General features: G+C 37.9%; 2 protein-coding genes across 2 annotated transcripts; both read right to left on the reverse strand.

Annotated features, from left to right (window-relative positions):
• Positions 1–9,227: 9,227 nt before the first annotated feature.
• On the reverse strand, positions 9,228–21,226 carry isoc1 (isochorismatase domain containing 1). The gene is made up of 5 exons (XM_052115663.1): positions 20,934–21,226; positions 13,824–13,943; positions 12,898–13,101; positions 12,245–12,361; positions 9,228–10,889 (listed from the first exon to the last, which is right to left on the reverse strand). The coding sequence occupies exons 1-5, from the start codon at positions 21,195–21,197 to the stop codon at positions 10,743–10,745; spliced, it is 852 nt and encodes a 283-aa protein (XP_051971623.1). The 5' UTR covers positions 21,198–21,226; the 3' UTR covers positions 9,228–10,742.
• Positions 21,227–21,693: 467 nt separating this feature from the next.
• On the reverse strand, positions 21,694–60,248 carry slc27a6 (solute carrier family 27 member 6). The gene is made up of 10 exons (XM_052115661.1): positions 59,671–60,248; positions 55,199–55,408; positions 46,007–46,165; positions 41,743–41,867; positions 35,182–35,376; positions 30,879–30,969; positions 30,202–30,400; positions 29,721–29,818; positions 25,430–25,560; positions 21,694–23,373 (listed from the first exon to the last, which is right to left on the reverse strand). Exons 1-10 carry the CDS (start codon positions 60,140–60,142, stop codon positions 23,197–23,199), a joined length of 1,857 nt encoding a protein of 618 aa, XP_051971621.1. The 5' UTR covers positions 60,143–60,248; the 3' UTR covers positions 21,694–23,196.
• Positions 60,249–70,590: the final 10,342 nt, after the last annotated feature.

The raw sequence follows: 70,590 nt of genomic DNA on the forward strand, positions 1-70,590 counted from the left end.
AAACACCATCCAGACATAACAAAGATAATTGTTTAGAACATGCCTCATAGGTAAGGGAAGCTTTCATCATACATATTAAACCACTTGGAATAGCCTTTGTAACAGAGTTAAATTCTTTAAACTGGATAGGATATTTGTAGATATTCATAAAACTCTCATTGGATAGCAAATCACCATTAGAGTTGAATAGATCTGCAATAAAAATTATGTTTTTATTAAACCATTTCTCAAGAAATAATGATCTATTTCTAATTTTAACATCTGAATTATTCCACAAGATGGTTTTATGGGGGGAAAAGTTGTGGTTGTAAACCAATTTCCAAGCTAACAGAGCTTGTTGATGAAAACTAGCCAATTTAATGGGTAATTTACCAGTGGAGTAATTACATTTCATCAAAAAGGAAAGGCCACCTATCCTTTTAAATATGTTATTTGGGATAAAATACCACAAAGTGTCTAACCCAAGCAAGCATCTCTTTAACCAATTAATTTCGAATGTGTTGTTGGTATCGTCAAAGTTCAGGACTTCAAGACCACCCTCACTTCTTTTGTTTGCTAGAATATATTTCTTCAATTTGTGAGATTTATTATTCCAAACAAAATCAAGAAAAATTTTATCAATATTTTTGGAAGTGTGATTATCTACAGCTAAAGACAGGGAAGGGTACACAAACCTGGATAATCCCTCTGCTTTGGATAAAAAAACTCTGCCTAAAATTGACAGATCTCTTTGTAGCCAACTATTAAAAATAAATTTAGTTTTGGACAAACGTGAAGAAAAATTCAGAAACTGTCTACTAATTAAATTTTTCGTTATATGAATCCCCAAATATTTCACTTCATTTTTAACTGGTATATTTTCAATTTCAGATTCTACATTGTCAAATAAGCACATAATTTCACACTTGGATAAATTAAGTTTGAGTCCAGAAGCATTAGAGAAGGCATTAATTGTAGCTAATACTGGAGAGACTTGCTCTTTATTTTTCAAGAATAGAGTAGTATCATCTGCTAATTGTGAAATACGAATCTCTCTATTAAAGACACTAAGACCAAAAAAGTTTCATTTTCAAAAGTTTCATTAAAGGGCAAAAATCATTTCGCAAAATATCAATGGATAATGTTTCTACAACCACTAAAAATAACAATGGGCTTAAAGGGCAACCCTGTCTTATTCCGCGAAGAATAGGAAACCTAGGTGATGTTCGTGAATTTAAAATTATACAGCTATCAATCTCTTTGTACAACATTTGGACAACATTAATAAAACTGGATGGGAATCCAAAGGCCCTTAAAGAGCTTATAAGGAACTGGTGCTCTACAGTGTCGAAAGCCTTGTAAAAGGCAAGGAATAAGATGATTGCATCAGACTCAATTTCTTCTTTGTAATCAATAAGATCCAGAACAAGACGAGTATTACAACTAATATGACGTCCTTTCATAAAGCCGGTCTGTGTTTCATTGATGATGTGATGTAAATGTTGTTTTAATCTCTTGGCAAATATAGAAGCAAATAATTTATAATCAAAATTTAAAAGTGTAATAGGACGCCAATTATCAATTAAAGTTACATCTTTGTCTGGTTTGGGAATAAGAGATATCACTCCTTGTTTCATAGTGGGAATCATCGTTCCAGATTTTATACATTCTTGAAGCATTAAAAAAAAGGGTTGCTCTAAAATTTCCCAGAAGTGTATAAAGAATTCTAAAGTGAGGCCATCGCAACCAGGCTGACTTCCCTTTTTTCATCGATTTCATTGCATCCCTAATTTCACTTAATGAAACAGGAGCCTCACATAATAACTTAAATTCATCACTAATTTGCGGTATATAGTTCTTAATTTGATGTAGGTATGAATCACTTTGGTTTGCTTGAAAATCAGAGGAGTATAAGTTTCTATAAAAATTTGTGACAAAATTCTCTATTTCTTCAGGGTGTTTTGATACAGAATTTTAAATTTGCAAAGCAGAAATGCTTTTCCTTTTAAAATTCCTTTTCTCAAGTGAAAAAAAAAAACTTGTATTTTTCTCTCCCTCCTCAATCCATCTCAGCCCTGGACCTAACTGAAGACACCTTTAACTATTTTAATATATATCTGGTCTAATTCTAATTGCATGGTTTTTAACTGACTAATTTCTGTAACAGAGAGATTCTCTTTTTTGATTAAGTCATTAATGTTGCTTAACACGTTAGCTTCTTTATCAGCATTAACCACTTTAAGGGCCTTAGCTCTATTAATAGCTAGTGATCGAGCTTTAAATTTAAAAAATTCCCAATTAGCATCATGTGACTCAAGCTCATTTTTTTTAAATATTTGTTTAACTAATCCCTTGATCTGATCATTAAATATTTTATCTTTTAGCAGAGTATTGTTCATCTTCCAATAACCACGCAAGGTATTCTTCCTTTGTTTTGTTTGCAAATTCAACTTAATTACTAAGTGGTCCGAGAATGGAGCATAATGGTGACTAACATCAAACACATATTGCAGTGTCTGTTGAGAAATCAGAAAAAAATCTATTCTAGATTTAGAAGTTAGCAACTTATTACTCCATGTAAATTCCTTAACATCTGGATGATAGTAGCGCCATGCATCTGCAATATGGAGATGGTCACACAAGTTACAAATAATGTTATTACTGAGGCCCATTTTAGCAGGAAATCTGTCAACTGAATTATCTAAAACAACATTAAAGTCTCCAGCAATAATAATAAATGCCTGTTGATATTTATTTTTTAAAGCTTCAATTTTACCCTGTAATGACGAAATAAGACTTGTTGGCAGAACTTAAATTGTGGCCATAAATATTACATATTATAAAAGTAGCATTATCAAGTTTAGTGACAAGAGTAACCCATCTTCCTTCCGTAGAAACCAAAGACTCAACAATATCTCCATTAAACTTGTTGATCAAAATGAGAACACCAGCAGAATGGTTAGATCCATGACTAAAGTATACCTTATCCCCCCATTGTGATTTCCAAAAACGAACATCACTCTCACATGAATGAGTTTCTTGTAAGAGTATTAAGTCAGCATTTGTTCTTCTACAGTATAAGAATAGAGCCTTTCTTTTAGTGAGATCTCTCAAGCCACGAGTGTTTAACGAAATAATACTCAAAGAATTAAATTCCACGTCTTGCATTTACACAAAAGAAAAAAAAAAAAAAAAAGGAGATAGAAAAGTACAAGAAAAAATATTACTTGGAAAATTACTTGAATAATGTGAATAAAACCCAGAACACTAACAAGAACACAGAAGGATTTGCTTACCGCTGTAAACGTGAGCTAACACATAGGTAGCTAAAGCCAACATATATCTTGAGTCTTAGGCAAAAGTGCAACTGTAAGGGAGGACAAAACTTACTTAAGCTATAAGAATCACATCAGAATACAACAAACTTTAACGTTGCTCCCTGAAGGCGGACCGCAAATATCGAGTGTCCATGCGCAAATCAAAAGTCAAGTTCGTTTGCAGGTGTTTCGTAAATGTAGACTGTGAATTAGAGAAATCAGTTCACATCACGGGAATTAAACTTGGACGCTGTTACACCTCGAAGTTGCATCTCAGGAGTTAATTTCAAGCCTTTTCCCAGCAACAAAAGCATGGGGACCCTTCCATGAAACCACCTTTCCATCCTCACGAGCCTTCTTGACAAGCGGCCATAATTTGGCTCTAGCATCCACATCCTGCTTGATCAACGCCTCCTTGATGCGAAGCTTGTTATCCTTTAGAAAGCGAGAGTCTTTTGCTGCCCGCCATACCATGTCTCTGTAGGTACGCATGGTAAAACGCATGATGATATTTCGGGGTGCTCCGTCGGATCTCCTTGGCCCCAGGCGGTGTACAACATCAATTACATCATCCATTTTGTTTTGGATACTAGGGATCATCTTTCTTAGGATGTCGAACGTCACGCTTCTCGAATCTTCGCCATCACGTTCTGGGACCCCTTGCAGTTTGAGATTCCATCTCCGCGAGTACCGCTGCATTTCATCCAGGTTTTCTTTTAGACATACGTTTTCCGCTCGCAGATCCTTATTCTCCTTTTCAAGGTGAATGATCTTGACATCGTGCCTCTTGACTTCTTCACTAATTTGGGAGACCTTTTCAGACAGTTTGTCGATTTTTTTCGCAAGAAACGGCAACCTTGCCGTGTGTTTCAACCACTTTAGTAGTTAGCTTTTGGATCGCGTCAAGGATTGTAGACAAAGAAACATTGTTCTTGCCTTTTGCATTCGCAATACTCTTGGATGGAGTAGAGGAAACAGGCCTTGCAAAAACCTCTTCAAAGGCACCGACTTCTGTCTCAATATTAATATTCTTCAGGTCGGCCGACTCCATGCAGCTCTCTTCTTCCACGAGGTATCCAGCTAAAATAGCGCTTTCTTGAAGGGACTGATTCTTCCTTTTTTTGCCCATTGCAACAAGTCAAAAATAAAGTATTGCCAAAAATAATCGAAGGAAATAATCACAAACTGATCATTACTCAAAACTTACATCTCATCTTGTTAACTTTAAACTCCTCAAACTACTTGGACGCTAAAACAACATGACTATTCACACCGCTGCCATCTTGGCTCCCACATGTACACGAATCTGGGGACCAGAATGGTGGTGTAGCATTTGAAGCAGCAGGTAACATCACACTGCTCCATTGATCTATTGAAGATCTGTGTGAAGATGGGGACCAGTTGGTCTGCACATACTTTCAGACAGGAAGGAGAAAAACCGTCTGGGCCTGAAGTTTTCCTAGTCTTTTGTTTCCGAAAGATCCAGCACACATCCTCCTAAGTTCAAATTGAGTAGCAAGAGGGGGGAGTAGGGGGGTTCCAAGAGGTGATGGTGTGTGTGTGTGTGTGTGTGTGTGTGTGTGTGTGTGTGTGTGTGTGTGTGTGTGTGTGTGTGTGTGTGTGTGTGTGTGTGTGTGTGGTCAGAGCAGGAGAGGGGTGTGTGACTGGGCTTTTCAAAGTTGCAGTAAAACACATTCAGGTTATCAGCCATTAGTTTTTTTTTTTTTCAGATTAACTATTTTTTATTGATTCACATACATGAACACCATAAAACAAAACATATATACACAGAATCAATTTTAAACCCCAGTATTACCCTTCCCCCTCCCAATACCACCCTGACCCAAAACAACATCACAGTGGTCTCAAATGATGTAGAAACACACATGCACAAAAAACCAAATAGATAAATAAACAAATAAAAAATATAATAATAATCACATATTCATAAATTACATATAACCGCCCCCTTTCCCTACGAACATGTTGTACCTTCCTATTCTTTTAAATGCCCCTTCCTCAAAGGCTACCACCCTTCCCATCTCCGAGCACCACTCCTGAAAAGAGCCAACCTCCAGTGACATGCGTAATGTCTCTGTCTTCTGATTGGCATTTCCAGCAGGTGTGTGTGACTTTAAGACAAAGCCTATAAAATTTAGAGGGAGTCCAATAGACCCGATGCAAAATCTTGAATTGTATAAGGCGCAACTTTGTGTCTCTAGATGCAGTTTTGATGTTTTTTAGAATCCTAACCCGTTCTCCCTCCTCCAATTCCAAGTTTAAATCTTTCTCTCATAATCTCTTGAGCGTGGTTGAATCTCCATCCCCCAGACTCGAAATTAACAAGGAGTAACACACTGATGCCTCATGACCTTTTCCAAAAGAAGTAATCACCTAGAGTATCTGCAGCTTTAGGGGGTGTATGATATTCCAAAAATAGAACAGAGCAAGTGGCATATCTGTAGATACCTAAAAAACTGAGATCTGAGGATTCCAAAATGTTGAACCAAATTTTCAAAGGATCTCAACACACTATAGGTCACCTAGTGTATTAACTCCCCTCACAATCCACTCTGACCAGCAGGAAGGGGACTTATTAATGCATACTTTGGGCTTTAGCCATAAGCTTGAGTCAACATTTAGACAAATATCCAAATTAAAAACTTTTGTCCATACCGAGTTGAAATAACGGGGTGTGATTTAACTTCTCTGGTTAGATTGACAGAAAGGCTATTTTTGTAATTGCAAAATAGGGAGGAAGAACTTCCTGTTCAATTCAGAACCAGGGAGGGGCTCTTTCAGGTGGAAGTGACCAATGAGCCAAATAATAATAATAAAACAAAATCTTGGGTAGGCCTAGCCTTTGTCAATCAGCCTATGCAGCTTAATAAAATGTAATCTGGGGCCCTTACCCTTCCAAATGAAGGACTTCACTATGCTCTCAAATTGCTTGAAATAATAGAGGGGTACATCTATAGGGAGTGAATGTAGCAGATAGTTGCATTTTGGAATACAGTTAACATAAACATTAATAAAGAAACATTAACCTTCCCAATCATCGATAAATGTAATGAAGCCCACCTATCCACATCGCTCAAATATTTTTATTAAAGGGCCAAAATGAACTCTGAACTAAATCAGACAAATTTGCTAGGAATAAAATATCCAAATACTTAATGCCCTGTTTGGGTCACTGGAAGGCAGTTACTGGACAGTATGCTGTCAGAGCCAAAGCTTCAGATTTAGACCAATTGACATTGTATCCTGAGAACTTGGAAAAGTAATGAACAATTCTGTGGAGGCAAGGCATAGATCTAGTAGGGTCAGAAACGAATAATAAAATATCACCTGCATAAAGCAGAAGCTTATGTGCCACACCTCCCACCACCGCCCCTGGAAAATCATCCTCCTTTATTATACCAGGGCAAGACAAAACAATAATGGGTAAAGAGGGCAATCCTGCCGGGTGCCCCTATCCAGATAAAATAATCTGAAATTAATCCACTTGTTTGTACCGCTGCTACAGGGTGTCTATAAAGTTACATAATCCAAACAATAAACATACTCCCGAACCCATACATACCCAAAATCTTAAAAATTTAATCCGATTCTACCATATCAAATGCCTTTTCGGCATCAAGTGAGATGGCAGCGACCAGATTCTGATCATTCACTACTGACCACATGATATTGATGAAACGTCTAATGTTATCAGAAGAGTTACAACCCCGAATAAACCCCACCTGATCTATATGTATAAGAGATGTTATAACTTAATCAGTTTTTCTTAATAACATTTTTGACAATATTTTAACGTCTAGCTAGATCAGGGAAATTGGACGGTAACTCTTACACTCGCTTGGATCTTTGTCCTTTTTAAGAATCAGACTGATCCCCACTTGTGTCAAGGTTGGCGGAAGCTCTCCATTCTTTAATGATTCTGTATAAACTTCTAGCAAAAGTGGAGCCAGTTCTGTAGAATAAGATCTAAAAAATTCAGTGGCAAAGCTGTCTGGCCCGAGGTGTAGCAGTGGTTGAGGACCTTCAACGCTGTGGGTCAATGACTCCTGCTTAAAGTGAGTGCCGCATCAACACATTTTGTGGATATGCAAGGAGCCAGGGATATGTGTGAAAGGCAGGACTTTGAACTGGTAAGCAGGCCCCTCGAAAAAGAATCTCAAGAATGGCCTGTGATGAGGGGCTATATGTTCATGAAAGGAAGCATCTTTTAGGTCGAGCAACATAAACTAGTGCTTAGGATGAACATGAGACAGAATTTGGTTCTGAGTAATCATTTTGAACAGAAACCTCAGGAGTGCTCGGTTCAAACATCTCAGGTCCAAAATAGGACATAATCCTCCATCTTTGTTGGCGACTAAAAAATAGTGTCTGTAAAAGATGGCATCGTCCACTGATACCATCTCTATTGTGTCTTTTACAAGGAGATTAAATATCTCTGAGTAGAGAATTAGCGCATGCTGCATCGTTACGGTGGATGAAATACCACCATTAAAGTGAGTTGGCCGCCTCGCGAACTGTAACACATAATGTTGTTCTATCGTCCTCAGCATCCAACTGGAAATGCATGTAAGATGGCGCTACTTGTCTGCGTAATGAGCCAGATGACACTGGAGCCTCTTTGTTTCTGGATGTGTGCCGCTCACCCTCAGGGTGCAGTCGCGATATGTGTAATGTGTTAATGCATGATTTGGAAAAGAGCTCTTTATTCGAATATTTTTGTGCCCCGAGCTATTGCATCGGGGCTTGCATCCTATATTGGTTGACATACTCTTCCATTGACATACTCTTGGCACGAAAACATTTATAAAAGGTGCTCAACCAACTCAGAGGATCAAAATGCCATGCTTTCAAAAGAAGGAGGTGCAACACTCACTCTTTAAGCACAATTAGAGCTACAGCTTTATTTGTTTAAAAATACATGATGTTTTGGACACCCTCAGTTTCTTTATCAGACATCCTACACTCATGGCACAAAGCCAACAACATTGGAAACATAAACACAATCTTGTCAGTCCTGGGAACCATCTGGGAGAATGAATAAAGTTCTGCGGGGACTCAGCTGGACAACGGCGAATCCTCTTGGAGGCCGGAACGAACACGTCCGTAGGCTCTGGTCCCCGCTTCATGCCAGTAACGTCAAGAATGCTGCTCCGGTTTGGTGGGAGATCTCCCGCCGGTATGAGGGTGCCTGGAGACTGCAACCTTGCACTTGGGCCAGGAACGTTGGGACTCCACTGGGGGCTCCATTTTTTGCAGTGGCAGTGCAGCGGGTGCGCTGAGTTTGAAAGGTTGTGGACCAGAGGAGCGTGAGCGAGTCAGAAGTGAAAGTCCTAATGGCATCACTGTACAGGCCCTGTTGAAACACTGGGGCTTCTAACAGCACGGCTTTGTACCTGTCACGCATCTCTAAATAATTATGCCAGAGATGGTGCTCGCCGGATACCAGGCTTCCCATGGATCTGCCGATGGCTTGGTTCAGGGCTGTTTACCTGTGCATGTGGAAACTCTGTTCCATGCATTCATCACTTCTGCAATGGCCTTCTCATTGGACTTTATTCTAAAAGACATCAACACCAAAACTCAGGTTCACCCATATCACACCCACCCTATTTAATCCGCACTGGCTTCCTGTCTCATCCCATATTCATTACAAAATTCTCCTTCTGACCTTTAAATCCCTTCATGGCCTCTTTTGCTGTCATGACTCCCAAACTTTGTTTGATTTCTGCTCTACGTTTTTGATTGTATTTGATTGTGTCCTTCAGCTTTGGAAAAGTAGAATATAAATGAAAATTATTATTTGTTGTTTTTATATTGTATATTTGTGTGTATATCTATATATTTTAACACCGTACACATTAAACCTCACTTTTTGCACAATAAATCACTCTGTGAATCATATTTGTTGTGTTCCCAGTCACTTTATTCACCGTATTCTACCAGTGCATCTTAACAATAATGACCACAAATTACCAACGAGCGAGAATTATTACATCCTTGATCATCCAACTCAGTTCAGCATGTGCCATGCGGCAATAATAAGGTCAGCACCAGAACCCTTCACTCCTGCTACACGATACGCCGTTACTTACACACCACACTTTGCCTTCTCCCTTTTTTACATTTGTTGGGAAGAAATGCATAAATGTGTACACCAACATAAATTAAACCTCTTCACATTTACAAGATTTAGTGCATTTAACATTTATTCATATCATATATTAGAGCAGATTCAATTTGTTTGTTTTTTAACATTAATGTTTACAAAGTCCACAAAATAATTTTATCACATCAAGAAAATGCATCTGCGCATTGTACAATCAGTAGAGTTCATCAATAGTCACAAATATACATGTACACACTTTCAAAATGATTTGAACACAAATACACACACAAGAAATATCAATAATTAAAACAGTAAATGACAATCCTCAGTCTCAGGATGTCTGTGCAGTCTACAGGGTTTGGGCAAGAAATCAAGATTTCAATCTATAAAAAATGCAGGTCTACACAAAAATGCTATTTCTTTCAGGAAAAATGCAGAACTGTACGCAACTCTGATGCTCTCATTCTCGAAAATTACTCTTAGTGTCGGTAAGCCGTAAAAAAATAATACTTCTACTGAAGATGCTTCAGTTGTTTTGGTAATGGTGTAGATCTTATGACATAGATACATGCGAAAGTCTAAAGCCTAAATCAACCGATTTCAGTAATAACTTGGCCAAGATGTCACCGGCAGGTTTAGATGAGAGGTAGTCTGATGTTCAAATCATACAGGCTAAAAATACAGTGACAGAATGCAAAAATTGTCAGAAATTTTACTTAAAATTAAACATCTCTTAATAAATGAACGTACAGAGTGGGAATAAACACAAGCATCTTAAACGAATGATTTCCACTGGTTATATTTACTGTAGAACTACGGTGTCAAGCACAACACTTGTGTAGCACAGTTAACTAGAGGTTATACAAGGGCTCAGATATCTAAAACTAACGCAAGAGAAGAAACCTCAAAAACCATTGAAAAACACGTGTTCTCAACCATTATGTAACTGTACTTACATTCACAGCAATGTTTGCAATAATTTACTAATACAGAAAAGGATTTAGAAGGAATTCTTAATTTTTTATTTTCTGAGCACAGACACATTCATTCATTAACAACAAATGCTTTTAGGTCAAATAGTGTGCTCTCATATAATACACATCTAAAATACATTTTGGATTATATTAGTATGTCAAATATAGAACTTTTTGGACTGCATGTCAAGCACGTTAAAAGCTTGAGCACAAATGTCTGCCGGTAACCGTTTCAATCTGTTCCAGCATATTTCTGAGAAATGTTCCCATGTGTGAGTGTGAGAAGTTGAGGAGCTAAGAGAAACTGATGTGTAGTATGTAGAGCACATTTAGCGTGAGCTTTAATCAGATCTTTGACAACAGGCCTGACTCTGGAGCGCTGGCTTTAATGATGTTCTGAATCTCTTTGAACTTTGGATGTTCTTTATCAGACAGCAGCTGCAGAAGAACCGATTCACTTGTGGTGACGATGATTCCAGTGCGAGACAGACGCTGAAGATAACAAGAAAAGCACAATAAACTTATGCAACTAATTGCATAAAATTGTTCTTTTTTTTTTTTTTTTTTTTTTAAATTACAGAAAACTCCCCAAATGCATATATGATATTGTATATGTTTACAATCTTATAATGAACATAATCAAAAATAAAATAAAAAGAAATTCCCCCTAATTTGTAAGGATGTAGTTCCTGTTCATGTCGCTCAATCACCCTGCAAAAATACTTACTCAACTAGATGGGAGTAAGTACTGGGAAAAATTATTTTCCTCTTTCACCTTCCATCACAATATACAGATGTGAAATGTAGGTGGCGCTGTAAGGCAGTGGAGCAATCACCATGTGCTCATCCATAGACAAGTTAATGTTTAGAGCATAAACCTCATTGTTTCGTTGAATAGCTCGGCCTCTGAGTGGACTAAAAGCTCAGTCTTGGAGTCAAGCACATATTTTGCTGAGATTTGTTTATCATGCTTTTTCTACTGGACTGCAGATTTTGATGTTCTGAACATCTGAGACATAACTTTAGACTATTTACCCAAGTAAGCTCACAGACAAATGAAAAATGGGTCATTTAGTAGCAAACAGGCAAGAGTTGAAATAGAGTTTGGGTCTTACAGAAGCTGTGATCAGAGCAGACATTAGACGTCTGTCTTTATTGTCTTACAGAAATCCTATTTCACTTCAGAAAGTCTGCATTAGCTACAGCAGTAGCCTAAAACAATAACCAAATAGCTATTTAGCTGAGATCAACCAATAGCCCACATGACGCGTGACACGTATTTTCATCACATATTGTAGTGCATTGTAATACATTGCACTCATTATCACTGTGAATAATATTTCACTCATGCTGTCTTTTTGTAGACACTCATTATTGATAGTTATGGATTTGGTATGTGTGGCAGGGTGGAGGGCGGGGCCGGGTCGTTATTCTACACACCCGGTCCCTTATCAGGCTAATCAAGGCTCAGAGAGGGATAAAGGCTGACTGCGGAGGGTTGTGCGGGAGAGAGAGAGATCGTTTACGGGCATGTCCGTCATGTGTGTGTGTTTGTCTTTTGTTTAAGTTTCTCATTAAACTATTATTTATATTGCCAAGCCGGTTCTCGCCACCTCCTTTCCATTGATGTTTTATCCCGTTTAGCTTCCATGACAGTATGTTTTAATTTCCTTGTCCATTATCAGCAGACATACATATAGATACAGTATGTTTGCACTTTTCATATTTATTTTTCCATATTTTCCATCAGGGTCCATAAACTTCTAGTCAGTTAATAATAAAGAGATCCACTGTTGTTTAACAGAATTCCTCAGGATGTGCAGTTTGAACGTGCAGATTTATCTCACCTCTAGGGCAAACATCCTGTCCATCATGCTTCTGGAGGACGTGGCGTCAGCAACAATGTGCACTTCAAACCCTCGTCCAATCAGATCCAGAGCGGTCTGCTGAATGCACACGTGCGTCTACAACACACAAAGCACTCAATAAGGGTTCTCTGTAAATGAACGTGACAGTCCTAACAGCTAAATCACACCAGTTGATTGAACAATTACCAAATGATGTAATCTCAGGAATTAGTGGAGGGTTTTTACATTCATTGTAGGGATGCCAATTTCAAGATATTTTCATAATCGATCATCTTCGAAATGAACTATCAATTAATCGATTAATCGTTAACACAACAAAACGTGCGTGGAGGACCCCAAATAATATGTGCATGTAGCCTAAAGTTTAAATATAATTGACATTAATACACTTAAGAAATGCAAGTATTGGCATTTTCCTCTTAAAATATTGTTAGTTTAATGTTTATTAATATATTTATAAGATATTTCCTTAATTTGGGATTCCAGAAGTGTCTAGAACTGTATATTCTTCATAAAAAGTAAGCTGGTGAAGGGAGTGATTCATTGTCATCATCTTTTGCTGTGAAATGCAAAAGTTCAAGAGGTCACGTCATATATTTAGAGTTTTCCTGTAATTTGCTGATTGAACTGACCTCAACTCCAAACAGAACAACACTGCGGACTCCTGGAATCTCAGCCAGCAGCGTCTCCACCTCAGGAAGCACCATGGAGAACTTGGTTTTGGGGAAAACTAGTTTAGCGCCGGTTAGGTCCATCTCCTGCACTGTGCTGCCCAGACCTTTAGGGTACTGCTCCGAAACCACCACAGGAATACCCAGAATACGAGCTCCCTGCAGCTGGACAAGAAATAAATCTCATACTGCAGCTGAATCGAAAAATACTGTCTTACCCGTAGTGACCTGGATAGTACACTGACTATTGACAAGGGCACAAGGGTGATAGTTATGGATCAACACTGCTAGGATTTATACTAATAATCTTACCAGCCCACAATCTCAATAACATTGCAGTCAAATAAGTTCAAAGATGAACAGACTGAGATTGAAAGAGTGAAAGATATTCTCTGTGTCTGAAACCGCCCCCTATCCACTTCATAGTGCACTATTTCAGGTCATTTTGTAAGTGTCTGAATTCTGAGTGAGCCATTCATTCCCTACTTTCGTTCTCTCATTCTTATCCACAATGCACTCTAATTTAGAATGTACATTCAATGTACACTTGACAACGGTTAATTGCCCATAACCCACCGCGGGGAAGACGTACAAGCTAGGAGTTTACAGCTTCCTTCACTCCTGCAATGTTTTATTTCATGCTACATGTATTAAATTACTTTCTGACAAATCATTACTGCGATATTTCATGCAGTATTTTGCCATTAAACTGAAGAATTCTTTATTTACTAAATAATTCACTGAGGTGATATTATTTGACCTCAGGAGACTGCACACAGTGGAAATGATAATTCTGTGGATGATATAAATATTCTACACTCACTTCCATTCACTATATAGGAAATAGGGAATGAGTGAAAGATTTCGGACACAGTGATTAGGATTACCAGCCTCTGTCCAACACTAATGATGTCACCGAAGTATTTGATGGCAGGTCTGAATCTCTCTTGCATGTCGCAGCAGAAGAACACTGTGGTGGCGGATGACAGGTTTCCTAATATCGTTATCTGCAACATAAACAGACACACTTTAGTTCCTTTAATCATTCTGCTGAACACAAACACAGCCATGAAAACACATTGTGTTTGTAATACATCTAACATGTTGACTTACTTAACCAGGACAAGACAGGGAACTGTGTTGAGTCTCCCAAAATATGTCAAGAACATATTCGGGTTACATTTCACCATATGAGTCATTTCATCTTACATACAGAAAACTAAGCCTTTATTTGCATTGTAACATTATTTTCATGACGATTAACACCCCTCCATTCTTATTAATGTGGGAAAAATCTTTCTCATCACTGTAATGCAGTGTGAGACATCACACTTAAATCTGTTAAATACTTTGCATGCATTACAGTAATAAGAATTCATGGCATGTGTTCTTAATTGCCATGAAAATGTCACAATGCAATAAAATCTTAATAGTCCTAAAAAGGCTTTTCTACAAAATATAATTGGTATATATTTTTAAAGTGGTGGAATGATCCGCCCCTCCGCTTCTTAGTGCCGTCCTTTAGCTAGACTCACGACGGGAGTTGAGCAGGAGAGCGAGAAGAGGTGCACATAGGCGGAAATCGGGGTGTCAGGACCCCCCCTATCTGAGGGTTGTTCCCCCCCTAAAATATCATTAAAATATGTGTATTGTAAATAATATAATGATATATTCTTAAAATAATTGTTTAAGAAATAAAATAATACAAATGCAAATGTGGCAACAACAAAAAAAAACCTTCAAAAATTGCTCTTGAGAATTGTTATGTTTATTGTCCCCCCCCCCCAACATTTTGATGAAATTTTCGCCCCTGCCCCCGGCGCGAGTTAAATGTGTCGTTGGAGGAGGAGAACAACACTCGTCACGGCCGACAGGCTAGAGGCCGGGCCACCTTCCCCCTCTCACTTGCATCGGGCCGGGGAAGACAGGCTGCCAAGGACGACGTCCCTCTCACCGCGGACCCAGGAGGGGAGCGCGTGCGGCCGATGGAGTTCATGCCTGTGCCATTTCTTGGAAACTTCAAGAAGCCTTTCACGGAGTCCCATCTCACCACAAGGATGCCAGTTTCCCCCGTTATTTTGAGCACTATTCCCCTGGACACTTTATTTGTATTATTATTTCCAATAAATGTCTCTCCGAGGCTTGACGCCACACCCACTGTGCCTGTCTCTTGCTCACCCCGTCACTATATATATATATATATATATATATATTAAACACACTGGAGGCCAAAAGTTTGGAACAATACATAGATTTTGCTGTTTCAGAAGTAAATTGGTACTTTAATTCATCAAAGTGGCATTCAACTGATCACAATGTATAGTCAGGACATTACTGATGTTTAAATCAGCACCATCACTATTTGAAAAAGTCATTTTTGATCCAATCTAGACAGCAGCGTCACTCCAACAACTTATCCTTGAGTAATCATGCTAAATTGATCATTTGGTACTAGAAAATCACTTGCCATTATATCAAACACAGTTGAAAGATATTTGGTTCATTCAATGAAGCTCAGCATTGTCTTTGTTTTTGAGTTGCTGACATATCTTAAGGTCAATATACGTCAAAAATGGCAAAAAAGAAACCGCTTTCTCTAGAAACTCGTCAGTCAACCATTGTTTTGAGGAATGAAAGCTATACAATACTTGAAATTGCCAAAAACTGAAGATTTCATACAAAAGTGTACATTACAGTCTTCAAAGACAAAGCACAACTGTCTCTAACAAGAACAGAAAGAGATGTGTAATGTCAGATGTACAACTAAACAAGAGGAAACAAGTACATCAGAGTCTCTAGTTTGAGAAATAGACGCCTCTCATGTCCTCCGCTGACAGCTTCATTGAATTCTACTCGCTCAACACCAGTTTCATGTACAACAGTAAAGGGAAGAATTGCAAAGAAAAAGCCACTTTTGAAACAGAAAAACAAAAAGAAAAGGTCAGAGTGGGCAAAGAAACACATTGGACAACAGATAATTGGAAACGAGTGTTATGGATCTTAGCCTCATTGTGATTTTGTGGGATCAGTTAGACTGTAAGGTGTGTGAGAAGTGCCCAACAAGACAGCCACATCTATGGCAAGAGCTACAGGAAGTGTGTGGTGAAATGTCACCTGAGTATCTGGACAAACTGACCACTAGAATAACAAGGATCTGTAAAGCTCTCATTGCTGCACGTGGAGGATTTTGTGATGAGAAATCTTTGAAGTAGTTTAAGGAGTTCTGGACATTTGTACATTTGTAATAGACATTTTTCACGTTATTGATGTCCTGAATATACATTGTGATCAGTTGAATGCCACTTTTGTGAATAAAATGACCAATTTCTTTCCATAACGGCAAAATCTGTACATTATTACAAATTGTGGCCATCAGTGTGTGTGTATATATATATATACACACACACACATATATACACACAGTATCTCACATAAGTGAGTACACCCCTCACATTTTTGTAAATATTTGATTATATCTTTTCAAGTGACAACACTGAAGAAATTACCCTTTTTATACAAGCTGTACACTCACTACTTCACATTGTAGCAGTGTAAAGTTGCTGTCCCCTCAAAATAACTCAACACACAGCCATTAATATCTAAACCGTTGATGGGGGGTGGGGAGGCTGACCCCCCCACCCCTTCAACATCTGCAGCAATGCTGGCTCTCCTGTTAAACCACTGTATGGTCTTGGCCACCATGCTGCAGCTCAGTATCAGGGTCTTGGCTATCTTCTTAGCCATCTTTATGTAGAGCAACAATTCTTTTTTTCAGATCCTCAGAGTTCTTTGTCATGAGGTGTCATGTTGAACTTTCAGTGACATGTATGAGGGAGTGTGAGAGCGATTACATCAAATTTAACACACCTGCTCCCCATTCACACCTGAGACCTTGTAACCCTAACTATTCACATGACACCGGGGAGGGAAAATGGCTAATTGGGCCCAATTTGGACATTTTCACTTAGGGGTGTACTCACTTTTGTTGCCAGCGGTTTAGACATTAATGTCTGTGTGTTGAGTTATTTTGAGGGGACAGCAAATTTACACTGTTATACAAGCTGTACACACTACTTTACATTGTAGCAAAGTGTCATTTCTTCAGTGTTGTCACATGAAAAGGTAAAAAAATGTGAGGGATGTACTCACTTTACTTCACATACTGTATATATGTATATATATATAGTAAACATAAAAAAGCTAAATCAATATTTGGTGACCACCTTTGCCTTTAAAACAGCATCAATTCTCCTAGGTACACCTGGACAATGTTTTTCTTGGTTGTTAGCAGACATGATGTTCCAAGTAGAGGCCGACCGATTAATTGGCCGATTTTTTTTTGCATTTTTTTAACATAATCGGCATCGGCCAATATCCAAGTATATCAAGCCGATTATTAGGCAGGCGCATCTGTGGGCAGCCTAGTGTTGTTGTGGAACACGTGTTCGACGCACGCTGCCCCTAGAGTCATTTGTGAGCAGACCTCATCCAGAGCCTAAGGAAGGAGCTAAGTTCCTTGGAGAAAACAGTAAGGGTTAAATTTGTATAACTTATTTATATTTAATTAAAAACTTTTGATATGTTACAGCCAACTTCGAGAAAAAACGCGACAAACGCGTTCGGCTACTTTGGATATTGATAGAGTAGTTGAAGTTGCATTATCACAGCAGAAGGGTTGCTATCATGTCACAATAAGTAAACAAGACTTTTGTGAATCTGAGACTTTTATTTGTTCTGTTTGTGTGTCTTATATTTGAGAGGGTTGTCACTCAATGCAGAGAAATAAGTAGGCTAATAAAAGATACCAACGCACTATATGCTAGTGAAGGACTGGCTTTGTAAGCTCGGACATTATCGGTTCTGCTGTCAGTACTGGAGAAATTAAGAAAATACATGTATTATTGCTATAAAGAGAAAGTTATTTTAATAAATAATATGAAACCATTTTTCTGTGATGCAATTTAGCTATTCGCAGTCAGAGAGAGAGAGAGAGAGAGAGAGAGAGAGAGAGAGAGATCTCGCGCACAGCGAGCAAAACACGAGCCCTGCTTAATGAGTGACAGAACGAAACATTCAAACGTAGCCTGGTTTAGATCTGTGATTATTAGTCTGATTTTATTTTAGATTTCGCCTTCCAAAGATTATAAAAAGAATATTTATACATAAGCCGCATTCTGTCTAGCACAACTTCCTTCCCTTCACAGCAGTGCGCTGACATTTCTCCCTAAAACTCAAACTTAACATCAGAATCAGCACGATCGGTGATTGTTGTAAAATGCAGTCTAGCTACTGTTGCTAAATTGCGGGACGCGTATAATAATAAAAAGAGCGCAAGAGATACCGTTCCCAAGGTGGTGCGGCTCGAAACAGACCTCAACGAGACAAGCAAAGTATAGACTACTTTGGGTTTCATGTGCGCGTCTAAACGATCAAATATACACAAAAATATGTCAAAACAACCGGCTTGGAGATTCACTTAAACACAGTTTATGTCTTAAATGGACGTAGTTATGGAAATCGTTGGGAGAAAATATGGTGCATCAGGAGCCTATTAGACTCGGTCTTAAAGGGAAGCAGTCTAATCAACATGCTGACGATTGAGCCATTACTGCGAATCAAACAACAAAAGGCAAAGAGAAAATCACTTACAGCTCTTGAATGAATAACTTCTGCATTAATGAGCATTAATCTATCTATGATAAACTATGCAGTGTTATTTTACAATTGATTACTTTATTAGATTTCTTTTAAGACCACACCTGAACAGTAATGTTAGTAGACCTTCCTGAAATTAAATCACTGTGCCTATATAACGTTTATCTTAAAAAGAACCGTTAAGAATACCGTTAAAGTACCGGATCGATAAGCAGTATCGGTAAGATAGTAATACCATTAAAACCTTAACGATACCCATCCCTAGTTATGCCTGTGCTTCTCTTGGATGCTCTGAATATTGGATTACGTGTCTGGATTGCCGCTTAATTAAAGCTGCATTTGGATCTCAACCGTCGTGTCTCGGAGCAGTTCGTAACACCTGCTTTGTTTATTTAATATATTTGTTATACATTATTTATATAATATGTTTTTACATTATACATTTTTAATTTAAGTGTCAAGTGTTCAATAAATGTATTTGTTGAGGAATTCTGTCTATCTTAAGTAATTATTTGTGTTACATTTTATCTTTCAAATAAAAGGTTCAAATAAGAGGTTAAAAACAAGCACATATCGCCAAATATCGCCAAAATAAATCGGCTGCATTAATCGGCCATCGTATGCCCGGATTTCAAAAGATCGGCATCGGCCTGAAAAAAACCCATATCGGTCGACCTCTAATTCCAAGCTTTGTGGAGATTTCAGAACAGTTCTTCTATCTATTTAGGATGTCTCAGTTGCTTCTGTCTCTTCATGTAATCCCAGAATGACTCGATGTTCAGTGGGGGACTCTGTGGGGGCAATGCCATCTCTTGCAGAGCGCCCTGTTCTACTATTCTAATCTTTTCTATTTGAGTCTAAAACGTATTTTTCTAATTGACACACTAAAGCTGAAGATACAAATAATCATCTTATGACAAATGTTTTTGTGAAAAATCTTAAGTGCATTAAACGTTTGCACAGTACTGGTGTATATATATATATATATATATATATATATATATATTAGGGCTGTCGATTTAACACGTTAATTCAGTGTGAATAATTTTATCAAAAATAACGCGTACAAATTTTTTTACGCAATTAATCACAATGCCTCCGGATTGTAATAAGGAAGATTCCTGAGAAATGCAAGCTTGTAGTACCACCTGTTTACTCCAGAGGGCAGTAAGTGAAACTTCAGCTGTATGAGCAACACACAGTTTATACAGTGAAGAAAACAACCTTCAGCAGCAGCACAACACAGACATGCGTTACGTTCTTGTGTTCAAAACATTTGATGGTGCGCAAATCCGAACTAAGGGATCTCAAGATGTGTTCCAAGTATTAAACTATATTTAACTTGTTATGTTTATGACGCTAACACACCGAGACGCTACACAAGCATGTCTGACACAGTTGTTGAGATTGACAGGCTCTTAAACAAGCCCTCATAATAAATCTCCAACTGATTGACAAATTCACTTGTGTAATGGATTACTGTGAACTGTGTGACAATGATTGACTTATGATCAATAATATGGTAGTAAACAATACATTTGTATTCTAAAGCAGCTTTTTGTCTTATTAATGATTAACTCTTCTGCCACAAGAATGTAATGCATTTTATTTATCGGAATTTTTATAATTTTTGTATATTTATAGATAACTATGTATAATTATTTCATCATTATATATTGAATCATTGTTATGAGGGGCTTTCTCAGCAAATATTTGTATATGCAATTAATCGCGATTAATTAATCGGGACATCATGTAATTAATTAAATTAAATATTTTAATCGACTGACAGCCATAATATATTTTATTTTTTTTCCCCTTCGAAGTGAAATGTGACCTAGATATTTTTCCGTGAGATGCCCCCAGTGACATTAATGTATAATACACTGACCTGTGTAGACTGTTTTCACGGTAGAGCTCCAGTAATATCAGTTGAGTTGTGTTCAGATCGTAAACACGCCATTATCAGTGTACGGAAATACGTTTCTGAACGCATTTCAAAAACAGATCTGAATCTTTCTGAGAAAAAACGAGTTATGAATAAATACAATAATAACCGCGAGTCACCAGTAAGTAGGCCTATGACAATGCAACAAGTAGGACTTTGAAACGTGGCTGTTCAACATTGAACATAAATAAATACATAAATAAATGCAATCATTAAAGTCAACAATGCATGTTTCAAGAGAACTGAAATTCAGACTCATAAAACACAAACTTTGGAACACTTGAACATTTCCGCCCCCATGAGCGCGACACTTTCACACGTCAATATGACATTTCCCCGGATATAAAATGAGATACATTGTTAATAGAGGTCACGTATGAAAATATCATCTTACATCCATCTGCACGGGCACTAATTTGAGCCGACATTTCTCCGAGATCGCGAATCCCTTCGGCAAATCAATGAACTGGCCCCATTCCTCAGAGAAATACTGAATCACGAATTTACGGTGGACATCGATCTGATATCCGTAAATGGACCGAAACTTCTGGATGAGCACTTCATAACCGGAGCCCACGGCCACGGACGAGGGCCGAGAAAACACGGAGAACGAGAATAACACGAGAACATGGTTGTTGTTGCTGTTGGAGTCCGCCATGATGCTTCTGAACTCTCATTTGATATATTTGAAGACTCGATTATGAATTGTTCTGAAGAATCGGTTCCTTTTAACGAATCACTCGAACTGCATCGTTCTCCTAAAGTCTGTTCTTGTTTTTTTTGTTTTTAGGTTAAACATGTGTTCGTTGTTTATTTGGCTGTAAATTAACTTAGTCTAAGACACTAAAATCACTTTAGGTTTTCGTCTTAGTTTAGATGTAAAACTTTTTAACACATAGCATGTAAGAAGCCCAAACAACTCAATTAAAAATGAAAACTACACATTTTACCTCCTGCTTTTGACTGAAGGCTGGAACAAATCTCTTTTCCAAATGATTCATTAAAATGAATAGTTCAAATGAACCGATTCGCTACAATGAGTCAGACTTCCGGCTCAAACAATCACAACCTTTGCTTTCCTTTTATCACCATAATAAAATTAAAATATAGATGGTGACTATGAATTATTTAATTCTGGTCCGCTGAAATAATCAAGTAAATCCAAAATGATGCAATGTTAATTGGACATTTTATTATGAAGTGAAACTGTCATCAAGTCAGTTACAGCCATCAACATTCTGTAGTCCTGATATGGCTTTCATCCGCATTATCATCATTATAATACAGCTAGAGATGACAAAATATGACAAATCATCACCTTAGCCTAATAAAGTGTGTTGTAGAGTTAACAGACATTACGTCATATAGGCAGTCATTTTTGTAATGCCATATAAATGTGAGCAAAAGCACCTGACTGAGTTTCCATCTTTCTTACATTATATAAAGGGCTTTTTCACCACACACACCACAAAATGAACAATGCAAACTTGAATACACATGAACTAAACCGGCATTTATTATTACATAATTAAGTTCATTAAACTGATTGACATCATAGCATATTAGCTTCAATTCAATGAGTGAAGAAAATGTATTATATTGTATTTTTTTACCCAAATACAATTCACAGTGAATCTCAAAATTTTCAAGTGCCACATATTAACAAAACTACATCACAATAATAGCAATAAATCAACCAAAATTTTAAACAATGGTAAATAATGATGTATGATATTCAGGACTAAAGTAACTTCACTTCTCAACCAGAGAACGAGCAGACATACTGTACAATAAAACAGTCAGATTCAGTCTGTGCATTTGAATTATTCAAAGTGCAGCTGTGTATGTCTTACACATAATTACAATATTCACATTAAAACATTCATTGACATCATTCACAACAGATAACTGATGGGCTTCAAAAATGAGCAGTAGGAAGACGTCATGATGTTATGTATCCAGAGTTTACTTTTGAATTCCATTTTTCACACACAGCCTGTAAAGATGAAAATTGCTCATGACTCTTATGGAGTCATTAAAGGGATCATTGAAAAGTCTGTGATTGACTCACTCTTGTGTTGTTGCAAACCTGAATAACTCCTATATCTTTCTACCGTGGAACACAACAAGAGATGTGAGGCAGAATGACGGCAATGACATTTTGCCTGACGTCGTCTTCAGATTTGGAAGAAATGATGAGTAAATAATGATAGAATGTTGATGTTTGACTACGAGTTGCATTGTGTGAAGTTCTGGCATTAAAGCACAAGTGAGGCAGACACTAATGAGTATCATTAGTAATAAAGTACACTTCAAAACAAATAAAATTGTCTGCCATTTACGAGTTTTAAACATAACCTTTGCCATCACTGAATCTAAAAGCACAATTTCCTTCATAGCTCACAAACATTCATCCACATTAAGTCAATGTCCTACTAAAATCACATGGTTGCAGGCTTGAGAACGTATCACGTAAACTTAAGCGTATCATCATTACCCTCTTTTAAATGTATTAATTATACATTGACTAAATGTGTATCTCCCACAGACATGAGCGATGAATAATTGACGCCGGCCACTGATCAAATATACAGCAGTACAAACGAGTGCTGATGTCACTCAGACTGGTCAGGTCATCTCTCGTGGTGTTTGAAGAGCTAGAGTTTCTTCTGACCGTTCAGTATACTGTCATAGATGCAGCTGGTCAGAGGAATGTAGCAGTTTTGTGTGTAATCCAGGAAGAAGAGCGGATCAGTGATGATGGAGGGGTTGAAGCCACTCTTCACCAGACCAAACTTCTGCTGCTTGAACGTGCTGGTCATCTCCATACACTCCTGCACACACACAGATGTAGAATCAAACACATATTTGAGCGTGTAAGTGATACCACAGATGGGGCATCTGTATTGTGGCCTTTTACACAGAACACACCAATCCACATGTATCAATAAGAGAGATATATAGAGATTTGGAAGTCAATAGAAATCGGACTGTTAATATTATTGTTATTTTTTTTTAAATAATAATTATTATTATTATGATTATTGTGCACTTCAAATTGCAATCACATTTTAATGCCCAAATAAGGGCACTGGGCCACACCGCGGATGTCAACGAGAGCAGCTCCTGTCCGGAAGAGCGTGTGTAGCACTTCTCAAGAGCACTGATCCCTTATATCAAGAAATAGCATTTTAACTAGTGAAAATTGTTGATATCAGTCAAATGTCTGAATGCTTTGACAAGCTAGATGCAGCAGCACGAATTGAGCAGATAGCAGGTGTGTAGCCCACTCTACACTGTAGGATTTTACAGTCCTTTAAGATTGTTACTTGTCAAACTATACAATATGAATGCATAGAGATCGTCATAGCACACTGTGTGACAATATGTGACTGTACAATACATATCGTAGCCGACTATAGTCCCAATCGTCCTGATCAGTCAACGTGAATTTGACGTAAAAAAGTGAAACATTGAGATTGCCCATAAAATAAGTGAATCAGCATTTCCGTTGCTTGAATAAAACCCCATAATGAGCATAACATTTAACAAGAAAGATTGATTTTGTCAAATCAAACTTTAATAAAATATCCTGATCACAAATACAGAAAATAACAGAAGTTGAGAATGAACACGAGTGTGTGTGTGTGTGGGGGGGTCGCCTACAGTAATAACACATAACAAACACACAGTCACAACACACACACACACGCACAGTCACAACACACAATCATAACATACAATAAACACAGTCAGAACACACAATACACACAGTCACAACACACACACAATCACAACACACACAATCACAACACACAATACACACAGTCACAACACACACAATACACACAGTCACAAGACACACAATCACAACACACACAGTCAAAACACATACACGCACACACAATCATCACGCACACACAGTCAAAACACATACACGCACACACAATCACAACACACACAGTCAAAACACATACAGTCAAAACACAATCATAACACACACACACACAGTCAGAACACACAATACACACACACACAGTCAGAACACACAACACACAGTCACAACACACACAGTCAAAACACAATCAAAACACACACACACACAGTCAGAACACACAATACACACACACACAGTCAGAACACACAATATACACACACACACACAGTCAAAACACATACACGCACACACAATCATAACACACACACAGTCAGAACACACACACAGTCAGAACACACAGTCACAACACACACACACACACACACACACACAGTCAGAACACACAATACACACAGTCACAACACACACAGTCAAAACACATACGCACACAATCATAACACACACACACACACAGTCACAACACACACAATCAAAACACATACAGTCAAAACAAACACATGCACACACAATCATAACACACACCGTCAGAACACACAATACACACAGTCACAACACACACAATCACAACACACACAGTCAAAACACACACAGTCAAAACACACACACACACACCGTCAGAACACACAATACACACAGTCACAACACACACAATCACAACACACACAGTCAAAACACACACAGTCAAAACACACACACACACACAGTCAGAACACACAATACACAAAGTCACAACACACACAGTCAAAACACATACACGCACACACAATCATAACACACACACACACACACACACACACAGTCACCACACACAATACACACAGTCACAACACATAGTCAAAACACATGCACGCACACACAATCATAACACACACACACAGTCAGAACACACAATACACACAATCTAAACACATACAGTCAAAACAAACACAGTCAAAACACACACACACACACACACACACACACACACACACACAGACAATCACAACACACACCTGCAGTCTAATGAAGAGTGGTCGAGCATATGAAGGCAGTTCTCTCAGGACATATTCGAACAGTTTCTTTCCATCAAAAGTGCACTTATCTCCCACGATCACTGCAGCCATTCCAGCCCGACCCTCATTTCCTGTAGGACACAAACACAGCTGCATCTCAACTTCCTGTTTACTCTCGCAAGGGTCTATCGTGACTCAGGAAACAGACTCTGTCATGAGGACAGATACTGATGGCATCAGCTGCAGTCCAATACGAGTGTTGCATTACTGTCAAATACAATGAGGTGAGTTTACTTTAGAGTGAGATATTTCAGCACAAACCCTGCGTCTTACTCAAAGTCCAACACAGGTAACAATAAACTACTGACACTGTGGACTAGAAGAACATTTGCATGGATTTTTACCATCAGGTGCATGACAGATATTCAAATGTATGAAATGTGTATGTTTTATGAACAAAAATATCAAACGAAATGAATCAATCTGTCAGAAAATATAAGTAGCCCTCCAAACACTCCAAAACAATACTAATAATACAAACAAACAAACTGCTTATACAGTGCAACAGTCTGGAAACAGAAGTAAAAACCTCATTCATTTTCTCCACAGGGGAAATGATTGTAAACTAAATCTTTTGATAGTTAATAAAAACCGAGGCTGTTAATCTATGGTTTATGATTCCGTCGAAGCCATGAGGCCACATTCAAATTAAAACACTGTTTCTATGCTTAATACGGTTTTATTTTTCCTTTTTTTTTTTATTTGATTGCATCACTTGCAATGTTTCATGGGATTGTAGTTCATTCCCTCATTAAACATGTTAAGTACACAGTTTGTATTTTTGTCTTTTGTCTGATTTTCAAATGCTTTTTTTGCTTCAAATCAAAGTTTGTAATGTTGTGATTCACCTTGGGGCTGGATGCTTTGGTTCACGGCGCACAACTCTTCTATGGAGGATTTTATGAAATCTTCAGGAATCAAGACAGCTGAAAAAGTGGGCACTCTATTGCTCTTATCTAATCCACAGTTTACCAATCTAACGGTCACAATGCCCACCAGGGGTCACCAGAACTCTCTTAAGTGTCGCAATGCCCACCAGAGGTCACTAGAACTTTCTTAAGTGTCACAATGCCCACCAGGGGTCACCAGAACTTTCTTAAGTGTCACAATGCCCACCAGGGGTCACCAGAACTCTCTTAAGTGTCGCAATGCCCACCAGAGGTCACCAGAACTTTCTTAAGTGTCACAATGCCCACCAGGGGTCACCAGAACTCTCTTAAGTGTCACAATGCCCACCAGGGGTCACCAGAACTCTCTTAAGTGTCACAATGCCCACCAGGGGTCACCAGAACTCTCTTAAGTGTCACAATGCCCACCAGGGGTCACCAGAACTCTCTTAAGTGTCGCAATGCCCACCAGAGGTCACCAGAACTTTCTTAAGTGTCACAATGCCCACCAGGGGTCACCAGAACTCTCTTAAGTGTCACAATGCCCACCAGGGGTCACCAGAACTCTCTTAAGTGTCGCAATGCCCACCAGAGGTCACCAGAACTTTCTTAAGTGTCACAATGCCCACCAAAGGTCACCAGAACTTTCTTAAGTGTCACAATGCCCACCAGGGGTCACCAGAACTTTCTTAAGTGTCGCAATGCCCACCAGAGGTCACCAGAACTTTCTTAAGTGTCACAGTGCCCACCAGGGGTCACCAGAACTCTCTTAAGTGTCGCAATGCCCACCAGGGGTCACCAGAACTTTCTTAAGTGTCACAATGCCCACCAGGGGTCACCAGAACTTTCTTAAGTGTCACAATGCCCACCAGAGGTCACCAGAACTCTCTTAAGTGTCGCAATGCCCACCAGGGGTCACCAGAACTCTCTTAAGTGTCGCAATGCCCACCAGGGGTCACCAGAACTTTCTTAAGTGTCGCAATGCCCACCAGGGGTCACCAGAACTTTCTTAAGTGTCACAATGCCCACCAGAGGTCACCAGAACTCTCTTAAGTGTGATTTTTAGGAGAAGGGATTTTAAATTTCACTCTTATCCACAATCAAATAATGTGCACTATAAACACAGAGCTGAGTGAAATAATTTTCATTAAAGGGGTCATGACATGAGAAACCAAATTTGCCTTGATCTTTTGGTATATAAGAGGTCTTTGTATCATTAAAACGTCCTGCAAGTTTAATATTTTAAGACGTCCTCCCCATTCTAAACGAATCATTTATTTAATCAAGCTCAAAATACATCTCGTTCTGGATTCATGGTTAGAAGTGACGTGTCGGTTAGAAGTGACGTACCAGCCAGGGTTTCCGTTGTCCGGTAATTACCGGACATTGACCGGTAAAAAAATTAAATGTCCGACAAAATTAAATCTCTCCGGTCAAATTGTCCGATTAAAATTGCCTAATAATCCCGTCCCCCTAACACAATCTGAATTTGAGAATAAGCCTAAAATGTATAAAGCAAAAATACACCGATCTCTTGCTATGTTATAAAGGAACAGGCTCTATCGTTTGAAAGTTATGAAACAACATCGCATGCTGCATTTCAAATAAAGCGCACGCCTAAAACGGCTGCAATATAGACCTAAACAACGAGCGATTGAGTGAGACGTTTCAAATATGGCCAGGCCCAGGCAGACTAGCTTTAAAAGCTTTTTCAGAGGCCAGGCGATGGTGAATCAGGAACATCTCATTATAGATAGATCAGTGCTTCTAATCCGCGCATTCGTGCAGTTTTTTTCTCTATCATCAAAACTGAATAGCCTATGTTCATCAGTGCATGGTTACAGTCTATATCAAGCAGGGACACGTTTGTGTGCATTTTATTTTGTGATTTCACGGAATTAATAGAGAGTCTCCGCAACGGCGATAGATTGAAACGCAGCGTCCTAGTGAAGATTGCGCAACTCGCGCAGCGCGTCGTCCATGCAACTGATAGCAGCGGACACGGCGCTCAGCTTGATTTCAAAAACAACAGATTTCAGCGCTAGATCTCTTATTTAATAACGGACTAAATGAATGATCTGCTAGTTAACTGGAGATGTTTTATTTATTTGTATTAGGTACATCCGTGCCTCAATGTTTCAAAAAGTGAATGTGTGTGAAACCACAGTAAAAAACAATTGGCGTTGATTGACGCCAATCGGACGTTCATGGTTTTTTTTATTCGTCTATTTGAAAGTTAAGCTAATAATAATATGTTGCATTCTATACGGCCTGATTATGTCATTTTTTAAGTTACATAGACTGCCTCCAGTTTTCCTCAACTTGACTAATTAAGAGGCGATATATTTGACCGGCATATCATCAAAATGTCCGTAAAACGAAACCTCTGCCGGTCACTTTGACCGGCACCATTTTTTTCTAGCGGAAACTCTGGTACCAGCGTTTGCATATGACCGCCTCCAGCACAAGATAACTACGCTTTAAGCGCAAGACAACTACGCTCATTTCGTATCGCCGTGCGCCTCACAAGTGTTCAGTCGATGGACAGCGAGCTCTGACAGAGACTACTTGTGCACAGGAAAATTACGATGCCACACAGATGTGCTGTTCCTGGCTGTGGTCAAACAAAACCTCTGAATAAGCTGCCGAAAGATCCAGACGTCAGGGAAAAATGGATGCAGTTTATTTTTTGCGGACGTCCCAGTCACAGCAAGTGTTAACTTAAGCGTTTGTTCTGTACATTTTAAGGATGACTGTTTTGAGAACAAATCTCAATATGATGCTGGCTTTGCCAGAAAACTGTTGCTCAAAGATAAGTCCGTGCCGACTATTATGGGAACAACGACGGCGCAAACTGTAAGTAATCTATTTTAAACTTTAAACTACTTTTTAAAGCGCAATTTCATTCATTATGAATAATCACAGTGTTTTTACTTAGTTTACTTGCATATTGTTCTGGCTGGGAGCGTCAATAATTGATACATAGGCACTGACGTTAGCCAATCATAACAGTGGGCGTTAACACTGAAGTCTTAAATGGAAACGCCCCCAAAACAGACTGTTTGAATCAGAGGATGAGAAACAGGGTGGGAAAAGGTCATAAATCACTAGATTTTAAAAGTTTTTCTTAAAAAAAAATATATTATTACTATAATTGCACCTAAGGGAACATAATAATACAATAAAAAAACCCATGTCATGACCCCTTTAATTGAATTGAGATGAATAAGGTGCTGTTCACACATGTTCTTGCATTTCCTCTGAGCTATTTGTCTTGTGAAAGGTTGAGTGTTCAGCTCTAATCAGCAACCGCAACACTCTGTCAGTTCACGTGTCAAACATACCTGGCACCTGGACTCCATACACATTGACCTCTTGAATGAAATCCACCATTCCCAGAATCTCTGTCACCTCAGTGGTCGCCACATTTTCACCCTTCCATCTGAAAACAACACAATATTCCTTTCACATTGTGAACAGAACTGGGCTCATATTAGAGGACAGGAATTAGTTTATTTGTCTGAAATGGCCTCATCCTTCCCTAACGAATGGATAAAGCTATTGTAAGGGAAAACAAAATAATTCTAAGGGAATCCTTAATAAACTTGTTATGCACTCACTCCTTCATCGGAGTAAGAGCTAAGAGATTAAATCATCTGTATGTCTGGAATATACTGCAATAATGAGTCACAGTTTCAGGTTCAGTCATAAAATGTGACTGTATCAGCTGAGGTCAGGTCAGATCAGGTCGGGTGGGGCTTCGACTCAACACCTCTTGTGTCCCATACACACACTTGATGATCATGACAGCAGGCTCCTCTCTACCTGAAAGTGTCTCCCACTCTGTCTTTGAAGCAGATGAAGTTGTCATGGTCTTCAGCCATCAGGTCTCCAGTGTTGAAGTAAGCATCTCCTTTCACAAACACATCTCTCAGGATCTTCTTCTCCGTCAGCTGTTTGCTGCCCGCGTATCCGAAGAATGGACTCGAACTGCAGATCTTCGACAAGAGCAGCCCCGTCTCACCTGACAACATACACACACAATACGCATTTGCCTCCTACTCGTGTGACAAATTATTCAAAAGTGAAAATGCTGTCATCATCTAATCATCCTCATGTTGTTCCAAATCTGTATGGCTCTCTTCATAACACAAAAGTAGATGTTAGGCAGAATGTGAGAGACTGACAGACTCAATCTCCTTTTGTGTTCCGCATTATAAAGAAAGACATACGGGTTTGGAACAACATGAGGGTGACAATTTTCACTTCGGGGTGAACTAACGTTTAAAGGCCCTGATTTTCTAAAGGCTTGCGAGTATAAAAAAACACATGCAAACTTGATAGCGGTATGTTGATAATGCGATCAAATATTTCTCATAAACATTTGATTTATTCAGTAAATTATTTCAGAGCACAAACAGAACTGATGATCATGCAACTAGTACAACAATTTATATCGAAATGATGTCTTATTTCAACATTTTTTAATTTTTTGTTCTCACCTTTCTGAACATGTTGGCAGAATCCGTTCTCATCTCTCATGGGCTCGTCTCTGAGTGTGTCATACTTCACCAAAACATACTTAAAAATCAGCTGCAAAACACACACAAACAGTGATTGAGAAAGCAGACAGTGTGCGTTGTGTCTGTTAGTGAACATAACTGTGTTAGACTCGGCTGGATTGAGTTTCTTTTTCATTTATATGGTCAGTGTGTGCACACGTGTGAGCTGTATGTCAAACACACTCCACACTCCAGCTCTTCAGTGTGAACACACATTCATTTTGAAGGAATCTGTTAGAAAAAGATTCATTTGTCACATAGTTCATAAGTGAATTCTCAAATTAGTGCTGTCAAATAATTGTTTTTATTTGAATATTCAGCAAATTTATATATATATATATATAAAGCACATTCAAATGCTAAAACTGTGCTTTTGATATTTGAATGTGTCCCAAGCACTGAAGATGACTTCAGAACAAATCGCTTTGTTGCACTAAAAAAGGCTTGATGCAGTGCAATAAATACAGTTTAACAGAAAGCAGGTGTTTCAATACGGGTTTTAAAGTGTGGCGGAACAACCCCCAACCCCCTTTCCCCCGTCCCCTGATGAGGTGCACCTGATGTGAATAGAAACGTATAAAAACGTATTGTGTGCCTCTCCTTGTGGAGCCAGCTTCTATCTCTGGCATCCACATAGGTCCAGAAACGGAACAGGGAGGGTCCGGCACAAATTAGATGCAAAGCTGGGGATTGTTGTGGTCAAAAGTGTGTTTGCATGTTCAATTGAAAGCAAAACCAATGACGCTTGATTCAATTAAAAAATCTGCTGACATTACAATTTTTAACAAGTCCAAATTTAATAGTAATCACATTTGAGCTATTTTTTATAACCCAAGTACTTTCACTTGGAAGTCAGGAAGTTGCTCATAAATGTTCAGAAAATCCTATTTTAGAAGCTAAATTAAAAAGTCACTGCCCCAGAACTCACTACTGACACAATTAACAATCATTTGTGGCTTCATGTTCTTCCCTCTTCAGCTTAGATTAACCCCCCTCTTAACCACACCTCTGTCCCTGGTACTTTGAGCCTGAGGTGGGGAAATGTGATTTATTAAAGGTTCAGCAGTGACCTTTTCAAATAAAATGATAGCACAATTAAAATAAGATTTATTATCTTATTTCTGACAAATTCAGCAAAAGAAAAGGCACAGTTTCCTGAGAATGACCCACAAAAGCAACAAAGTACAAGCACTTCTGCTGGAGAACAGACAGTCAAAAGGATTTTCTAAAAGCCATTAAAAGCAGGTCAGAGCCGAGAGAACAATCACATCATGAGTGGAATATAGAAACAATAGTCTTGCTCTTTCCACAATGAAGGGATTGACAGAATCATGTCGCGACTCTCCGAAAAGATTGAGGTTTATGTGTAAATGTGAAGGTGATGTGTTGAGGTCAGAGGTGATGTAATTCTTCATGTCACTGTGTCAGGACATCTGCATCACCTCATTCATCAAAACACCAATCCAACAATAATTCCCATCACTTTTCTACATTTGTGATTACTGGAGAAACAGTTTTGAAAATCATTCACTCACAAGAGCAATTTCTAGCTGACATATTCTGTCAGTCCTGAGAATAACTAGAAAAATGTATATTCACAATAATCTTTTCAATTTCCATTATGTTTTCAGCCCTGAAAATCACATTGTTTCCATTGTGAATATTTTATTGTGAGCGTGGGATCCCGGTTTCATTCATATTGATGCTCTCAGCTGACATGAAACCACAAATCCTGCAAACACACTGAAGTTCATCAGCACTGAACTAACAGACTCGTATCATAAAAAAAAACATTTTAGCACATCTTTGTGTAACATAGCCTACATGTTGTATCATTTCCATTCTTTGCAATGACATTAGTTCAAGAATAATATGGATTCTTATATATAAGAGTGATGTTTTGTAATGTGATTTGTGAGTTCAGAAGCTTCTAAGAATAGAGCGCTGAGGATTACATGTCAATGCTCTTACACTGGGAGGGTTAGCCATGTATTATGGGACGCACTCGACTCCATGTTAAGCAACATGTTGACAATATGCCAACAGAGCTCTGCACCTTTAGCATCTGTCACAATCTCAGCTCATGACCTTATGGGTCAAGGTGAGAGAGGTTTAGGCCAGTTAATGAAACAATGGCTTGCCCAGTCAGACCAGTGCTTTATTTATTCATTTAAACAACAACCAAGCAAGAAAACTGCTCTATGAATGGAACAGACCCCAGGGGTCTCAAGATGTGTTTTAGAAACTCTATCTTTAACATGACACACCATCTTAAAAACGCCATGCTTACAGCTCGATGCACTGAAAAAAAAAGCACGATAATGCAACGGATAAAGACATTCATTTGAGGCATGACCACCATAGAAGATAATTAAAAAACAGTGCAGGAGTGTGTCTTGTCTTGTTTTCTTCCAACTGTGAACAAGAATCAACACAGAAACTTTTTGCCAAAACAAAGCATTGAAGTGTCAGGTTTTCCATTCTTTTCAAGGCACAGTTTTGGGCAGATATAATTCACTGCTCAACCCTGCTCTAAATAGATGATATTATAAGTGATAACTGTTCTGGTGAAGTCTATATTCTATGTAATATCTTATAAATCATCTGTAACTGAATATAAATATGTATAATTTCAGTGGATTATTTGAATTGTGTTAGCTGGACAGAAAAGACAGAACTGACACCTGAATTCACGAGGCCTTGAGACATTATTTCAGTGGGAGCTCCTCTTCTCTCATAAGAGGGAGTCAGATTCTCCTGACTCTGTCTGTCGCTGTCGACAACCTGACATACATGTGATGGTTACATTTTGTGTTACTAACCACAGCCAACATTAGTTATCTTTATGAAGCAGAAGAAAAGATTCTTCAAGCTCCATGACATGATCCACTCTTTCTTTCACTTACTTACTAATCTCTTCAGAACATCTCCTCCATACTCATTCACCCAACTGGTCATGTATGAAAAACAGCTGTGTGGAGACGAGTACAAATGTCCAAAATAACTGAAAAGCATTATACACACGTTATTGTTATTTATTACCTGGCGCTCTGGAATACTCAATTGTGACATCCGGGCTTTAAGATGTATCAGACCAGGTACTGCGAGTCATCTGTCCTGCTTCTCGGACTACTGTGCGATTTCTACAGGTAAGCTAATAAAATTATTTAAAATTGAATCAATGTTTCATGTGCATTTACTCATTTATTTGGTTAGTAGCTGCGCATCAGCGAGTAGTTCAGGTTCAAGGGTGCAAACTATTCACCATTTGGTCAAATTCGCAGTTTTTAATTCAAAATGTGTCACGTACAGTACGCGATTCGTATGTCATTCATAATTTAGAATGTGAAAATATTAACGGAGCAGTTTTCACATATCAGTCTTAAGACAAAGAGCAAATGTGTGTATATTGTAAAGGAATTAAATAAATGTGGTTATCTGGTAAGTTTCTGAAGTACTTTGACTTGATATGGTCTTACAAAATAATCTAGAACACAAAGTAGAGCATTTTCACCCTCATATAGAATATGGTGAGATTTGAGACTTGTTGCTTCAACTGAGTTGAAGGACAGTGTCATATATTGTTTATGCAAATACAATTAGGTAATAATTTAAAATCAATTTAAGATTTTCTAAATAATTGCTTTATGTCTTTAAATAATTCTGAAATTTGTACAGCATCTCCTAACGATGAATTCACATACAACGTGAAGAACATTTTCGCCTCACATTGCTCGCGCGAGTTTGCTCCAACTGGTATGGAGTCATTTTTTATTGTTATCAACTAGAGAGAATTTGGTAACATGACATTTCTAATATTCCACACTGAGAGAAAGCGGTCACTAAATGACTTTATAGCTAACGATAACAGCAGTACTTTGAAAGTGTTGAAATGTTACATTTCAACCTATATCAGAACTCAGGATCGAAACAACGCAACATGTTCTGCTGATATGAACTGTATGTTCTGGCACACTGGGTCATTGACTCTGTACCTTTGACATCAAAGCAAAGAGAACCATGTACTGAAACCTGGCGCAATCACACATGTGCTTGAATTCAACCAATGGACATCTGACGTCGAGCCGCATCTCTATACAAGGTCTCGTTCAAATATTTACCAAGTTTACATGTCCAGCAGTGCAACAGTGAGAGCTTTGTTACTTTACCCTTTATACTTGCCGTTCATGTTGTCAATCGGTCTAAACCTCATGATGCATTTCTGTGCAGTGTGTGAACTCACCTTGTAAAAGAAGTTGGAGCGGCCGACGGCTCCGATCTTGCCAATGTGGTTCATGAAGCACAGGTTTCCTTCAGTGGAGCCGTAGATCTCACACATACGAATCTGTCCAAAGCGCTGTTGGAATTCTCTCCATACGTCCTGGCGCAAACCGTTCCCAACACCCATACGCACCCTGTGATCCTTCTCATTGTCTGCCTGAAGCACACAAAAATACACATCATCACAGCACTGCTGCTCATGGATAGACTGTATTTTTACAGAAACAAGAAATGTGACAACAGCACTCAAGAGATGTCTTGGATGCAAGGGTCAGCTACACGACCCCAGCCCAATGGGTTTTTTGTTTATAACTTGTGGTTTGCATCAAATTCCTGTTTAAAAATAATGAAAGAATTGTCACAAGATTTTAAATTTTTATAAGATTGTGAGTGGTAGTTGCCTTTGCAAAACTCAGCATCATGATGCTAATTTATGTTTCAGTGGCCACCCACTCGCATTTGAGTCTTTAGAAGTGTTAAATATGCATGAAACGTGCATCATAGGTACAGCTGCTAATGAGGTATCTACGTATAGATCTCTATGCTGCCAATTACATAAACAAAAGATTTTGCATATTTGTGTGGACACTTCCAGTGTAGATAGCCTTAAGACATTGCATCACGTCAATGGACATGCCAAGTGTAGACAGGGTGTTAGACAGTACCGGTTAGTTCGGGTCCCAGACTCTCATTTAAGGTCTGAGTTTAAACTCAAAGGTGCCACTACTTACATAAGTAAAGATGGACAAATTAATTCCATGTGCACCTCATTCTGTACATACTGAAAAGTACTCGCTTCCTCACTAAATGCATGTGTGTGTGTGTGTGTTAGTGAGTGAGTGAGTGTGAGAGAGAGAGAGAGAGAGAGAACAATATAATCCAGTCAGACCAGTAGAACTGCTCCATTCATACAGCCACGTGTGTGTGTGTGTGTGTGTGTGTGTGTGTGTGTGTGTGTGTGTGTGAGAGAGAGAGAGAGAGCATGTATTTATCACTTTGTGGGGACCAAATGTCCCCATAAGGATAATAAAAAACCGACATTTTTGACCTTGTGGGGACATTTTGTCGGTCCCCATGAGGAAAACAGCTTATAAATCATACTAAATTATGTTTTTTGAAAATGTAAAAATGCAGAAAGTTTTCTGTGAGGGTTAGGTTTAGGGGTAGGGGATAGAATATATAGTTTGTACAGTATAAAACATGTGTATCTGTCTGTTTTTGTGTGTGTGTGTGTGTGTGTGTGTGTGTGTGTGTGTGTGTGTGTGTGTGTGTGTGTGTGTTAAAGCTCATCACAGACTGGAGTGACAGCAAATGTCTCAATAAAACATTTACAACTGTCACACACTTTACTGAAAAAAAAACATTTCCTGCTCTCAACACATATCAGTCTCTACATTCAAACACACATTTAGGAAAGAGCATGTGCAGAGACTGATATGTGGTCCTGTACCTTTGAACAAGTCAAATGCTGTAGAAATAGTGTTTAAAGAGAGATCCAAAGGTCCATACTGAAAATCTGGAATTCAAAATCTAATATAAATCTGTAAATTTTTATTTATTTTAGGATTTTGAAAAAAAGGATGAAAGTTATTATGTAAACTGAATAAGAAATATTTCAGATTTTGCAATGCTTCTAGGTGACTGATCAATATGAGTAAATTAGTGTCACTGATCATGTGAACTCCGCACAGACAATAAGATTAATGGGTAAACAAGGAACTTTCAGATCAAGTAGTGAGGTAGTGTCAAGTAAATTATGCCACAGTGCTCAGTATTAGGTCCACTGCTTTTCTCCTTGTATTTGCTTCTCCTGGGAGATATAATCATTTCAAAGACTAGATGGCAAGAAATTTCCTTCTGCTCAATTCTGACAAAAGAGCGTATTCATTATTGGATCAAAAACTTTAAAAATAAGATGCTAGAATATATTTCTTCTCTCAGTGGCTGTACTTTTACATCGTCTTCTATAGTTAAGTACTTGGATGTTTTGTTTGATAGCAATCTGTCCTTTTAAAATTCATGTTTGATAAACAGCATTCTTCCACCTCAGAAATATTACTAAGTTGCTACACATGCTCTCTGTGGCGGATACTGAAAAACTACTTCATGCGTTCAAGACCTCAAGACTAGATTATTGTAATGCATTACTGGGAGGATGTTCTGCATGTTCAATAAATAAACTTCAGTGCTAACAATAACCAGTAAATTTGATCATATTAGCACCATTTTATCATCGTTACATTGGCTACCATTTAGGTTTCATATAAATTTCTGTTAATTACTTACTAAGCTTTGAATAACAGAGCTCCTAAATTTGTAATAGGCCTTCTATCGTGCTATAAACCATCACAATCACTACGATTGCAAGATTATGACCTATTAATAGGGCCTAAAATATCAAAATCCACAGGAGGTGGTAGATCCTTTTCCTATTTGGCTCCTAAACTATGGAATAGTCTCCCAAACACTGTTCGGGACTCAGGCACACTCTCTCAGGGTTAGTTTACTCAAAAATGTTGGAGTGTCCAAATTTTGCCACCCATTCACTTGCATTGTATGGACCTAAAGAGCTGAAATGTTCTTCATTTGTGTTCTGCAGAAGAAAGAAAGTCACACACATCTGGGATGTCATGAGGGTGAGTAAATGATGAAAGTATTTTAATTTTTGGATGAAAAAGTCTAGACTAAAATCTCATCTATTCAGCCAGGAATACATCTAATTTATCCCTTAACTCACAGATATGCGGCATTAGTCAGGTCTGCCAAAACTGGAAACACTTCTCATTTATATAAATCTACTTTAAAGTGATTGACATCGTCGCTAATATTATTATATTTGTTCCCCCATCTCATCCTCGGGATACATATCCCGACGTTACCAGAGCCTGCCAGATCTAGCTTAAGTCCAGCCCGATGTGTCGCTGACTGCTGACATAACTGCAATTCGATCTATTACGATGGACTTCACAGAGGATGAATTGCCGCCAACTCCAACCATACATACTTCACTGTCCACTGCCTGCAACTCGGACTTGGGATGGACTTCACCAAAATAAACGGTCACAAGCTTCCGGCCAGACTGCGTTAGGCTCTCTGACCTCTACCATCATCTTGGTCAAAGGAAGGACTACAATCTCTTAAAATGGAATACATAGTCAATAAATCAATGCCAACTAAAGCTTTCTTCAGCCAAATAAAAAGAACACTGCATCCATGTGCACTTCAGCAGTCAATACAGGATGGACTTCAAAGACACTTAAAAATTAATCTTACAGTTCATATATACTCCTTTAGTTTAAACACTGCCCACCAACACCTACACTCTTCACAAAAATAAAACATGCCTTGTTTTAGATACTGATAACAGACTGTTGATAATTAATTATTTTGCTTCCAACACAAGAGAAGACATACAAGATGCTCTTTGGGACATTTTCAAATCACGCTGTAGAACATGATCATTGGGTTTTGTTCATGTCAGCTCTAGTGCATGCTGTCATTAAAATACCAAATGCCAGGAAATCTGGAAATTCATGTTCATTTTTCAATTCAACATTCACTCAAATTGTTATGCTGGTGATATCTGTGCATGACTTAGACTTTTGGACCCCTCTGTTTGAACATGAGCTTTACGTGTGTGTGTGTGTGTGTGTGTGTGTGTGTGTGTGTGTGTGTGTTGTGAGCACACTGGTGAATATGATGAGAATGTCCAGTCAGCATTAGATGACAGAAACAAAGAGATCTTTGACAGACTGTGTTACACACTGATCAACCGTGAATGACAATCGTTCACAGAAAAGCTTTCTGTCAGTCTGCCATGAAAACACAACACAACCACACGCACACCGTAGAACAACCTTCATTTTCAAATATAATTTGTGTGCAATCATTTGAGCGATGAGCAGTGCTGAAGAGTTTGCCTGCGTGACTCGAGACTCGCTCCACAGTGAGTTTGTGCACCCTGACACTCTTGCACTTCTGGCTCATTTGTTCCAGTAATGAGGCCTGAAGATAAATGAAGACACTAATGTGGAGTTTACAGGACACAATATGCCTTATTGTTATGAGTTTATGTAATATCTGGCATTTAAAATGACAAAAAAAAAAACAAAAAAGAAAAAAAAACTGAAGGGTTTGAAATCTGAAGTGCTTTTGATCTCATACAGGAAGAATAAAACCATTATCAAAACCATTTGCAAACAGTCACCCCAAAAAGCATTTGTTCACGTTAGTCACCTTAAATGTGTGAATGTCATTGCATTAGATACAAAATATATAAAAAGTAAGTGTGATGTGCTTGTCTCAAACACTGTAGGATCTTTTCTCAGAACTAACGTTCACTGTTTGGAGTGATTTTTCGCAATGACTTTGAATGAACTGCTGTTGTGGTGATTTTTAGTGGATGTATGAAGTCACACAGGTGGATTTCAGCACATTCACAGACAACACACTGACAAACACAAAGTGGCACAATACTGCATGTAAAATGTTTTGATGGAAATGTGTGTTTGTGCATTCAGACACAAGTGTGGTTTCAGTGTCCAAGTCCTTCTTAAGGTCACTGTATATGTAGCAGCACGTCTGGTCTTTAATGAGCCTAAGAGAGCACATGTTACACCACTCTTTGTCTCTCTCCACTGGCTGCCGGTTCATGCACGTATTCAATTCAAGGCCCTGATGCTGGCATATAAAACAGTCACTGGGTCTGCTCCAGCATACCTAAAACCATTTATGCAGATCTACGTTCCCACCAGAAGCCTGCGGTCGGCTAATGAACGTCGCCTTGTCGTACCAACACAAAGAGGCACCAAAACACTTTCCCGGACTTTCAGTTTCATCATATCACGGTGGTGGAATGACCTTCCCAACTCAATCCGGGAAGCTAACTCACTCTCTATCTTCAAAAAACGGCTAAAAACACATCTTTTCCAAGAGCACTTAAAAAAAAAATTATTTACATTTCTTGTTGCACTTAAATCTGTTTGGTGTACTATTGTGATGATAGTGAAACTTTGTAATATGGCACTTTTTGTACCACTGTCTCCCTAAGATGATTCGCTGATGTTCTTCCTCTTTTGTAAGTCGCTTTGGATAAAAGCATCTGCCAAATGAATAAATGTAAATGTAAATGTATATGCAGATGTGTCCTTCTACTGAAACTGTGTCCTTTGTGTCACCATTATTTACTATTGAATCAGTTAACTGAATACTGAATTATCTGATAGATTTAACACTGTTGACTGTGCAAAAGAACTTTTAAAATTAAATATGAATTATGTTGACACTTTTTTGTTTTTGTATGATCAATTATTTTAACTCCGTTATAGGTACAATCATAGTGATCAATATTTGTATAGAAACAAGACTGTTCTTTACAATAAATGATATTTGATAACGAAAGCCGTTATTAGACCTTTCTGCGCTGACGTTCAACCTCAAAACATTTTGAATGTAAACAGGGTTGACGCAAGGCATGTTTTGAAAGAGAAATGTCATGGGTTAATAATTTTTTCCAAATATAATGTGTGTTTTACTGGAAATCACACCAAAACTGAGTGATGAGATCAGAATTTAAATGAATATTCCAGGTTCAGTGCAAGTCAAGGTCAATCGACAGGATTTGTGGCATAATGCTGATTACCACACATTTATTTTGACTCATCCCTCCTTTTCTTTAAAAAAGCAAAAATCTGTGTTACAGTGAAACACTTACAATGGATCTGAATGGAGTCAATCTGTAAATGTTAAAATGCTCACTGTTTCAAAAGTACAGCCACTAGACATAAACAATATGTGTGTTAACATGAGTTTAGTGTGAGAAACTCACTAACCTTTGTTTCTGTAAATTTATAGCCAATTTTACAACTTTGTTGCCATGACGATGTAACATCAACAAACCCAAAAACCTTAAAATGACTGTAAAATGACGATTTAAATGACTTTACAGCTCAAATAATACAGAGGTTTAACAGAAGAATGAATGCAATTCATCCCTTCATAAAATTATAAGCTTCACATTTCTGCCTTTAAACCCCCCAAAAATTGACCCCAATTGTCAATGCCTCACAGTAACCTTGATTTTTTTTAAGAAAAGAGAGACGAGTTTAAATACATTTTTGTGGTATACAACATTATGCCACAAATGCTGTCGATTGAGCTTAACTTGTATTAAACCTAGAAACTTCCTTTAATAACCAGTTATCTTTTTAAACTTACTGCAATGGGGTTGAAATAATGTTGTGCTTTAGGGTTAGACTTTAGGTCTTTTAGGAGGTTAATAATGATAAATTACTCTTGGTAATTTGAAATAATTTAAGAAATTAGAAATCATTTAAGTTTATGGTAGTTACAGCCCTGGTACTTTGGTTCTGGGTGGGAAAATATAATTTCTTGAAAGTTTAGCAGTGGCCTTTTTTGAAAGAAATGATAACAAATAAATAAATCATACAAATTATCCAGAGAATAGCCACATCTGTAGTGAAATATGTACATTGTATTGAAGTGAAGTGAGCAGATACAGTACCACAGGCTGATTGCAGAGATATCGACACAGCTCTCCAATATACTGAAATATAGTGATGTTGTGTTTCCTACAGTCATTCCAGAACTGAGAGGCTGAGAATTTCTTCTTCAGGACACATTTGGCACCTAAACCGGCAAAGCACACAGACAGATACTCAACAAAACATGCAACACTAACAGATCAAACATTTCACATGAAACATTCAGTCTGATATAGGTGATCATGCTGTGTTTACACATAATGAATTGAAATGCAATTTCTAGATGAACTCAGGTTTGTTGAATGGAGAGTTCAGCAGAAATAAACGCTCTTGTATAGAGGTCGACCGATTAATCGGCCGATTTTTAGCATTTTTTACATAATCGGCATCGGCCAATTTCCAAGTATATCAAGCCGATTATTAGGCAGGCACATCTGTGGGCAGCCTAGTGTTGTTGTGGAACACGTGTTCGACGCACGCTGCCCCTAGAGTCATTTTCCAGCAGAGTGAACAGACCTCATCCAGAGCCTAAGGAAGGAGCTAAGTTCCTTAGAGAAAACAGTAAGGGTTAAATTTGTATAACTTATTTATATTTAATTAAAAACTTTTGATATGTTACAGCCAACTTCGAGAAAAAACGCGACAAACGCGTTCGGCTAATTTGGATATTGATAGAGTAGTTGAAGTTGCATTATCACAGCAGAAGGGTTGCTATCATGTCACAATAAGTAAACAAGACTTTTGTGAATCTGAGACTTTTATTTGTTCTGTTTGTGTGTCTTATATTTGAGAGGGTTGTCACTCAATGCAGAGAAATAAGTAGGCTAATAAAAAAGATACCAACGCACTATATGCTAGTGAAGGACTGGCTTTGTAAGCTCGGACATTATCGGTTCTGCTGTCAGTACTGGAGAAATTAAGAAAATACATGTATTATTGCTATAAAGAGAAAGTTATTTTAATAAATAATATGAAACCATTTTTCTGTGATGCAATTTAGCTATTCGCAGTCAGAGAGAGAGAGAGAGAGAGAGAGAGAGAGAGAGAGAGATCTCGCGCACAGCGAGCAAAACACGAGCCCTGCTAAATGAGTGACAGAACGAAACATTCAAACGTAGCCTGGTTTAGATCTGTGATTATTAGTCTGATTTTATTTTAAATTTCGCCTTCCAAAGATTATAAAAAGAATATTTATACATAAGCCGCATTCTGTCTAGCACAACTTCCTTCCCTTCACAGCAGTGCGCTGACATTTCTCCCTAAAACTCAAACTTAACATCAGAATCAGCACGATCGGTGATTGTTGTAAAATGCAGTCTAGCTACTGTTGCTAAATTGCGGGACGCGTATAATAATAAAAAGAGCGCAAGAGATACCGTTCCCAAGGTGGTGCGCGCTCCGAAACAGACCTCAACGAGACAAGCAAAGTATAGACTACTTTGGGTTTCATGTGCGCGTCTAAACGATCAAATATACACAAAAATATGTCAAAACAACCGGCTTGGAGATTCACTTAAACACAGTTTATGTCTTAAATGGACGTAGTTATGGAAATCGTTGGGAGAAAATATGGTGCATCAGGAGCCTATTAGACTCGGTCTTAAAGGGGAAGCAGTCTAATCAACATGCTGACGATTGAGCCATTACTGCGAATCAAACAACAAAAGGCAAAGAGAAAATCACTTACAGCTCTTGAATGAATAACTTCTGCATTAATGAGCATTAATCTATCTATGATAAACTATGCAGTGTTATTTTACAATTGATTACTTTATTAGATTTATTTTAAGACCACACCTGAACAGTAATGTTAGTAGACCTTCCTGAAATTAAATCACTGTGCCTATATAACGTTTATCTTAAAAAGAACCGTTAAGAATACCGTTAAAGTACCGGATCGATAAGCAGTATCGGTAAGATAGTAATACCATTAAAACCTTAACGATACCCATCCCTAGTTATGCCTGTGCTTCTCTTGGATGCTCTGAATATTGGATTACGTGTCTGGATTGCCGCTTAATTAAAGCTGCATTTGGATCTCAACCGTCGTGTCTCGGAGCAGTTCGTAACACCTGCTTTGTTTATTTAATATATTTGTTATACATTATTTATACAATGTTTTTACATTATACATTTTTAATTTAAGTGTACAAGTACATTTATAATTTATAACATTTAAAGTGTTCAATAAATGTATTTGTTGAGAAATTTTGTCTATCTTAAGTAATTATTTGTGTTACATTTTATCTTTCAAATAAAAGGTTCAAATAAGAGGTTAAAAACAAGCACATATCGGCCAAATATCGGCCAAAATAAATCGGCTGCATTAATCAGCCATCGGCCGACCCAGATTTCAAAAGATCGGCATCGGCCTGAAAATACCAATATCGGTCGACCTCTACTCTTGTACTAAAAGCATCATCTGCATTGATTGATAACTGTATTCATTTCTAATGATTGACCAAACAAGGTCTCATAACATTCGTCATTTATCAAAGGTCTTTCAGAGCATTTGAGGTCGAATGTAACCAAACAGATTACACAGCCTGATCAATAGTCTTTAGTTACAGCGCTCTGTGTTTGGATGATTGCCTTTGCTAACAGTTGGCAAGCACTTAAACAGATGAAAACTAGGGCTGTCAATCAAAAAAATGAAACAGCATCATATGCCAATAACAATCAAATGAATTACAATTAAATCACACATCAGCTCTCAAATATAAATAATAAAGGTAATTCAAAGACACATTATTGTTATTCTGACAAAGTGACCACACTGTTTATTTGACCACCATATCACATAAGCCTGTCACTGGCCTACAGTCCACAGAATTGTCTTTTACAATAGAGTTTGACAATCTGTCTGAGAAAAAACATGAGCCTATTACAAAGGATGTGTTTTTGTATTCTGTAGTGCTATTTTTGAATCGTTGGTCTATGTTCACATGTGTCAGATGGACGTCTTGTTCAATGAGCACCATGCTTTTAAAACACTGTGAAAAATTAGTTGAGACCCCTGGGTTCTATTCCGTTCATTTGCGCTCCATCTAGCTGTTTTACCACAAGAATGTGTCCTGCGTGAATGGCTTTGCTGTTGTCCACAAAAACACGTATTTGCTACTTGTATTTCATCCCACTTGTTCCAAAAAAAAAACCGGTTACTTCCGGATAAACTGTAGCCACTGTAATTCTTTAATAAATGAAATACAGAAAAAACACTGTAAAGAACTTTGTCTTGTATCTTGCAGCGACAGCGCGTCACACAGTTCTGGAAGCACTGTGTGTGTGCGTTCCTCCATCCTTATAACTAAAAGGTATTCACCTTATACAGCCCCGCCCCTTTTCCATGCTCATCCGTGCTCACAGAGGCACATCAGTACGTCCACAGCTTGAAGGTAGGATCTTGTGTATTTATGAATGAAATACTCTTGTTTTAAAATCACTCTGCTTCCAGTTGTTATGACATCCCCTGAACACGTCAAAATACCCATAATAACGTTTGACAACTCTATAAACTGTAAATCCACTTCAATAGCTAATTACACTTTGACATCAGCACCATAGATATCTATATAGAACCGCTAGAATGGAAATTCCGAGACCAAATTTTCAAGATGGCTGCGCACTAGTTTCTCTGGCGCATATGGTGAATAGTTCACCCATCATTTACTCACCCTTATGCCACGCCAGATGTGTATGACTTTCTTTAATTTGTTAAACTCTAATGAAGATTTTTAGAAGAATTTCTCAGCTCTTTAGGTCAATATAATGCAAGAAAACTTTTGAAGCTCCAAAAATCACATTAGTCAGCATAAAAGTAATCTATAAGACCCCAGTGTTGAATCAATAACTCCAGAAGTGATATGATATGTGTGGGTGACAAACAAATCACTTTCACATTCTTCTATTTGTGTTTTTGGTGATTCACATTCTTCATGCATGTCGCCCCCTACTGGGAGAATCATTTATCTGGTCACTTTGGTAAGAAAAGTATGAATGAAGATGAAATGTAAAAGTATTCTTTAACCTTTATTAAATTAAGCTTTATATTAAGATTTTAGTCAAAGGAAATGATAAGCTAAATAAATTCTGAGCATTCTTCCATCAAGTTCTAGAATGCTTTTGGAAGAAATTAAATGCAATTGATGTCTTAGATAGCCATTTATATACACATGTTTATATTACTGCATCAGTTCCTTTAGAAGTTATTTTCATGAGCAATGGTGTATGTGCTCTCACCTACATGCTGTTGATTAAAGAGTGAGATTCATTTAGGAGAATTACCCAGTTCAATGGTCCCTCCAATGCCTACCAGAGAGGCAGCACTATGATACAGAGGAAGTGGCGTGTAGATGACATCATTTTCTGTGCCCCCGTATGCCCAGAACCCTCCTGCTGCCTTCAGAGACTGTAGATGAGTGATGACAGCAGCCTTGGGTAACCCTGCAAGAACATCAACACACCAGGAAAATGTGGTCGGTCAGACTGTTTGCAAAGCTTCTGACCGCAACACAATCTAGACATTTGTTTATAAGCAGCGCATGACAAATGAGACCTCGTGGGTTACTTTTGCTGCTTACAAGTTTGTTAGTCACTCCAACACACCAGAGAGTGGTTGAGATGTCAATGGCCTTTTACTGCAGAGAAATACTTTCATCCACTCTTCTGTCCACAAAAACCCACTGTTATAAGAATACTTTATATTTGGATAGTAACTTTTAGTGGCCAAGCATATTTGGAGTTACACAACTTGTGCCATTAGAGAATCTAGAAACAAATTGCACAAATGCGTTAATCTAATACTGGCATATATACAGTGAAGTATGTATATTGTTCTGTGGACCACTATAAGCCGATAGAAACTCAGAAATATGAAACTGTTGTAGGTATATAGTATAGTGTGCATGCATTAGTGTATGTACTGACAAGTGTTGAGTCATTAGCCCCAGTTGTGTGTTTGGAATGCTAATAGTTACAGCTGTAAGCAAGGATATACTGTATGAGCTGCATTTGAATACTATCAGAAAATGTCCTGGCATATGTTAATTTGATCATCTCGGTCGTTAATAAAGTACTGTATGTTTAGATATGCAGGTCAGTGAGTGATATGAATACATCCCCAGAAATACTTCATCCAGGAACGAGGACATTGTCTTGTGACCCAAAAATATGATGTAGTAACAACAAATGTGAAAATATTTGGATTGAATGGTTCTTTCTTTATGACTGTCTGCTCAAGAGAACTAGCTCATGACAATATTAATGTCAACAGTTTAATAATTACATTCTGTCATTATAATGAAATGCACGCACACACACACACACATCAAAGCAAATTTACAGACATCTAGAAAGCTATTTATACTGATACACACAAGTGTTGTCACGGTACCAAAATTTCAGTAGTCGGTACTGATACCAGTGAAATTTCAAGGTTCTTGAAGCCAATTTCAATACATCAGAAAAAAATTGCTAATACGATAGTTGGTTGAACAGTCCTTTAGCCTATTTAAAGTAAAATTTCAATATTAATAATAAGTTAAAAGATATGCATGTTTCCTTATTAAGTGTTTCTCAATTAAGTATTTACTGGTTAAGTATTTTTAAGCAGGTCCCTACTGAAATCGGATTTATTTTTACCCAAATCCCTTTTTTAATTTTTTTTTCCCCAGAATTCCATGTTTTAACATTTCATTTTATTTCATCATCAAAATGGTGTCTAATCAAATACATTTTTAAAGCTTTTAAAAACTTTTAACAAGTAAACACAAAGAACAATTCTTTTGAACATAGCTTTGCAGTTTATTCAGTACAACAGCACTCTTGCTTGTGATGTACAGCTTTATTTTGATTATGATTAAAACTAATAATATTACTACAGTGAGGGTTACATTTTACCATACAGTTGCAATATATTTCTGTTGCAATTTCTTAAATTTTAGGCATCTAACTTTTATTATGAATCGTGCTTTTATTTTGCCATGTGTTTTAGACGGAAGTTTAACTTCTTTGGATAAACAGTTCGCTACATGACCCAGTGAGATCATTAAAGGGCAAATGCTGTGATTGAGTTATATAAATATATAGTTTACATCTGCTGCGTGGTTCACAGTGGATTAGTGCTCTGCTTTGTCATCTCATACAGTGCAAATGATTCTCAAATGTCTGTGGCCTTTCCAGTGTATTAACTGTCTTCTTCACACATTTAAAGCACACAGCTCGGATGCAGACTTAGATTACAGCCTTTCGCGATTTAATAATCACACATATAAAAAAATGTGTTTGATTAATTGTGTATTTCAGTGTAAAAGGAGTAACCGAGCACTCGCTCAAATAAGCACATGAGCATTTGAAAGCAGTCATGTGTCATACAGACAGTGTGCTGGGATTGATTAAGTCTGTGCTCGGTACTACTGATACTGCAGGAACACTGGTATCATTACATCTTTTTATTCTAGTACCCACTTGTTACTGAAGTACAGGTACTTTTTACAACACTAATACACACTGTTAGCTAGTTGAATTAGCAAAGGTTAGCTAAACCAAGATAAATGTATGAAATAAGGAACGAGGGAATGAAAATAAATCTGAGTTACAAAACCAACATACACTTTTGTCCATGCTTTACGTTTAGGTTCACTAAACTTAATCCTTATAGTAATTGTTATTCTGACAGAAGAAAGAATGGCCTTTTAAATGAAGTCAGCTGTTTTCTCCACCCTTGTTTTCATTGGCAGTGAACTCATTTAATCCCACATTTTTGACAGTGAGCACATGTACTGTAGATAACACCTTGGATAGCCCAATTAAACAAACTGTATGCCTTTTCTATATTTAGTGAAAGTATGAGGGTTATTCTTGGTTGCATTTGTGTAGATTTTTTTTTTTACATCAAATTTAATACAGTATATTTTTTTACTAACAATTGTGGGGAAAAGGGTATGATAAACCAAGAATAACTGTATATACATATATCTTTCTAATTTTACTTTAATTTTTTTGTAACAATACTTTTATATTTGTAACAATACAATTTTATAATGGGATTCAATCAGACACCTCTTCAAAAATAAGGCTCTGTGTTTTCCACTGGGCACAATTGTGACCACTTACATGTTTGTGTTTGTTTACTTGTCCTGTGAGCATAATTTACATGAGTGTCAATTTGTTATAAAAATGGGTGGGGACATGCTTGTTGTAACGTCACAAAATGGTGAAGCTCATAAATATCAATTTCAAATGATTCTACACAGATCAGTTCATATAATCTTTATCTTTTACTGTTTTGATAAAGTCATTCTTGATGACCAATTCAAGCACTCCAAAAAATATTTCACACACTTCATCCTACATGCCACCCACACACTATCATGAGAGATTTTGTTACACTTTGCGATTTCAGTGAGAGCCGTGGAAAAGCAGAGCGAGTAGTAGTGTTGCACGGTAAACCAGTGCTACAGTAGTATCATGATACTAAAGCTTCAAAATACTAATGGTGCCACGGTATTTTTTAAACAGTAGTGCCGTTTATACGATAAGTTATGATGTATGTGCGGTAGTAATTATTATTTTCGCTAAAAACCTTAATTTGAATCAGACCTATAAATGTAGTCTTTTCAAGTGGCGTCCCCATTTTGCAGTGCCCTTTAAGAGCACAAAAAACGGTTTAGAATTTGCCCCTTATATGGTATTGTTTGTTTTTCAATGTGTGGTTTTCCAATGTTTCAGACACACACGTCTGAAACCCAGCATGTTCATTTGGTGGTCGTGTCTCCTATTGGATAATATGGAATTTTTTTTTTTTATTAGATAGTGAGAAGCTTTTTTTAAAAACAAACAATTCACGTTATGATATTTGGAATTATTTTGGTTTTTGCCTGATGAGACAGGGAAAACCCATCTGCCGTAAATATCTACCGAGATTTCAAGCCAAAGGGGGAAACACCAGCAACCTTATTAAACTCATTCTGACACATCCCACTGCTTTTGCAGAATACACACTGGTTCGTGCCACTTCATTTAACCTAAATGCTTTATCTTAATTGTACATATTTACCATTCCTCTAAAAATCTAATGTTGCACTCCTTTAAATTTCTCCAATAACAAATGCATGGTAGCCATAACTTCGCACTTGTGATCAGATCCGTTTGATCACGTCCCAGAGTCGTGCGATCAAACCGGTGTGTGTGTAATCTGCATTTGCGCTGCTGTTTACCAGGTGAGAGGGGCTGAAACAAATGTAATATTGAAAACAGTCTATTCAATGTAACAATATCTTTATTTTTTTTATGTTTTTATGTTACCAACATTCAAATAATCACAGAAATAATAAAACAAAAGTTTAAAGCTGTTGCCGTTTGAACTGGCTGTTTTGATGTGGCGAAGTTTTTTTTTTTTTTACATCAAAATAAAAAGGTATTTGGTAACAAGTTAGTTCATTTGAGCCTTCTTCCAGTACATCCATCAGTCATTTTCAACAATTCCGGAGCTACAAGTGGAACGGCTAGTTTCTAAAAACCACCTTTACTATGACAAACTGTGTTAAGAATTAACGCACTATCGTGTGGTATCAGGATACTATTTAATATTGTGATACTTTAGCTGGTATAGTATCATAAGATATGATTATGGAATCGTGAGTAGATCACATGTCTGTGTGCCATTCCCACTGTCAACTGTTACTCAACGTCACTTTATAACAGCAGGAACAAGCACTCATCATAACATTCAAAATAAATCCCAGCGCTGGATCGTAACTCTTTATAACTCGCACAAACAAAATGGAAGCTTCTGATCAAGAACTAGAAATGTTTCCTCTGAATTAGACCAATATGTCCCTGATGCAAACTATTTCTAAAAGTGTTGGGGAGTGGGGACATATCCCACACAAAAATGACCCCTATGATAATTTTATATGAGTCAGAGCAATCTTATTAGTAAATCATTAATAGAACTTTAATTTTATTCGATTATGACAGGTTTTACTTTTAGTTTAATTTTATGGAGCTTTGAAATAGTCACATGGCCAGGCATTTAATTCCACTGTGTCAATCACCCATGTAAAAAGGTTCACATTAAATCAAGGCAGTCTGCATTGTCATGTATAATTACAAACTCTGTATGAATTACATCAACAACTCTTTTTAGACCCTTCAAATTTCAAACTATATTTCAGTCACATTTGTAACTGGTGGGATCTAATGTAAACAGTCGTGTTTCACTGTATGAAGAGCATGAGAAAATACTTTAACAAACATAAGGCTAGTGGTCGAACTTTATACAATTGCTGAAATTACATGAACACTTATTTTAAGTTATATGTACTCAATTCACAAAAACATTTTAAAACAGAAAATGCACATTATCCACTGACAAGACCGTCTGTAGATTTTCAGACTGACACACAGCTGAATGATTATTGTTAACCGGCCAATCGGGCTCAGTTATCTGCCGATGCAGATAATCTCAAAATGGCCAAATATCATGACATAAGACCTCAAACCATAAGAAATCCTTCCCAACAGACACCTGTGCTAGACTCAGATGTAGCAATAGCCAAATTGAGTGCTTATTACGTCATATTTTCGGGTCAAAGTACAATGTCTAGTGCTGAGCGTCAGATCATGAGTGCTCAATCCTACTCATGGGGATCTGCCCCTCCACCACTAAATCAAACACACCTGAACCTGCTCATCAAGATCTGTAGGTTCACCTGAAGAACAGGCAGGTGTGGTGGAGCAGGATTGATCTGAATCCTTCAAGGAAAAGAACCCCTGACCAACACCAGAGTTGTGTCTCAGTCAGCTCTCTAGTTCATAAGTCAGGGCAATGATCAGGAGGTTGGCCATTTCTAGGGCTGTCCCGATCGCAAAATCATTCCAGTGCACCTAAACTTTTCCTCCCTGAAAAATGTCCAGAATGCACTGTAAAAACCAGGAACATCATTGCTTAAGATGTTCCCATACCGGAAACTTCACTGTGTCTTCTAAGCAAGTGTAAAATTATGAAGTCAAAGCCTTATTTTCTCTTTAAACATAGATTTTGTTTGCAATTATCTTTCATCTATAATGATCACGAAAGGTTTTAAGTAGAGATGCACCGATTGCAATTTTCTTGGCCGATTCCGATTTCCGATTTTTTGCAAGTGTAACCTGCCGATACAGATTTTTTCCCATTCCGATTTGCTTTCTAAGAACTATTATTGACCGCATATACAAACAAAATCTACCTTTCTTCAACGCAACATTTTATTTTCATAATAAAATAAATTATTAAACATTACAATTTCCCCCAAACTGCACTAAGTTACAGGATCTTCTCTCACTTAAACAACTCTCAAAATAAAGTGCTCTGTGACTGGAAAGAGGTAGAAATAACAATTAACTGCAAATGAGTTACTTTATATAACAGATGTCATTTTCCACTGTTTTTATAAATGAACCTTTTTCTCTTTATTACTCGTCTAACAAAGATCTGAAAAACTGAAGTGTCCAATACGCTCGACTTACGTTAGATGTCCAAATATCAGTTGTAAAACTGAGCACTGCTTCGGGAATGGCTTGTAACTTCATACCTGTCAACACTCCCGTAATTTGTATGGCCCAAACCACGTTATATGAATAATCGCATCAATATATTTTTCCAAGGTGGTCCAGTTGCCAGATCTTGAATGAAATGCATCCTACTCACACAATCGACACATCATACAAATTACAAATCATGTATGACCACAATCTGGCAACCTACAACCCATTTGCGCTGATATCTGCGCAGGCAGTAGACGCGGGATGTTAAATCAAGCATCACTGGTAGACGGGAGGAGAAGACTCAGCTGGTGCTCCGGTGAAAAAAACTAAATATACATGTACATTTAACAACAGCTGGATGGAAGAATTGAATTTCATATCCCGAAGCCATACCGACAATGCCCACGCCTTTTGCAATGTGTGTCGCACTGATTTTAATATCAGACACGGTGGGAAAAATTACGTTAAATCACAACGGCACAATTTGTATGTATTTAGCCTGCCTCTGCCATCCAGCCCCCCCTTTCCCCTCTCCCGGATTCGTGTACCCAAATGTTGACAGATAACAGGCTGACATGACACGAGATTAAACAACTCGGGCAACGCGACGTCGGAAAGTACCTCCTACTCTGTATCAAGGAAATGTATCAGATTTCTGATCCCTCTGTCCTCAACTATGGAGAACAGCTGGTCATCCAGGGCCATGAATTCCATAATTTTCCTCGTAATTGCTTTGGTCTTTTCGTTGCTTATACCAAGGAATGATAGGAGAGGCTGCTGACTTGTGGCTGTCTCTGAGCTCTGGCTAGCTTTAGCCGCTTTCACTTTTTAGCTTCTTTTTTAAAATGGGCATTTTCAGCTGGGTGATGGTGTTATAAATGTCTAATTAGGTTTGTTGATCTGAAAGTTATTGTGGTGGTTCCCCCACGGTTTACTTTGGCGAACTTTATGTATTCTTCACTCACACAGTGAAGATCTTCCACGCCAATGACATGTGTACATGCGGCTGTGATGTTATTGCCTGCGCTGCTGGCAACAAAACGGACCGGCTTGGAATCGGACAGACGTGAGGCTGACCGGCCGGTCCGGGCCGAGCATGCGGAAAATCGGCTAATTCCGATCCCTGGCCGGTCGATCGGTGCATCTCTAGTTTTAAGTTTTAAGAATAACACGTGTGTGCGTGTGCATGATTCAGCGGTTGGTGTAAAGCAGTGGTTCTTTTTACAGTGGCGTACCACTCCAAACATTACACGTACCCCCTCTCAAACACATAGATAACATTCACACAAGGTATTTTGAAAATATGTATATTTAACACAATTATCTTTGTAAAACAACTTCCTTATGTTAAACATGTTATATTTGTACATGTGTGGTTCATGGTATATTAATCATATACATATTGAAAAATGGCTTACCAACTGAGATTGAATCGAATAACTGAAATATTGAATGCATAACTTGAAAACTCCCCTCTTATCGCATTGCAGTAGGCAAGAATAGCGTTCAGTTCTGTGCCTGGAATAGCGCATCAGTACAGATAAGGCATAGCCGGCCTACTTCAAGCATTCTGGCTAAGTATCTGTGCAATTGCGCGGTCAGCTCAAGGTGCTTTACTGTCTCACATTTGACACTGTTAGCAATTTGCTAAAATCATTTGCTGAAAAAACATCATGCAACAATGTAAAAACAGGTCTCTATCAACCATCAGAATCAAAACTCCCCACGCATCTAATAGGGCCCTATGGTTTCCGTGTTGCAGAAAACATGTATGGAATCGCAGAATCTATACATAAAAAATGTAATTTACTTATAAACACGGAATATCACGGAATTTGCTGTGACTTGCCATCATTGATAAGAAATATTTCGAAATGACTTGCCTCTGGTAAGACAACCGCATCTAAAAAATTAAGAAATACACAATTAACTGCCATGTACCGGGTGGAACAATATCCCAATGACTACTATGAGTCTGGCAAACAACTTTTCTCTAAGTTTTGCCAACACACTTTTGACTGGACTAGTGCAATATGTGCAATGACCATCTAAAATCGAGAGACCATCTCAAGAGCAAAGTGAAATCAACTACCGGTAGCTCAGCCCTCCAGGTTTCTACCGAAGCTACCTCATCATCAATAGATGCTAGACAAGAGTTTGTAGAGGATTTTGTTCTTTTCCTTAAATACCCAAACCAGAGAAAACATAAACAAATGGAATTTGGGAGTGGTTAGATTTGGAAGTCTTGGGGTAATACTTTATCTACATAAAGGAGATAATTTAGATGAAAGATCAATGAGGTATAGGTGCACCCCCAAGTAGTGGCCAGAATTTGTCTACATTCTTAAAACTCTGTTACCAGATATTCTATTTTGTGGGAATGAGAACATACTACCAGTCGCACTGAGACCTTTTTTAAATGATACCAAAATGCCTAGTTGCTTTATTTATATAAATCAGATATGATAATTTGTTACATACAGCTCTTAGGTGAGTTTGAGGTGATTATGATCTGAAGGGGAATGAAGAAGGGAGAAGAGGGGGGGAGAGAATGGGAAGAGCAACAATAAGGAGTGAATTTACAATCTTCGCTCAGTGGGGTGTGGTACATCAGGTAGAGATGCTAATTATAAGAAAGGTTTATATGTTGATTTTCTCAGAGATCATACATTTGCTCTTTGCCTCCCTAGGGAGTTTTGTCCTTTGAATGCAAACACCTAGGCACCCCGCCTTTCAATGTCAAAAGCAGACAATAACGTGATTATTTGAAATGTCATGTAAATGCAGATTTCTTGCTTTGTCTGATTCTTTTAAGCTGATTTTTGGCAGTAATCAGCATATTGGTGTGCATGTAAACACACTCATTGATTGACTCGGCTGCTGCCTTCAGTTTCAGGTACAAACATTGACACATCACAGCCAATCACATGCAGAAAAGGTTGTACATACCGGTGGTGCCAGAGGTGAAGATGTACAGTGTGGGGGTCTTGAGACAGCTTACAGACCGGCGCTCGGCTGCGATCGGCTCCTGTGAAGCTTCTTCTATCTTATCTAACAGGGTGTGGACTCCAAGATAAGCACTCTCACGCTTCATACACCACACTGAGATTCTGTCCTCCTGGAGACTAGGCAGAATGTCCTCAAGAGTATCCAACAGATCTACAGGAACAACAGGAGAAGTGATCCAGACATTGAGTATTCATGCTTTTATTTGAATCAAGATACTGAGGTTCAGTCTAATTGTCAATATTACTAATCTTAGTTTAGGTAACATTTTCAAAAGAAGAGTCCTCAAGACAATCCACAAATTTAACAGAAAGATGACATGTGACAAAAAAGTGTGGCAGGGCAGATAATCATGCTAATCAAGCCACAGAGATGGATAAAGACCGACTGGAAGCTGCAGTGCGACAGAGAGAGAGAGAGAGAGAGATTTACAGACAGCTGTCCGGCACATTTGTTTGTTTGTCTTTTTGGTTAAGTTCTTCATTAAAATATTATTTATATTCTCAAGCCAGTTCTCGCTGCCTCCTTTCCATTAATCCCTTTACACTGGTGCCGAAATCCGGGAAGGAGGAGGGATGCGTCGTAGTAGAGTCCTTGCCACTACCATCCACCCCAGCAGAGCATCCGCCGGAGGACGGAGGAGCCCGGCCGCCGACCGCGAAGGGACAAGGGGCTCGTAACCGACTGACTGGAGTGGTCAGGGCTGCTGCCAGGGGTGGAGGAGACCCCTACCAGCCGCTGAAACGCGGCGGTATGAGACCGCCGACCGCGAGCAGGGAGGGGCTCCTGGCCGACCGCCTGGAGAGGGAGAACCACTGCCGGGGGAGATCCCTTCAGTTTCCCGAGAATGAGGCGGGGTGTTCCATCCGCCAGGGGCCGGAAGACTGCATCCGATCCATCCGGGGAGGCATGGTTGTCGTCCGTTGGAGGTTGGAGAAGTGGCCGAGGACCAAGCTACGGCGCATTGGAGAACCGGCGAGTAAGTGTTTTTTTTTCTCACTCTCTTCCACTGCCGCTCTGTGTTGGCCTTTCCCTCTCTTTTTAAAATTTTTTGTTAATTTGGCACCGTTCCGGCATGTAGGTGCCACACTTTTTTTGTTTCCCTCCCCTTGTCCCCTCCCTCATCCAGGTAGACGTGTATGACCTGCCTGCAGATGGTGCGGAAGGCAAGCCCCTCCCAAGGAAAGGGGGGGTACATAATGCCAGGGGCTCCCCGGCCTGAGAGAACGAGGGAGGAATGTTGCAGGGTGGAGGGCGGGACCGTATCGTGATTCCGCACACCCAGCCCCTAATCAGGCTAATCAAGCCTCAGAGATGGATAAAGGCTGACTGGAATCTGTGCGACAGAGAGAGATTTACGGACACCTGTCCGACACCTTTGTGTGTTTGTGTTTCTCATTAAAATATTATTTATATTCTCAAGCCGGTTCTCGCCTCCTACTTTCCATTAATCTCTTTAAAGAAAGGCTTCAATTTTCTGACTTAAAGGTAACATGTTACTGGAGTCACTTGCGGAAGGAAATTCTTAATGCATTACAATAATGCAGCAAATTTCATGCATTACAATACATGTATAAAAAGTGCATATTTCATGTGTTTTAATGCATTAGACTATAATGATGTAACCAAGAACTGATTAATATGATAATTTATTGTAATTATGTCAACATTACCTGTGATTACAATTACTTCTGAAAGACATAATGCATTCAAATGTGTATCATGAATACTAGTGATGCACAGATGTATCAGCCAATCAATGGTATCAGCTGATTAAGGCATTTATCTGAGCTATTGACAAAGGGCATGGCCAGGAAATTACTTTTGGGTGGGACTTCAATCAAAATGGATGGGCCAAGTTTTTGCCCCAAATTTTCCTTAACAGAGAAGTGGCGCATGCAAACATTTATTTTACACTTTTAAAAATCTGAATTTATGCATTTTTAAACAATTATATATATATTATAAATGTATACATATACATTTATACATACACATACTGGCAGCCAAAAGTTTGGAATAATGTACAGATTTTGCTCTTATGGAAAGAAATTTGTACTTTTATTCACCAAAGTGGCATTTAACAGAGTTTCCGCTAGAAAAAAATGGTGCCGGTCAAAGTGACCGGCAGAGGTTTCGTTTTACGGACATTTTGATGATATGCCGGTCAAATATATCGCCTCTTAATTAGTCAAGTTGAGGAAAACTGGAGGCAGTCTATGTAACTTAAAAAATGACATAATCAGGCCGTATAGAATGCAACATATTATTATTAGCTTAACTTTCAAATAGACGAAAAAAAAAAACCATGAACGTCCGATTGGCGTCAATCAACGCCAATTGTTTTTTACTGTGGTTTCACACACATTCACTTTTTGAAACATTGAGGCACGGATGTACCTAATACAAATAAATAAACATCTCCAGTTAACTAGCAGATCATTCATTTAGTCCGTTATTAAATAAGAGATCTAGCGCTGAAATCTGTTGTTTTTGAAATCAAGCTGAGCGCTCGTGTCCGCTGCTATCAGTTGCATGGACGACGCGCTGCGCGAGTTGCGCAATCTTCACTAGGACGCGCGTTTCAATCTATCGCCGTTGCGGAGACTCTCTATTAATTCCGGTGAAATCACAAAATAAAATGCACACAAACGTGTCCCTGCTTGATATAGACTGTAACCATGCACTGATGAACATAGGCTATTCAGTTTTGATGATAGAGAAAAAAACTGCACGAATGCGCGGATTAGAAGCACTGATCTATCTATAATGAGATGTTCCTGATTCACCATCGTCTGGCCTCTGAAAAAGCTTTTAAAGCTAGTCTGCCTGGGCCTGGCCATATTTGAAACGTCTCACTCAATCGTTCGTTGTTTAGGTCTATATTGCAGCCGTTTTAGGCGTGCGCTTTATTTGAAATGCAGCATGAGATGTTGTTTCATAACTTTCAAACGATAGAGCCTGTTCCTTTATAACATAGCAAGAGATCGGTGTATTTTTGCTTTATACATTTTAGGCTTATTCTCAAATTCAGATTGTGTTAGGGGGACGGGATTATTAGGCAATTTTAATCGGACAATTTGACCGGAGAGATTTAATTTTGTCGGACATTTAATTTTTTTACCGGTCAATGTCCGGTAATTACCGGACAACGGAAACCCTGATTTAACTGATCACAATTTATAGTCAGGACATTAATAATGTGAACAAATGACTATTACAAATGTACAAATGTCCAGAACTTCTTAGACTACTTCAAAGAGTTCTCATCACAAAATCCTCCATGTGCAGCAATGACAGCTTTACAGATCCTTGTTATTCTAGTGGTCAGTTTGTCCAGATGTAGAGCCATATTGCACTCTTGCTCGTGTGATATTGCTTAAATATATATATATATATATATATATATATATATATATATATATATATATATATATATATATATATATATATATATATTTGACAGTCCAAGAATAATCTCTAATATTCTGGGTGGGCACAAGCCCACCCAAGCCAACCCTTGGCCCACCACCAATGTACTGGACATTGCCCTGATTATTTAAAAACACCAGTTGATCAGGGATGATAATTTCCTGTCAATCAAAAGGGGGCTGAAAAATGGAGATTGCAATTTGTAAGCTTTGCACTGCTGCAATTTCACCAGGTGGAACTAGTTACAACTTGTGACAATTAATTTGATTACTCACCTCAAAGCTGGACACAATAGGGATATGTATTTATTAAATGCAGTCTTTTGCTATTCACAAAACTATTATATGTCTTCAAGAGACTTTGAAGGGAATTCATGAGACTCTGTTTTAATGGTTCTTTTATGTCATTTTTGGAGACAGACGGTAACGACCATGACTAATACGGATTTGGATCTGGTATGGGTTCAATGATCGGTTACGGTAACGTCAGTAGGCTATCTGAGATCCAGTATTGGAACGGTGCATCCCTATGGTTAAATCACAGATAACATTCACTTGTAATTTATCAGAGCGTGGTTTGTTTTTACATTTTTATCAGCTGACATTATATAATGTGTCAGTTAGGTGGTGTATTCCACAAGTCATCTGATGTGCAATGCTTTCACAAACTACTAAAACACAATGAGTTGCAACTGCACAGAAGAAGAGTAACCACCACTTCACTCTTCAAAATTATGTTTTCCACAACAGAAAAAAATAAAAAGTCTTGTTAGCAACGTCGTGGTGAGTAAATGATGACAGAATCTCCATTTTCTGGGTGAACTACCCCTTTACGTAATCTGCACTCAAGCACAAATATTAGACATTAATCGAATATATTTGTCTTGTCAATATTAAAAAATGCATGACTGGCTTTCTGTACACTATAAACAGAGAAACTAGGTTATTATGAGAGACAAACATGTAAACAGTTCATGAGTTTACCTGCGCCCACCACCAGTAGTTTGGCCCCGCAGCAGTTAAAGCAGTGCAGCAGTGATCTGGATTTGATGTTGGTGTTGAGGAAAGCCACAGCACAGCCCAGTTTACTGAAGCCGAACCAGACCGAGATGAAGTCGGGTTCGTTGCTCATGAGGAGCGCAACCGTGTCGCCTTTCTTCACCGCGTGCTGAAAGACGCGCGCGACGCGGTTACTCCGCGCCTCCAGCTCTCCATACGTGACAGTCACTCCTTCATAAATCACAAAGGGGTTTTCAGGAATCCGCTCCGCCTGTTGAATAAATCTGTCTACAACTGTCACGACTTTCGAGGTTTTTTTGTAGACTTCCAGGCGCGCTCCGTAGCGGATGACTTTCGTTAAAAAAAGCGCGTCTTTCCAGAAGTACGGAAAACACAGACGCTGCGCGAGACGCGCGGCGAGGATTCCCGTTAACAGCGCCGCGATCCATGACAGCATTTCTACACTGATGAAAATAAAGCAACTGATCCGGTTAAAGCTCTTTAACAGTAAACATTGCTACACCAGTTCGGGTTGGGCGGGTTAGTGGATGTTATAACGCCTCACTTATCGCTGTCATAGTAATTTATGCAACGCTCCGTATATCACGTGACTGTTGTTGTACAACCGTCCTCAGTAGTGGGCGTGTCTTTTGGACCCACGCGCTCAGCCTTGTTCATCAACTCACTGCCAATCATAGGCGTTGTCATAGAAATAGGGCGTGGCGCATAGTTCAGTAGTGCCACGCCCAGAGCAGCGCACTTGGACGGGGTTGTGGAGTGTGAAGTAGAGAAGATACAGTGTGTATTACCAGCCCTTATGAAAATGAAACATGGTTTTACTTTACTACCATAGTCTAATAATGACATTTGTACTAAAACCATAGAAACGACAAACTTAAGCATGCTAGTGTCATGTTACTACAATATTAGCATAGTAAAAATCATACTACTGTATATAGATACTACAGTACAACTGTAGTGAAACCATGGTTAATTGTATAAAAACCATGATACAAAAAAAACATGGTTTCTACAGTCACATTACAACTATATTAAATCGGTTTAAATTCTGCAAGGGTGAATTGTATTGTCATCTAGGTTATTCCCTTAAAAATGAAACATTAATAATATGAATGCTTTTTGGAACACATTTCACATAATTTTGCATTTGGCACCTAACATTGTAAACCTAAAGTAATAATGGGAGACTGGGGCTAGTTGTATAAATATAAGGATTTAAGTCAAAAGTCAAAAGTGTTTTCTGTAGCAGTGGTTTTGTATGTTGGGTTCAAAGCTGTCTTAAATAGGTTTAACCCTTGTTCGACCTTCGGGGCATTTTTGTCTTTTTCAAAAAAATCAATGTTTTTTTTTATTTATTTTTATAATTTTGGCTGTGTATTTTGGGGAATTTTGATATTTCAACCTCAGTTCCTATAATACATCTATAATACACTGTAAACAAATTAGTTACACTCAGGACCTTAAGGACAAAAATGCCCCCACTGCAATATTTGACCCCTGTGCCATTAAAGCATAAAATAATGAATTTTATGATATAATGCTTTCATTCCGGAGCCCTGGCTTAAAAATTAAATTTTTGTATATTGTCCACCAATTGGCGCCATTTTTCTCACGTTTAGCCTGTGGAGCAAATACATGCTTTTTTTCTTATTTTCTGTTTGCTGTATTATAGCGCACTGCAGGCCAATTGAATAAATGATGCAGCTAAAATTGTGTGGGTGTGTTGGTATGGATGTCAGAGTGTTTTGTATGTGTGTATTGAGAAATGTGTGTGTGTGTGTGTGTGTGTGTGTGTGTGTTTTGTGTGTGTGTGTGTGTGTGTGTGTGTGTGTGTGTGTGTGTGAGCGTGTATTTATCACTTTGTGTGTACCAAATGTCCCCATAAGGATAGTAAAACCCGAAATTTTTGACCTTGTGGGGACATTTTGTCGGTCCCCATGAGGAAAACAGCTTATAAATCATACTAAATTATGTTTTTTGAAAATGTAAAAATGCAGAAAGTTTTCTGTGAGGGTTAGGTTTAGGGGTAGGGTTAGGTTTAGGGGATAGAATATAAAGTTTGTACAGTATAAAAACCATTATGTCTATGGAAAGTCCCCATAAAACATGGAAACACTACGTGTGTGTGTGTGTGTGTGTGTGTGTGTATGTGAAAACAACAGTGGTATTATGTAAATAAACTGGCATTTAAAGAGTTAAAATCTTGAAAATGATTAAATATTTAGTAGATAGGATCAGGACTGGTGATGGTTAAAAATATATTTATATATAATATATTTATAAAAATATTACAGTTTTTTCCAACTGCTTACACACAAAATCTTTTCATGTCACACAATTTTTGAAACCTCTCACTCAAAGTGCAAAATTACACACCAACTCTCCAACCTACTATCACTAACCAATCACTGCTTTACTGTAGTATAGGCCTATAAATAGGTCAAAGGTCAGATTACCTGTTTTGAACAATGGATGCCAATAATGGGCAGAGAGCAAGAGGAGTAGGAGGGAGAGGCAGGGGACAACAACAAGGACAATTAAAAAACAAAGAGTTGGAAGAGGAGGAGGAGGAAGAGGAGGAAGAAGAAGAGGACGAGGGCAAAGAAGAGAAGGAAGGAGAGCCATCTCTGATGAGATTAGGGCAACACTTGTTGATCATGTGATCAACCATGGTTTGACTATGAGAGAGTCTGGACTGAGAGTCCATCCCAACTTGAGTCGATTTACAGTGGCGTCCGTAATTCGAACCTTCAGAAATGAGAACAGGTATGCAACTATCTAATGACTATTTTAGCATTACAGTAATGTACTGTAAAATACGTATGACTGCATAGTATTTCATAAACCTTTGTAACTCTAAGCCATCCATTTACTGCACTGCATTGAATGAATGAGGTTGGTTATCATCGATGAAACAACTTTACAAGGTGCCATTTGAGAGAAACTCTGACAGAGTCAAGAATCTGCGACATGACTTTGTAGAGGTATGTATGCAACACTACTTCCAGTACTTCAGACATACCATATTTACTCTTCTGTATATCCTTTTGTCTGTTACAGTGAATATAGGAGATGGATGCCCATGTAATTCACCATGATTTTATGTATGTGGATGAGGTTGGCTTCGACCTCACCAAAACCAGGCGCCACGGAAGACATGTAATAGGACAGAGGGCAATTACCAATGTCCCTGGACAGCGTGGGGTAATATAACTATGTGTGCTGCCATCACTCAAAACGGGGTCCTCCATCACAATGCCAAACTGGGTCCATACAACACCGGCCATATGCTCACTTTTCTGGATGCATTTTACACAATGCTTGTCCCTGATCCAGATCAGCAGCCTGCTAGATGTGTGGTTATATGGGACAATGTTAGTTTTCACCGGGCTGTTCTGGTCCAAAACTGGTTTGCCACCCATCCACAATTGGTAGTTTTGTACCTACCTCCATATTCACTTTTTCTAAATCCCATAGAGGAATTCTTCTCAGCCTGGCGCTGGAAAGTGTATGATCGCCAACCCTATGCCCGCATGCTGCTTCTCCAGACAATGGAGGACGCATGTGGGGACATAGAAGTTGCCTTGGTCCAAGGTTGGATATGCCATGCTAGGAGATACTTCCCTCGATGTTTGGCAAGAGAAAACATATCTTGTGATGTGGACGAAGTATTGTGGCCAGACCCAGCCCGGAGAAGAGAAGCATAGCCTGCCCTATATGTTTATGGCATTTTGAATGCAGTGTTACATTTTGAAGGAGATGTGAGGCATTTTGAATTTTGTGTGTGCAGTTTTGGGAATTGTGTGTAGTTTTGAAAACGTGTGTAAGCAGTTGGAACAAAACTGTCATATACAATATTATTATGGGAGTTGTTTTTTTTTTTTTGGTCCTCTAAGAACGTTTTTAAATTGATGCAGAAGGGTTAAATATGGTCAAAGCCCTCTTAGAATATGTTTGTTAATTTTGTCCTCCAAACTATTATCATATTTTTGTAACAGCTGTTAGGTAAACATGTGAACATAATCAAACCACAAGAGCATACATTCAGACAGGACAAAGGTTCTGGTATGACCTGAAATACACATTTTCAAGATACATTCTCTAAAAGCAAGTCTAAATATCTTCTTACAAATAAAACTTAATAAAAGTATTTTTTCCTTTAATTCAGTGAATATCATTTAGAGGTATTTTGAAAAGATTATTTGTCCTCTTTATTGTTAGTAAGCACATTTATTACAACTTTTTAAGTCTAATGATAATCTTATACCATTGTGGAAGACCTAAACGGGACAGGCCTCTCCACAGCAATTAGCCAACTGTTTGTGGAAGTATGTCTATGCATTTATGTTAAACGCAGTAAGTAGTAAGTAACCAAAACCAGCTGTTATTAAGTTTGAAAATTGAATATGATGATACTGTAATTTTACCCCTTTTTTGAATTAGGCTTAGGTTGTTTGATTATTATATTAATGACAAACTAGACAGCAGCAGGTCTATTAGCTTACATTTGTACTTACAAGTCCGACATTTTAATACAATTCCACTTTTTCTCCACTGTTTAAGTTCACTTTAGACATCACTCTCTGTGTTTACATGAATACCTCACCAAGACAGACATTTTGGCTGAAATTTTAAATGTATTTGACCGTTCAGGTGCGCATTAGCACAAGCATTTTTGGAAACACGAGCATTCGCCGCCTGTCAATCAATCAGTGTGCAGCCGTTACTAGATCGCTAACGAATTATAAAATTACGTGTTCTGGATTACTTTCAACAGCAGAATAAGAATATTAACTTTCTAATAAGTGACATAGGCCTAGGCTATCACAAATACAGCCGGTTATTTTTCCATTGTTGACGTTTTAAACAGTCTGTATGGAATGATATTCCGGACATTATTCAAAAGGAATTGCAAATTGTATTTGCAATTGCGTTTTCAATTTGTGGACGCATAAAATGTGACATAATCCAAACGCAATTGCAAATCGCGCATTACCGTTTGCATTTTCGTTTAAGCGAACGCACAGTGACTGCCAGATTTCAAATGGAAAAGCAAAGTCCGTTTGCAACTGTGTTTCCCATATCTTACGAGTTTTGGCCCTGTCATATTTAAATAGCAATTTCAATTACCACGTCTGCTTTTCACTTTCTCAGCGTCGTATGTAGGCAGCCAAAACTCAAATGGAATACTAATTCCCTTAGTATTTCCATTTCCGATGCCTTACATAGAAACCTGTCAATCAGGGTCAAGGGTGGGATTATGCTATGGGGCGTGTTTGTCTTGGGAAGTGACATCACTCACAGTCAATCAGGATCAATAATTAGCACTGCACTTTATTCATCTTATATCTCACACTGGACTGTCAACATATTCTCCTCAATATACTACTTCATATATATATATTTCATATACTCCTACTTATTGTATTGTATATTGTGTGTATTGTTTACTGTACATTGTATATAATTATTGTGTTGTGTAAGTATGTGTACATTTGATTTGTAAATTGTTTTGTGTAAATATGTTGTTTACTGTAATTGGTATATGTCTCGTCACTGTCATGACTGCTATGTTGCTCGGAACTGCACACAAGAATTTCACCTACTGTTATACTTGTGTACATGGTAGTGTGACAATAAAGTGATTTGATTTGATTTGATAAACCGGCGTCTGTTCAGGGCATCACCTCTTGACCGTGGACTGAGAGTGATGTCACTTCCCAAGACAAACACGCCCCATAGCATAATCCCACCCTTGACCCTGATTGACAGGTTTCTGTGTAAGGCATCGGAAATGGAAATACTAAGGGAATTAGTATTCCATTTGAGTATTAGAAAATCAGTTATTTTGAATTCTTATAATAAAGGTGGCTTAAATTTCATTGATTTTGATTCTCTTAACAATACCTTAAAAATGAATTGGCTTAAACGTTTCCTTCACAATCAATCTTCTATTTGGAGTATAATCCCAAGATATATTTTTTCTCAATTAGGAGGTATACATTTTCTTTTAATGTGCAATTATTCAATTAGTAAACTTCCTGTCAAACTTTCCAATTATCATCAGCAGATGCTTATGGCTTGGAAACTTATTTACAAGCATAATTTCTCGCCACACAATTTTTTAATTTGGAACAACTGTAATATTCTTCATAAGAGGACATCTTTATTTCTTGAAAACTGGTTCAATAATGGGGTGATATTAGTAAACCAGCTATTTGATAGTGAAGGTAATTTATTTAATTATTCTGATTTTGTTTCAGGATACCAATTCCCAGTATCTAGTAAAGAATTTAATATAGTTTTCAAGGCCATCTCTTTGGAAATCTGTATGCTGTTTAGAAACAATAATAGTGCTACAGTGACTTCTGTTTCTCCCCCTAGACCTGAATCTACTGTGGTTGCTTCTATTTGTTTTTCAATACATAAATCCAATTATAAAATTAGGTCATTATTTTTGGACCCTGTTACTTCAATTCCTTCCTCCATTTCTTATTGGAATAACCTTTTTGATGATATTAAATGGTCATATGTTTGGACACTTCCTCAGAAATTCTTTCTAACTAATAAAGTTAAAGAAATATCCTATAAAATTATTCATAGATTTTATCCAGTTAAATACTTTTTTAAAGAAATGTAGAAATGATATTGATACTTCCTGCACTTTTGTGAAGCCTCCTCTGAAACTGTTGATCATTTGTTTTGGGAATGTCTTTTTACTCGGTCTTTCTGGAACAATATTGATGCTCTGATTGTCCAAAAGGTTTTATGTAACTTTTCTTTATCATATAGACACATTCTTTTTGGATTTTATGTTAAAGACAAGAATCTAATTAATGCATGTTTTTGTATAAACCTTCTTTTATATATTGGAAAGTTTCATATCCATAAATGTAAATATATGAAAAGTAAACCCCACTTTAGCTTTTTCAAAGAAGAATTGAAGATGTATTTAAATACAATTTCAACTTCTGTTAACAAGAAAGCAATGAAAACATCCAGAATTAGTGCCATGTTTAATATTCTCTCTTAATGTTTTTTTCTTTTGTGCCCTCTTCTTCTTTTTTTTTCTTTCTTCTCTTACTCTCTTTTCTTTTTAGACTATTGTTGAATATATTTAAATTTCTTTCACATTTCCCTCTTAATGTATTCTGAACCATAATTTCTCTTTTGTTTTGAAAGATTGTTTATATTTCTTGTATGTATCGGTCTTGTTCTGTTTGTTAATATTGCAATAAAAAAAAAAAAAAAAAAATGAGTATTCCATTTGAGTTTTGGCTGGCTACATACGCGACGCTGAGAAAGTGAAAAGCAGACGTGGTAATTGAAATTGCTATTTAAATATGACAGGGCCAAAACTCGTAAGATATGGGAAACACAGTTGCAAACGGACTTTGCTTTTCCATTTGAAATCTGGCAGTCACTGTGCGTTCAGCTAAACGAAAATGCAAACGGTAATGCGCGATTTGCAATTGCGTTTGGATTATGTCACATTTTATGCGTCCACAAATTGAAAACGCAATTGCAAATACAATTTGCAATTCCTTTTGAATAATGTCCGGAATATCATTCCATAAGTCTGCTTGTCTGGTCGAGCAAGTAAAATTTATTTCCCTTGCCCTTTAAAAAAATCCACTTGTCGAGCCCTGATTAAATATTGTATTTAACATTCTCTGATTAAAATGTTTTACTTGCTGTATAACTCCTGAAGTAAATGTACATTGTTTTAAAGGAAAAACTTATTTTGTTGCAGTGTATAATGGGGTAAGACTACACTCTCTCACCTTTATGTTCACTTCGATCCATCTTTAACTCATAAAAAACAACTTTCTCTTCTTAAAAGAGCTGCGTATCACAGATTTTCTTCTTGATAAGATACACACAGTGATCGTGACACATACATTATGATTCACTATGTTGCGAGCAATCATGTTATAGTACAGCTGCAGCAAACGGGAGCGAGTGACGAGCATACCCACGCCAGAGTGTGCATCAGCCGGGAGAAGATTCAGTCTCTTCCTCGGTCACTTCACATAACTCATAGAGGCAGCGGAGAAATGCCAGTTTCAGAGTTTATTTATTTAAACTTTAAGAAAGTATGCTTTAAAGATATAACGATGGGGTGTTTCATTGCAAAACGGAATGCGGCACAATAATAGTTTTATTTCGATTATCTTCTTGAGGAACAAATGACTGCGTGCACCTTTAATTTATTGCCTATAGGCAATATGGTATACCCTCCGCTAAATATTTGAGGTCTTTGGAGCTGGCAGCCCAAACAAGCCACACAGGACACTCAAATTAGAAAATAAATGGACAACTTAATTGGTAATACAGTTTCATAAGACATTTGAGTGCAGCGTTTAATCAGCAACTGAGCAGTTTTCAACACATCCCAGTAGTAAAGTCAAGCCAAACTTTATTCCTCTTTACAGTAAGTGCAGGACTCATCACCTCCAAAGAGAGCCAAGGTTTACACACCGAACACTACCACAACACATGGGCACAAACTGGTACAGTAGTTTTCTTGTTCTGTGGACTCAAAACTTGATCACCCCATCTGAGGATGTGCAGTTCAAATGACAGGTTTAAGATGGTTTTCTTCTTTGTGTCCGTTTGTGTCACTTTGGACCATTCAGTTCTTCATGAATGCCATTTTGTTCCTGTCCAAATGGGTTTTGTTACACTGGCCCAGAGAACCAATGAGTGTTATCATTCACATTCTGAATGCACCAGTGAAGCATTCATTCATTCAAAAGAATACTCTATTTAGAAGCCTCCACACTGCTATATATGTTATTTGTAGTTTTAGACTACCAGCAAGAGTTTTTAAAAATCAAACCATGAAACCGTATTTCTAAGTGAATATAACAAGCACACTATGCAGGATACACTAATATTTTTAAGCACGTGTTACTCTTGTAGTTTAGCGCCACCATCTGGATATATTCGTTATTGCACTTTTCTGATGAATGAAATTTACCACTGACATCTTTTTTTCAAGCTTGTTTTGTTCTGTGTTGTTATTTTTACAGCACAATAATTACAACATTGCACAATGAATGAGGGAACTGAATTAAAAGATACACGAGGCACTGTTTGGGATTCCTCACAATCCTCTGGGGATCCCCAGGAACCCTTTAAGAAGCTCCAAATGTCCTATTTATGTACTCAAAGAACTTTAAGATATATTTCAAGAGCTCAAAGCCTTTCTCTTATGATGGAGTTACTGAAGGAACCATTGACAGGTTTTAAGACTTCTTGTCATAATAAAGATTAAGGTGTCTTGAGCAAGTGTGTCGCACAAGCCCTCAAAAGTGAAGCCAAAACATCTCGATCGCCCCCCGGTGACTGGTCCTAGTATAGGTCATAAGCCCCGCCTCCCCATGTTATTCAACGGGACGTGAGACCAACTAAACAATTCAATTAAACTTCACATATCTTTTTTCCAAAGATAGTTTCTGTCATTTACTGTCGTTTCTATCACGTTGATGTCATTTCAAGTGTTTGTTTTCAAAATAAGTTTGTTTTTAGTTATTTGATGCTATAAAAACGGTGCTGTGACATCATGATTGACAGCTGTGATTGACAGGTTCTCTGAGTGAAGTAGTCACTGAAGCACCAACTGACTTTTTTTCGGAATCTTCGGAGGACTGAGGAGATTGGAGCTTTAAATTTAATATCTAAATTTCTATAATTCATTATTTCACACCGTCATAAGTCAAAAGTCAAAAGTGCAGGGGCGTGTGCTTGCGATTGATTCAGCGAGATTTCTCATTTGAAGCTCCAAAAATCATAGACAGTCAGCATAAACGTCATCCATACAACTCCAGCGATTAAATGAATGTCTTCTAAAGCAACAAGGTCACTTTTGGTATGAAAAGATACATTTTTAAATCCTTTTTTTAACTTGAAATCTTGCTTCTTTACTCACAATGCTGCATTTGTGTGCTTATACTGGATGTCTCAAACAAGTAGAAGTGATGATTTAGAGTTAAAAAGTACTTAAATATTTATCTTTTTTTCACATCAAAAGTAATCGTATTGCTTTAGAAGACATTAATTTAACTGCTGGAGTCATATAGATGACGTTTATGCTGATTGTCTGTGATTTTAAATCTCCATTCACTTGGACCATTTTAAGGACCTACAGATCAAAGATATTTTTCTTCATTTGTGTTCTGCAGAAGAAAGTAAGCCATACACACCTGGATATCATGAGGGTGAGGAAATGATGAGAGAATTTTCATTTTTGGGTGAACTATCCCTTTAAATTATGTAAACTGACCCAAATTAGTCTGACATATGATCAGGTTGTGATATTAATTACTTGTTATATTAAGTATATTTCAAATTAATTCAACATATTTTAACCTAAATAAAACTATATTAAACTATCAAAATAATAATGATTCAATTCTTAAAACCATTGTTTGTTTTTCAATTAATTTATATTCCATAGGATATTACCAAGCATTTATACATGTATATTGATATACATATTAATAAATAACTTGAACAGTAAGTCACCCATACAAAATATGCATAGGTTATATAAAGACCAAATAAACACAGACATGGTTAAGCATTTATTTTACAGACATGGTGTATGTGTAGTATTCATAAAAAAAAACATTTTAAAATATATAAAAATTATATAAAACTACATACAGGCTTGGACACCCTCAAAAGACAATGTTTTTGTCCTCCTGCTCACCCCTCTTGTAGATAGTGATGCTGTCATGCTGCAGAACACACACACACGCACACACACACAAACACACATACACACACACACACACAAACACACACACTCACACATACACAAACACAGACACACACACACACACACACACTCACAAAAACACACACACAAACACACAC

Source organism: Xyrauchen texanus, chromosome 43 (genome assembly GCF_025860055.1).
Source record: "Xyrauchen texanus isolate HMW12.3.18 chromosome 43, RBS_HiC_50CHRs, whole genome shotgun sequence".
In the NCBI taxonomy this organism is placed as follows: domain Eukaryota; kingdom Metazoa; phylum Chordata; class Actinopteri; order Cypriniformes; family Catostomidae; genus Xyrauchen; species Xyrauchen texanus.

What these genes read in the sequence shown, in the direction of transcription:
- isoc1 (XM_052115663.1), bottom strand. Translation starts at nt 21,197, where the DNA reads ATGGCGGACTCCAACAGCAACAACAACCATGTTCTCGTGTTATTCTCG. An exon ending in TTAGTGTTGGACAGAGGCTG is followed by an intron (nt 13,102 to 13,823) that starts GTAATCCTAATC and finishes TTTCTTGTCCAG; the next exon opens with CTGCAGGGAGCTCGTATTCT. An exon ending in TTGTTCTGTTTGGAGTTGAG is followed by an intron (nt 12,362 to 12,897) that starts GTCAGTTCAATC and finishes TGTGTGTTGTAG; the next exon opens with ACGCACGTGTGCATTCAGCA.
- slc27a6 (XM_052115661.1), bottom strand. Translation starts at nt 60,142, where the DNA reads ATGCTGTCATGGATCGCGGCGCTGTTAACGGGAATCCTCGCCGCGCGT. An exon ending in TGGAGGGACCATTGAACTGG is followed by an intron (nt 41,868 to 46,006) that starts GTAATTCTCCTA and finishes TTGCCGGTTTAG; the next exon opens with GTGCCAAATGTGTCCTGAAG. An exon ending in GCTCCAACTTCTTTTACAAG is followed by an intron (nt 30,970 to 35,181) that starts GTGAGTTCACAC and finishes TGTGTTTTGCAG; the next exon opens with CTGATTTTTAAGTATGTTTT.